Source organism: Dromiciops gliroides, chromosome 4 (assembly GCF_019393635.1).
Source record: "Dromiciops gliroides isolate mDroGli1 chromosome 4, mDroGli1.pri, whole genome shotgun sequence".
Classification (NCBI taxonomy): Eukaryota; Metazoa; Chordata; class Mammalia; order Microbiotheria; family Microbiotheriidae; genus Dromiciops; species Dromiciops gliroides.
In genome coordinates this window covers 58103879-58175967 of record NC_057864.1, presented here as the reverse complement: position 1 = coordinate 58175967, position 72089 = coordinate 58103879, and the positions used below count along the sequence as shown (strand labels likewise).

At 38.8% G+C, this 72089-nt stretch overlaps 2 protein-coding genes and 1 pseudogene across 2 annotated transcripts in view; all 3 read right to left on the bottom strand.

Annotated features, from left to right (window-relative positions):
• Positions 1-6564: 6564 nt before the first annotated feature.
• Positions 6565-11142, bottom strand: LOC122754595 (annotated as a pseudogene).
• An 11919-nt stretch (positions 11143-23061) lies between these two features.
• Positions 23062-46031, bottom strand: LOC122754594 (flavin-containing monooxygenase 5-like). The gene is made up of 8 exons (XM_044003117.1): positions 45885-46031; positions 43774-43962; positions 42600-42762; positions 38861-39003; positions 35452-35651; positions 31521-31870; positions 28191-28263; positions 23062-23404 (listed from the first exon to the last, which is right to left on the bottom strand). The coding sequence occupies exons 1-8, from the start codon at positions 46017-46019 to the stop codon at positions 23062-23064; spliced, it is 1596 nt and encodes a 531-aa protein (XP_043859052.1). The 5' UTR covers positions 46020-46031.
• Positions 46032-66334: 20303 nt separating this feature from the next.
• Positions 66335-72089, bottom strand: part of LOC122725319 (flavin-containing monooxygenase 5-like) — a 22782-nt gene continuing 17027 nt past the window's right edge. The window contains exons 6-8 of the mRNA XM_043962369.1: positions 71589-71941; positions 71371-71443; positions 66335-66710 (exon numbers count right to left, since the gene is read on the bottom strand). Coding sequence (XP_043818304.1) covers positions 66335-66710; positions 71371-71443; positions 71589-71941 — 802 coding nt within the window. The remainder of the gene's footprint in view (positions 66711-71370; positions 71444-71588; positions 71942-72089) is intronic.

The window sequence follows — 72089 nt, the reverse complement described above, 5'->3', positions numbered from 1 at the left end:
CTTACCTTATCTTATCTTACTCATTCATTCATTCATTTATTTACTCATTTATTTATTCATCTATCTATCTATCTATCTATCTATCTATCTATCTATCTATCTATCTATCTATCTATCTATCTATCATCTATCTATTTATCTTGCAGGGCAATGAAGGTTAAGTGACTTGCTCAGGGTCACACAGCTAGTAAGTGTCAAGTGTCTAAGTTTGGATTTGAACTCAGGTCCTCCTGAATCCAGGGTCAGTACTCTATCTATTGTGCCACCTAGCTGCCCTGCCTAGAGTTCATATATTTTAAAAAAATAAAATTCTTTCCTTTTATTCAATCACTCCAGTAATGTTATCTCACCTTTTAGGAATGAAAATTTCAATTTACAGGATTAGAATTATAAAAAAAATAGAAGATGCTATTAGCTAGAAACTGTATATTCTTTTGTTAAGAAGTACACTTTTTGGGGGGCAGCTAGGTGGCACAGTGGATAAAGTGCCGGCCCCGGAGTCAGGAGGACCTGAGTTCAAATTCAGATCCAGACACTTGACATTTACTAGCTGTGTGATCCTGGGCAAGTCACTTAACCCCACCAAAAAAAAAATGAAGTACACTTTAAAAAAGTAAGATTTTTGCTTGTAAAAATAGCTAAAAAGAAAAATACAACACAATAGATTTCTTCCCCCATTTATTTATTTTATTTTTAATTTATGGCATAAAACAAGCATTTCCATAACATAATATAATAAAGATAAGTGCACATGAAACTTCAAATCTATTATTTACGGGGCAGCTAGGTGGCACAGTGGATAGAGCACTGGCCCTGGAGTCGGGAGGACCTGAGTTCAAATCTGACCTCAGACACTTAACACTTACTAGTTGTGTGACCCTGGGCAAGTCACTTAACCCCAATTGCCTTACCAAAAACAAAAACAAACCAAAAAACCCCCAAATCTATTATTTATAACTTGTTATTCCTTTTAAATATAATAAGGTAATCATATAAATATCTTTTTTTTTCTTCTTCTTTCCCTTTCCTCTCTCTATCCCTTCCTCCCATCCCTGCAGATGGCTACCATTAGGCACAGATAGTTATATATGTAAAATTATTCTATACATGCTTCTATTTATCAGTTCCTTCTCTGGATGCAATATGTTTCAAGGGTTTTCAAATGTAATGTGTTAGTATCATTCTATGGACAGCATAAGCTCTTAGGGAATTTCTTGGACTTCATGTGCCTCTACTTTTTTTTTTTAAATTATAAAAGTATTTTATTATTTTCCAGTTACATGCGGAGATAGTTTTCTTTCTTTTTTTTTTTTAGATTCACCTATTTTTATTGTTTTGACAGAAGAATAGGGTTTTTGTTTTGTTTTGTTTTGTTTTCTGTATGGGCAATGAGGGTTAAGTGACTCACCCAAGGTCACACAGCTAGTAAGTGTCAAGTGGCCGAGTTAAGATTTGAACTCAGGTCCACCTGACTCCAGGGCCAGTGCTCTATCCACTGTGCCACCTAGCTGTCCCCCAGAGATAGTTTTCATCATTGGTTTCCACAAGATTTCCAGTTTCAAATTTTTCTCCCTCCCTCCCCATCTTCCCCAAGACAGCAAGCAATCTGATTTAGGTTATATATGTACAATAACATTAAACTTATTTCTGCATTAGTCATGTTATAAGAGAAGAATCAGAGCAAAAAGGAAAAACCTCAAAAAAGAAAAACAACAGCACCAAAAACAAAAGAAATAGTACAGTTCAATCTGCATCCATATTCCATAGGTTTTTTTTTTTTTTCTGGATTTGAAGAGCATTTTCCATCATGAGTCCCTTGGAACTATCTTGGACCATTGTATTGCTGAGAAGAGTCAAGTCTATCACAGTTGATCAACACATAATGTTGATGATACTGTGCACAATGTTCTCCTTGTTCTGCTCATCTTACTCATCATCAGTTCATGCAAATCCTTCCAAGTTTCTCTGACATCCGCCTGCTCATTGTTTCTTATAGTACAATAGAATTCCATTACATTCATATACCACAACTTATTCAGCCATTCCCCAATTGATGGGCAACCCCTCAATTTCCAATTCCTTGCCACCACAAAAAGAGCAGCTATAAATATTTTTGTACATTTGGGTCCTTTTCCCTTTTTTATGATCTCTTTGGGAAAAAGACCCAATAGTGGTATTGCTGGGTCAAAGGGCGTACGCAGCTTTATAGCCCTTTGTTGTGCCTCTACTTTTACTGCTTTCTTCTCTTCCTCAGTCCCAGGGATTCTTAGTGCCATAGGATCATAGATTTAGATCCGGGAGGATCCTTCTTGTTCCAAACCTCTCATTTTACAAAAGAGGAAATGGAGACCCATTTAACAAGTTAAGTGATTTTTCTCAAGGTCAAATGTCAGAGGTAATACTCGAACCCAGTTCCTCCTAACTACAGATCCAGTGCTTCTTTGACTATAAGAACAGGATTTCCCCATGATATCTCCCCAATTCTTCCAAATTTCCCTCCGCCTTAGTTTACTGTAGAAAAGAGTGAGCATGTTGAAGGATTTGGTGCCCTCTGGAGGTGATTTCTATTAATACAAAAAGGCAGAAACTGGACTAGGATTCTTTCTATGAAAAGAATGAATATCTTGCTTATTAGAAAAGTCAGGAATTGGGGCAGCTGGGTGGTGCAGTGGGTAGAGCACCAGCCCTAGATTCAGGAGGATCTGAGTTCAGATCCAGCCTCAGACACTTTACACACTTACTAGCTGTGTGACCCTGGGCAAGTCACTTAACCCCAATTGCCTCACCAAGAAAAAAAAAAAAAGAAAAGTCAGGAATCTTTCGGAAACTAATACCAACTAATGAAAAATTGGCAAAAATGCCTAGTGAGGTTGGTCATATCTTCTAGAGGGAAACAACTAAAATTGCTCTATGTCCTATTTCCTCTCTAATTTTGGATTTTACAAGAATGCCCCAGGAATAGAAAATTGAGCATAATGATAAAGATCTACGGGAAAGAGGAGCATTGACAATGACTATTTCAACTGAAAAAAATTCACAAACTGTATTAATACTGGGCTGTGTATACAAGAAACTATTCCATTTTTCTCTTCTAAGTAATTTTTTTTTTGGGTTGAGGCAACTGGAGTTAAGTGACTTGCCCAGAATCACACAGCTAGTAAGTGTTAAGTGTCTGAGGCTGGATTTAAACTCAGGTCCTCCTGAATCCAGGGCTGGTGCTCTATTCGATAAGCCACCTAGCTGCCCCTCTAAGTAATCTTTTACCAAATCCTTACTTAGGTGTTTTATTGTAACATGGAGATGACCCTGGGTTCTCAAAGGCCATGCCAGCAGAGCACAATGTCCCACCTGGCAGATCCCACTAAGTTGGAAAGGCTTTGAGTATAAGTTCAGCATATGCTTTCCAGTGTTGGTCATGTTTTCCTTTATATCTTGTGGCTCAGGAGGTGGGCAGTCATATCCCCTGCCCTCAAGGAGTTTATAATTTTTTTTTGTTTTGTTTTGCAGGGCAATGAAGGTTAAGTGACTTGCCCAGGGTCACACAGCTAGTAAGTGTCAAGTGTCTGAGGCCAGATTTGAACTCAGGTCCTCCTGAATCCAGGGCCAGTGCTTTATCCACTGTGCCACCTAGCTGCCCCAAGGAGTTTACAATTTAAAGGGGAAGACGAAAGGAAGTTGAGGAGCAGGGCATCAGAGCTTACCTGGCCCAAAGGCATGATTGAAATAATGGTATAGTCAAAACCAAGCAGAGAAGCTGGTGGCAAATGAAGAGATGATTAAGAAAGGGAGGCTCTGCAAGTAGTTTTTTGCTTTGTCCTCTAGTCCTCCATTTGGAGGAGCAGGAGCAACTGAGTGTCCTGATGATGTATGAGTAGCAAAGCTGAAGTAATCTCCAAGAGGATGAGTTTCCTAGTGACGAACTTCTCTGGTGATGAGTTTAGCCTGGGCAGGGCATGATGAAGATGAAGATGAAGCTCAAACCAAGTAGAAGAGTTGATGGCAAATGAAATGAAGAAATGAATGAAAAACAAATATTGCACCTAGTTAAAAGACAAACGTAGGGGCAACTAGGTGGCACAGTGGATAGAGCACCAGCCCTGGAGTCAGGAGGACCTGAGTTCAAATCCGGCCTCAGACACTTAACACTTACTAGCTGTGTGACCCTGGGCAAGTCACTTAACCCCAATTGCCTCACTTAAAAAAAAGACAAATGTAATTGTAAAATGGGTAGAAACATAAGGTATTTATGGCAACCTCTCAAATTGGAGCAATGTACACAGAGGATCTGTGTTTCCACTTTGGACCATATAAGAAAGACATATTGGAGAATAACAATTGAGAGTGGCCAAGGAGGACACTTTATCTAAAGCATGGGCATCATCATATGGGTTACCAGAAGTTCTCCACTGAGGAAAAAGGGACTCGTCTGCTTTGCCCTAGCTTGGCTAGGAGTACATAGTCTTCTTTTGCCTTTTTTCTGATCCCATGCTCATAAAATATTACTTTTCTGATTGATTTGACTTCCTCAGTTGGTTCACCTTTCTACCAGAAAAAGAATGCCCCATATGGGAAATGTGAACAATTCAGTTTCCTAGCCAGGCATTTGTTCCATTGTAAATCACTAAATTTGCATTCTGGGTTTCCAATCAAGTCTTTGTTTAAAAATTTTTTTGTGGGGCAATGAGGGTTAAGTGACTTGCCCAGGGTCACACAGCTAGTAAGTGTCAAGTGTCTGAGGCTGGATTTGAACTCAGGTACTCCTGAATCCAGGGCCAGTGCTTTAGCCACTGTGTCACTCAGCTGCCCCCATTCCAATCAAGTCTTTAATGAGTTTGATCAGGCAGCTATAACTAGATCACCCTTTGTTGATTTGGCAACTGATTTCTCAGATCTGCTGAGTTGTGATCATAGGGATTTCATGATTACAAAATAGAATGCTTTCATTTCTGCATTTAATGATTTGATGAAACCAACAAAACTCTTTTGACTAATGAGACAAGAGACCATGACCAAGAAGAGAATCGCTGTGACTGGAGCTGGGGTTTTTGGATTGGGTGCCATTAAGTGTTGCTTGCATGAAGACTTGGAGCCTATCTTCTTGGAAAGGAATGATGACATTGGAAAGCTTTGGAAATTCCAAGTAAACTTATGTTCTTATGACTTTTAAAGACATAAAGATGATCTTTTGATGGGAGAGGGGGATGATGGAGTGAGAGGAAAAAGCTTCGACTCTGGTGTTGTTGTTCAGTTGTTTCAGTTGTGTCTGACTCTTCCTGATCCCATTTGGGGTTTTCTTGACAGATATATTGGAGTGGTTTTGCCATTTCCTTTTCCAACTTGTTCTATAGAAGAGAAACTGAGGCAAACAAGGCTAAATTAATTGTCCAGGGTAACACAGCTAACAAGTTTCTGAAGCTGGATTTAAAATCAGGAAGACAAGTCTTCCTGATCTTAGACCCTGTATTTTATCCACTGTACCACCTATTTGAATTTTGTCTCTGACGCTTTCTGCTTGCATGACTTTGAGAAATTTACAATCTCTTTGGGCTTCAGTTTCCTCATTAGTAAAATGAAAGTTTTGAACTGGATGACTCCCGTGATCCCATTTACCTCTATATTTATCATTCTAGGATAAAAGGCACTCAAAATTAGAAGGGTTCTACAATGACGTGTTTCCTGTTATTTGTGTTGCTGTTTAACTCTCGAGAGAATTCATGTCAGGGAATGAACTTACTATGGAATATAGATCCAGAGCCCAACAAATGCAGTTTGCTTCTTCAATCTTTTGACTTCTCTTTATAAGAGTTGTTGTTGATTTGATCATCCTCTCTGTAATGAGGCTCTATGGCTATTTTGTTTATTTTTTTATTTCCATAGATTATTTTGTTCCCTTTAGCTTTAACTGTTAAGTTAAAAGGGTATTTGTTTTGCACAAGATAATCAAGCTAGCTTAAACATCTATCTGAAAGATGTTTGAATTCTGTTTAGAATGTTCTGTTCTGGGGCAGCTAGGTGGCTCAGTGGATAAAGCACCGGCCCTGGATTCAGGAGGACCTGAGTTCAAATCCGGTCTCAGACACTTGACACTTACTAGCTGTGTGACCCTGGGCAAGTCACTTAACCCCCATTGCCCTGCAAAACAAAACAAAACAAAACAAAACAAAACAACTGTATATAAGTCTTCACTGGGAAGGTGGTCTTTGGAATCTCACCCATGGAGAGGACGCTCTGGCTGGGACCTTTCTCAGTCAGGACTCTGGAAGCTGTGAACCGGGATTCCCCAGTTAGAAATCCAGATGTTGGTGATTCCCTGGTTTGGTGATGTATGTCTTTTATTAGTTGTGATGGGAATTGTTATTGTGTCTTTCTTTCTCTATTTCTATGCTTCTGAAACTTATTGTCCTTGTCTAACTTGCTGTCCTATAGTTAATAAAGTTCTTGGAACTCTAGAAGTGTGAGTGTGCTTATTATACCTCGCAAATCTTGAAACCTTTACAATCCACCCCCACATTTGGTTACATGACCCCATATGGGTTGGCAACCCACAGTTTAAGAAGCTTTGCTTTAGGGAGGCAAGAGGCTTGACGAGCATGGGCTAGGCTGGTTCTCTAGTCTTTGTCCTATTCTCGGTCCACGATCCATGAACTGGAGGGGCAGCTCCCATCCTCATAGTGTTTCCCACTGTCTGACAAGCATCAACACGAGCTTTTCCTGCCTCTTTGCACTTGGGATGAAAATGTAGCCCTCTATTTCTCTGCTCCCATCATATCCCCTGGGGTTGGGGGCTCCCTGGGAAGTAACTAGAGTGTCTCCCAAATGATCCAGGGCCAGGTTCTGCGTTAGATCTTGGTTTTGTACCTCATTATATACAAAAGTGAGGGCCTGAGGGTACAGTTGTTACTTCCAGTCCCTGGCCCAGATCCTATAGCCACCACCAGGCTGATGTTTGTTTTTCTTTGGTAGCTCTTTGGCAAACTCAGGCAGGGGGTAACTGACATGGTCCTAGTCAAAAGGAACAAACCTGAACTGGTCACAATGAGTGTCTTCATCTGCAGTGAACTGCTGGCTAAAGAAGTCACTTCCATGGGATTTCCTTGGAATGCCAAAATATAGAAGGATATTCAGTTGGGTGATTTGTCAAGTCATCCAACTTCTCAGCTACAGTGAAAGCCAAGTTTCCAATCTCACCTTCATTAGGGTAAACAAACTTCATCCTTGCTAGAATGGATCAACTCATAGTTGTCCATCATCTCTGTATTTTTGTTTCCAAATTGAGAGTAAAAATCCTTTTTGATTGGTTCTAGGGAATGTGTGTGGGACAGCAAGGAGAGGACAGCCAGGTGGTGTCAGATTAAGGCATGAGTAGAGTAACTCTCTTGACTCAGACAACTTACAATATGATCTGAATGAGCAGAACCAGGAGAACATTGTACACAGTATCATCAACATTGAGTGTTGATCTACTGTGATGGACTATATTCTTCTCACCAATGCAATGGCACAGAAGAGTTCCAGGGAACTAGTGATGGAAGAGGATCTCCAAATCCAAGAAAAAAAAAAAAGAACTGCAGAGTATAGATGCTGTATGAACCATACTATTTTTTTTGTTTTTGATGCTGTTGTTTTTTTTCTATTTTGAGGTTTTTCATCATTGTTCTGATTTTTTCTTATAACATGACTAATGTAGAAATATGTTTAATGTTATTATGTGTATGTATACATATACATATATATATATATATATATATATATATATATATATATATATATATATATATATATATATATATATATATATATAAAACCTATATCAGATTACCTGCTGTCTAGGGGAGGGAGGGGAGGGAGGGAGAAAAATCTGAAATTGTAAAGCTTGTATAAACAAAAGTTGAGAACTATCTTTACATGTAACAGAAAAAAAATAAAATACTTTATTAATAAAAAAAAACAATGTGATCTGAAGTAATCCAAAAATACTGATCAAAGAGTCCCACATTAAGTGACCACAGGTCATTGAGCTGTAAAATAAAGCACAGGGACAGTTGGAAAAGGTTATTGTCCTAATCAGAGTTCCTTTGTTTCCAGAAGTCTATTAAGGCTCACGATAGTGATGAATCCAGCATGAAGTATACAGCTTTGGTTGTTAAGTAACACACAGAAAGTGACTTCCACATCAAGGGTTTTATAAAATAAAACTAATTACCATATGAGGTGTCTTACCTCTTCACTTTCTTTTCTTTTCTTTTTTTTTGCGGAGCAATGAGGGTTAAGTGACTTGCCCAGGGTCACACAGCTAGTAAGTGTCAAGTGTCTGAGGTCAGATTTGAACTCAGGTACTCCTGAATCCAAGTTCCGTGCTTTATCCACCTGGCCGCCCCCACCTCTTCACTTTCAACCTCAACAACATTGTGATGGAAAAACTCAATAATGGCACTTTCCCTAAAGTCAGCTACATACTGAAGAGAAGAGGAAACCTGCAGGTAAAAAGAAATTGGGCTGTCTTCTACCATTTTCTGCATTAGAAATCACTCAGATATAAGAAGGGGAGAGTCAAATGAGGCTTGGAAAAGCTAGCTGCCTGCTAATAATTGGAGCCCATGATGTGGTTTCTTGCCATTTCCAAATTTTTGGATGCTTTGAAGATCACTGTAGCCTCCACATCTTGCAAGAAAGTCCTCAAGGGTTTATAGATTTTTTAAAAATGGAATTTTTCAAGAGGCTTGACAAATACTACAATGACAAATCCATATCCAACTAGCAGCTTAAGCACATGGCCATCAGTGAAAGAACTTTTAAGCTGAGTGGAATCATGGGTTGCTTGCAACAGATCTGAGACAAGAAGAATCTAGCTCAGTTTGAAAGTCTTTCTGGTGTCATTGAAGCATCTCCTTTCATTGGCAAAGCATTAAAGTCTAATTTTATCATGTTTAATTGTTGGGTTGTTAGAAATATCCACTTAGTTTGCAGACTGCCCTGTTTCAAATGACTCGCAAAATGTAGGCTGCATGGTTGTTGAGGCTATTTTTTTTTCCTCCCAGAGTCCTGTTGGCCCAAGGTTGACCAAATGTCACTTTTATCACCATGAACAAGATATGCAAGAAAACAACCCTTTATCTCACTGTCATCTAAAAAATGTGGTAAAATCCCATAAGCTGGTAAATGAATTCCTGCAAGCTCACCTTGCCACAGCGTAGCATAGGGCTAACCGCCACAGGTATATGCTGCTGAAAACATTCACAAGAATTCAACTCTTGCAGGTGGGAGGCATCTGAAATAAGACACAAATGGTATTTGCTGATTCTCCCCTTTAGCACTAAGCACACTCCTGGGATGAGAAAGTCAAACTCTGTAAAGTTCCCATATGGAAAGCACAACACTAGCTTCAAGGCAGAAAGGATGTGGCGACTATTCCCTTTGGATGCTTGATGAGGAATCTCAGCTATAGCAACTACACTGTCAGTCAGAATTACACAGGCTGCAAATTGCTGAATTCCTTTGTGAACCCGAATGGAGATACCCCAGAAGACTTTGAGCAGGTATGGGTACTCCGCTTCAGACCTGAGTGTTCAGACTTTGAGGTTATAAGCGTAGTGGCACTGCCTTCCTCATTTGCCTTTTTGACAGTAAAAGTACCTAGGAAGAAAAACCAGTATCCTGAAGGCTGACCTTGAGAACCTCAAGTTGTAAAATGACACTTTCTTGCACAGAACCGAACATTTTCATCGAAACTGAAGTAGGATTTTGAAAGGATATTTAAACTGTTTTATCACAAAGACAGTACTACTCTAGCTGAGACTTGAAGGAAGACAGGTAAGGCCCAGAATAGATCCCTGTGGGACACCCACTGTTAGTGGATGAAAATCCAGCAAAGGAGACTGAGGAGGGGTCAGACAGGTAGGAAGAGAATCAGGAACGTAGTGTTGTAGAAACCTAGAGAGAAGAGAACATCGAGGGAAAGAGGCTTATAAGATAAATACATTTTTGTTCTGTAGACTTTTGACTCCTTTGTATTGGATAAATGTTGATCTGTTCAATATCCTTGTTTGAGAGAGTTTGGGTTATTATTTGGGGTTTTAAAAAAAATCTCTTTCTACAAATATATGTCAGTCCATTAACATGATCCTGTTGGGCCTGATTTACCCATAGTAATTAATTGGTGCAGTGGATAGAGTGCCTGACCTGTAGTCAGGAAGACTCATCTTCCAGAGTTCAAATGCAGCCTCAGATGATTACTAGCTGTGTGACTCTGGGCAAGTCACTTAAACCTGTTTGCCTTAGTTTCCTCATTTGTAAAATGAGGTAGAGAAGGAAATGGCAAACCACTCCAGTATGTCTGCCAAGAAAACCCCAAATGGGGTCATGAAGAGTCAGACATGACTGAAAATGACTTAACAACAACAAATTAATCTGTATGATTCTTACCTAATTGCAAAAACTTCTCCAGCCACTAATTGCTGTTTACTTTTGTGAAAAAGCTCAGGTAGGGCAGCATTGAAGCCATTTATTTCATAAAAGTGAAAATGTAAAAAGCACAACAACGTTTTATGTGTAGCAACAGGAAACTTTGTAAAACGTGCTTGCAGGTAGACTTCTAAATCTTCTTGGCTTTTTCCATCAGACTTTTGGAACTTTTTCCAGTTATCTTTTTTTTTTTTTTTTGAGGGGGGAATGTAAGCTCTTATAAATCTTCTTTTCAGCAACAAACTTTTCATGCAGATCATAGAAGTCACCGTAATGATGTTTGATGACTGCCTGCAATACCTTGGATAATATAGACCTAGTATTTCTTTCTTTTTTCTTTTATCTTTAAATTTTCATTTTATTTAGAATTATCCCCAAGTTACATGTAAAAAAACAAAATTTTTTTTCACATTGATTTTTTAAAACTTTGTGTTCTAAATTTTCTTCCTCCCTCCCTCCTCAACCCTCCCTATGAAATAAAGCAATTCTATATATAGACCTTGTATTTCTTCATCAGCTTCACGGTTGGTTTGGCCTCTTCCTCCTTCTCAGTCCAAAGCCCCTGGTGGTTGCCACCATGGTGCATGGAGGAGACATCGACTCTGCTCTCCTCTGGCAGTTCCAGATCTGGAACCTTGGGCTGTTGCCACCACGCTTGTTTGCATCCTCCACTATACACATCTTAAGGACTCGTCAGTCATTGGCCAATCCTCCTCTTATTGCAGACTTTTATTAGTTGCCCACAAATTCTGGAAAGCAATTTTTATAAGACATATTTATCATAAGTATTTCCCCCTATTTGATAGATTTCCTTTTAAATTAATATTATTGCTTCCTGTTCTGCAAAATTCTTTTTATTTAATCAAATTCATTAAATTTATTCTAATAATTTCTTCTACTTTCTCAATAATGAGGAATTTCTTTTTTAGACCTCAAATTACATTATAAAGTAGCAGTTATAAAAAAACCTGGAACTGGTAAAAAATGAGAAATTCAGATCAGTGAAAAGAGAGATTGACAAGAATCAGCAGCCTATTGTTTGATACATAAGCTATTTGGGGAAGGATTCTCTATTTGACAAGAACTTCTGGGACAACTGAAAAGTATTTGATTCAAAAAATAGACTTAGACTAACATATATCCTAAGTTCCAAATTGCAGCATGAGACAAATCTAAAAAGTTGAAGAGTAAAAAAAATTGGGGAGAATGGAAAAGGTACTTTTATACATCTATAGTTAGGAGAATATTTTTTAAATAAAATTTGATTTTTATTGTGAACTTAACAATCATCCACAAAAATTAAATATTTCTATATTCAAAGAACAAAAAAAGATTTGTATAGGAAGCCATAAATTTTCTGTTAGGTATGTTTAACTTTTTCAAATGTAGATGAAATTTTATACTTTTAGATCATTTTAAAGTTTATTTTACCACTATTTTCTTTTTCTTTTTCTTTTTTTTTTTTTTGCAGGGCAATGAGGGTTAAGCGACTTACCTAGGGTCACACAGCTAGTAAGTGTCAAGTGTCTGAGGCTGGCTTTGAACTCAGGTCCTCCTGAATCCAGGACTGGTGCTTTATCCACTGCGCCACCTAGCTGTCCTAAAGTTTATTTTAAACAATATTTTATTTTTTCCAGTTACATGTAAAAACACTTTTAAACATTCATTAAAATTTTTTTTGAGTTCCAAATTCTCTCTTTCCCTTCTTCCTCTGATGTTAAGCAATTTGGTATAGGTTATACATGTGCAATCATGAAAAACAAATTACAGTATTAGTCATGTTGTGAAAGAAGACACAGACCAAAAGAAAAGCCCCTAAAAAATAAAGTGAAAAATAGTATGCTTCTATCTGCATTCATACTAAAAGAATAATTCTTAACTAAAAATAGACAGGTGTGTTCATAAAAGATAAAGCAGACAATTGAAATGACATAAAACTGAAAAGCTTTTATGTGAACAAAATCAATGAAGCTTAGATCAAAAGAAAATGCAAATTGGAAAAACATTTTTGGTATCAATATCTTTGATGACAGTGCAATATGGAGTTAGCAAAATACATGAGTCAAATATTCCCCAATGAATGCTTAAATAATATGAAATAATCATTTTCAAAGGAAGAATTACAAACTATCAAGCAACCATTTAAAAAACACACTCCAAATCACTACTAATAAAGAATAAATGAAAATCAAATTAATCCTGACATTTTAACTTACACCCAACAAATTGGCAAAAAATGATAAAAGACAGAAATAGTGTTGGAAAGGCTGTGGGAAGACATCACATTTAATATGCTAAAGGTGGATCTGGGATTTGGTTCGACTAATCTGTAAACCATTTTGGAGTTATCTTAAAAAAAGCAACTAAAATGTCCATACCTTTTCACTCAGAGATTTCATTTTTCAGGTATATACTTGAAAATGGCCAAAGAAAGCAAGTTGGGCCCCATATTTGCCAAAATAATCCTAGCAACACTATTTATGGGAGCAGAAGAATGGAAACAAAGTAAGTCACCATTTATTGGGAGGTAGTTGAATAAATTGGTATGTAAATGCAATGGATTATTATTAGGCCATAAGAAATTCAGAGAAACATCAGAAGACCTATGTGAACTTATTCAGAAAGAAGTAAGGACAACCAAGAAAACAATATACATTCACTCCAATAATGTAAATGAAAAGAACGATAATCAAAAGCCAAGATAGCCTGAATCCAGGTGTACTATATGGAAAGGTCCTTTGATTCCAGGGTAAAATCAGTTAGAAGATCTCTGGTCTCCCTTCCCCCCACCCCATTATACATGACTAGGGAAAAAATCAAAGTTAAACCAAGCAGCTATTATTAGTAATTAAAGAATATTTAAATAAATTATACTTAAGTATTTGTATTTTTTCAATCATCTTTAATGATATTAAAAACTACCTGCATAATATTTATTCTCAACTATTCCTTTTTTTTCCAGGGCAATGAAGGTTAAGTGACTTGCCCAGAGTCACACAGCTAGTAAGTGTCAAGTGTTTGAGGGCGGATTTGAACTCAGGTCCTCCTGAATCCAGGGCCAGTGTTTTATCCACTGTGCCACCTAGCTGCCCCCTCTCACCTATTCCAATAACATAATTTTTAGCATTATTTTAGAACCATACGCCAATGGAAAAGTGTGCTGACTGATCTTAGGTGGCTGTGCCTAAGGGAAGCCTGAATGTTCATACCTTGAGGTTATAATGCAGTAGTAGTGCTTTCCTTATTTGGCGTTTTTTTTTTTTTGTTTTTTTTTTTTGTTGTTGTTGTTGTTTTTTTGCAGTAAAAGTACCTAGGAAGAAAAAAGTCTCCTGAAGGCTGACCTTGAGAACCTCAAGTTGTAAAATGGTACAACCTCTCTCCCTTGCACAGAACAGAATATTTTCATCAAAACTGAAATAGGATTTTGAATGGATTTCAAACTGGTTTTTATCACAAAGAATCATACAGATTAAGTACAATGGGCAAATGGGGGTGGTTGGGGTGGGAATCATGTTAATGGATTGACATGCATTTGGGTTGAGAGAAGTTATGACTTGCCCAATGTCCCACAGTTACTAGGAATTTGAGTCAATTCTCAAACTCAAGTATTGCTGCCTCCAGGTTTACACCATTAGAGCGAAACATGATAAATTGTAAGATATGGCATACAAAAGAAGCAAAGTGTTGATGAAAAATGGGAAATGGATAGAACAGACATGTATAAACCATGGCTCTTTCCAAAGGAAGGTTGATGCATATAAATCAATTGCCACAACCAGGAGAACAAAAGAGCTTAGAATGTGATTCAACCTGCAAATAACTGATTTCCTTGTGAAGAAGAGAAATATGGAGCCCAAAGGTAACATCATTTTAGAATGTAATCTCATTTGTATAATTTTACAGGAAAGATGGTGGAAAATTATGAATACTATTGTCTCACAAAATTGCAGAAAATGGTGGAGGGAAAAATGCATTTTTTCATAAAGTTGGGGCAAAAGACCCAATTAAGGCAGGTCATCATGAGAACAGTTAAGTATGACACTGTAAAGAGGCCAAGAAATAGATGAAAAATGAAACATCATTTCCCTAACAATTTTCTCTAGTCAGTACCAGGGAATCCATAACATTTAAACTTTAATATCACAGTCCTTGCTTGTTGTGCTATATGAGAAAATAGAAAAGGCACTAAAGGAAAAAAAAAAGATGAGACTAGACCAAGAGGAAATTTGAGTTGGAGGTGACACAATATTGAGATCAAGATTGATGGATTATTTCTCGAGATATTTGAAAAAAGGTATTATATCATATGCTTGGAAAACAAATTACAGACCTAATATATGTTTAAAACATCAATTTTAACTTTATCAATAATTTAAATAAGCAGCCCATAGGCTTACTTCCCCATCTCCATAAAATCTTTATGAGAATACTGTACAAATGTATCAGAGATCTCCCTGATAAAGGCATGAGAAGGAAAGGAGCAGGCTTTTGCAAATTTTATTCTATAGCAGTCCAACCCTTTTGAGTAATACAACTTATTGAGAGATAGAAGACCTAAAATTCCACTCTGCTTATCACTTATTAACTATTAAAATTAATTTGGTGTGGCAAGATGCTACCTTTAATCATCTTCAAATACCCAATGCCAATGGTAAAGTTATACAAGAATCTTGAAAAATATAAAAATAGAGATAGCTGTTCTAGAGGAGCCTCTGATTATTAGTTTTGAGTGAGAAATAAAATAGGGAGTTCTATGTTTACTGAATATATTTGTCATGGTGATGATGGTGCATGTTTAGTGCAGAGTCCAAATGGAAAAGAAATTACCCCAAATCAAAGGATTATAGGGTTAGAGTTAGAGGGAACTTCGAAAGGTATCTGGTTTAATCTCCTCATTTCATAGTGTATAGAGAGGTCAATTTATTTGCCCAGTGTCCCACAAACATAAACAGCAGAGCCAGGATTCAAATCCAGGTTGCTTGACTCCAGATCTATCACTACTCTTACCATACCACTCAACTTGGTGAGGTCTTCCAGATGTTCCTTCAGACAGATGACACTTTAGTGAATATTAAGACCTATAACATTCTGGAGCCTCCGATGTGAGCCATAACACTCAAAAGAGTTTGGTGTAACAGTTTACTCAAAACCAAGACAAAATAAAACAAAATCCTACAGTAAAATGGAAAGGATGCCTACTATCTTGACTATGATAGGCAATTTAGTGGACAACCCAAAGAGCTTCTCTGATAGCACGTGTGTTTTGGACAGAACCTGCAAATAGACTGAATGTAGCAGAGATTTTAATAGGGTGAGGAGTGTGTGATGGATTGCCTTTGGGAACTTGTATAATGTTTTAATGATTTCAGGTGTATTCCCTAAAAAAAAAACCTCCTAAAAACAAAACCCAACCCTCTTTTTAAAATTTTTTTTAATTTTTAAATTTTTTTAGTGAGGCAATTGGGGTTAAGTGACTTGCCCAAGGTCACACAGCTAGTAAGTGTTAAGTGTCTGAGGCCGGATTTGAACTCAGGTACTCCTGATTCCAGGGCTGGTGCTCTATCCACTGCGCCACCTAGCTGCCCCTCCAACCCTCTTAGCAATGAGTTCTTAACTATACTGTGTGACTGCAAACAAGAGACTATTACTCTCTGAAGTAAAGTTATGGGACACTCAGAGATTATTAGAGAAGACCACTTAGATACTTATTAGCTATGTGACCCTAAGCAAATTATTTAAATTTCTCTGTACTTCAGTTTATTCATCTACAAAATAAGGGGTATGGACTCAATGCTCTCCAAGATCTCTTGGCAGGAGTCCAGGCTAAAAGGCAGTACTTATGAGGAAGTGCCCAGGAGAAGAATGAATGATGGATGTCATTGAAAAGATGTGTGATTGGAGAAAAAATGAGATGACCATCTTCCTGTTGTAGAAGTAGAGGATCACTGGTGGACAGTGCTTATGATCCAGTGGTATCCATGCAAAGTAGAGAAATCTAGAGTATGGCACCCAGAGCTTTGGGTGAATTCCCTATGGGAAGATATGAACGAGATTTCCACAGTATGAGTAGGCACAGATAGTTGTGTACTATGGATAGATCTGTACTACCGAATAGAATGTGCTCCTTAAAGAATTCACAGATTTATTGAAGTGTTAAAGTGTCATGGGCAGGGACCATGCTATCTAAGAGTCGTTTTTCATCTACTGCCTAGCATAGCGTCATTCATCTCAATCAGCATTTTGACGTATAATCTGGTAGAGCAGTTTCTAGTAATTTCTTTTCTTTCCTTTTTATTCATTGTGATTTTACTCTTTTCATGTTATATATATATATATATATATATTTTAATGAGGCAATTGGGGATTATGTGACTTGCCCAGGGTCACACAGCTTGTAAGTATCAAGTGTCTGAGGCTCGATTTGAACTCAGGTCCTCCTGAATCCAGGGCCAGTGCTCTATCCACTGTGCCACCTAGCTGCCCTCTCATGTTTTATATTGATAATTTAGTTGCCTTCTCTCTCTCTCTCTCTCTCTCTCTCTTTGGGTGAGGCAGTTGGGGTTAAGTGACTTGCCTAGGGTCACACAGCTAATAAGTGTTAAATGTCTGAGGCCAGATTTGAACTTGGGTCCTCCTGAATCCAGGGCCAGTGCTCTATCCACTGCACCGCCTAGCTGCCCCTCCCTTCTCTCTTTTAAAAAGCTCAAATTAGTTAATGGTTTAATCTACTTAATGGTATTTAAAATAGTTTGTAGTGGGGGGGTGGGGAAGAAAGGAATAAGCATTTATTAATCATCTACTATGTGTCAGGTACTAGGCTAAGTACTTTTATGATCTCATTTGATCCTGAGAACAACCTGGTGAGGTAGCTGTGGTTACTATTCCCACTTTACAATTGAAGAGATGGAGGCAGATAGAAGCTAGTGTCTGAGGATGGATTTTAACTGAGGTTTTGCTGAATCCAGGCCTGGTGTTCTATCCATGGTGCAACCTGGCTGCCTTTTAGTGTTACTTACATCAATAATACTGGTTTTCAATTTGATCTCTTCTTTGATCTTCAGAATTTCTATTTTGATGTAATTTTGGAGATATGATTGTTGATTAAAAAAAATCACAACATGAATGCTTATTTCTCATGAACTCCCAACTGCTAAAGGGTGGAATATTTCTCAATGGATGATGGGGGAGACTTTTCAAGGAACAGACAGATGTTGGAGGTGACTGGTGGAGATTGTTGGTGGTGGTCCACCCCATCAATATGTCCACTAATCATCCATTCCTTTACCTCCCTTCAGTTTTTGCCCCATGCAACACAGAATTTGGAGTCTAAGTTATACAGCAAGGACTGTTGAATGAAGCCTATAGGATGCCTAATATAGCTCTAATAATATAGCTTTTTATCGATTTTTTCTTGGTGAGGATTTCTTCAAAATAATGTATTTTCCTTCTTTAATTGTTCCTCTTTTACTTAATCTAGTGGATTTCTTACTTTCTGAGGTAGTGAGGGGGAAGAAGGTTTAGGTTCAACTTTGCCATCTTGGGGGAAGTGTTGTCCACTCACAATTAAAAAATATATTCAGAAATACATTATTTAAACCATACTCTCTGGACTTTAAGCTTGCCTTTCTAGTGAGGAAACTTTGTTCAGAAAACATTATGGCTCTCATATTTTTTCTTTATTTATTTTTGCATTTTAATTATATATTTTTAAAAACTTTACTATTACCTTTTTTTTTTTTTTTGTGAGGCAATTGGGGTTAAGTGACTTGCCCAGGGTCCCACAGCTAGTAAGTGTTAAGTGTCTGAGGCCGGATTTGAACTCCAGGGCTGGTGCTTTATCCACTGAGCCACCTAGCTGCCCCACGACCATTACCTATTAATTGATACTTTTATTCAGATGAATCTGTCAAGCTGTCTAGGAAGATTTCATAGAATTATGGTTGCATAAATTTATAGACAGGAGAATTAACTTCTCATTTGTAGAGAACATTGACTGATTTCAGTAAAATATTAACATAGTAAAAGGCTAGGATAATTCAGTGATCAAATAGATGGTTGTCTATGGATCATAGAAATATTGTGTCAAATTGTCAAAACACTTGAAACAATTCCACGGAGACACAAAATATGCGAAATTGGAAAAGCATTCAATACTGAAGCCTAAAATATGTCATTCTTATAAAGAATTTATCTTAAAGGTAGGTAACCTCCTCTCTCTTGTGGTTTGCTTAGGAATGTTGCCTTGACTTTAATCTCTGTTCAAGGTTCCCCTTTGCCACGAACCCTTCCCTAACCAGGCAGAGCAGCATGCCACAATTGTCCCTTGTTTTTTTGTTTTGTATATTTGTATATTTGTGGTTGCTCTTGTGTGTACAGTCCTGCCTGTAGGATGAATAAAATGGAACCTTTTTGATAATGATACTTATAGAGGTAGACTTGGAAAATAGGAGAAATAGACCTCAAGAAATAGTCATTGATTATTTTGGATGAGCTCCCCTGAATACTTCTCTACTGTCTTATGAATGAAAGTGCAATCAGTACTAGAACAGCAACCAAGGAGGCAGTGTCAAAAGGAAGGAACCAGGCAAGGGTGTGCTAGAGCCAGCTCAGATGAGCCTGTGAGATCGGATTGTTAAATTTTCAACGAGAGCATTTACACCTTGGAAAGCAACAAATACTACAAATTGGATCTTGATTTATTGCTTTGCTGATTGTTTAGGCCTAAGAAAGACTCTGAGGGGATGCATTTGGGGTGGGGGGTGAGAGTAGAGGGTTGGAGATGAGGAAGTTGGTTTGTACTTTAACATCTGGGGGTTCAGAATCATTAGGTTGGGGAGAGTAGGAATCAATGGGAGACAAGCCAGGCAGGCTGAGAAGAAGCCCAATCACCCCCTGGGCCACGCTGTAGCACGAACAGTGTGTCCGGGATGCAGCGCTACACTTTAAGGAGTAAAAAGCCAAGAAACAGTAAGCCAGGATGAGTAGGCAGAGAAAGCAGAAGACCATCGAAAACTTCTTTGGGGGAAAGGTAGACCACAATACATCCTCAGAAGAAGAAGATAATAATAGGGTCAAAGCTCCAACATCCAAAGCTTCCAAGAAAAATATGAACTGGTCTCAGGCCATGGAAGCTCTCAAAAGGGACTTTGAAGAGAAAGTAGGAGAGATAGAACGAAGATGTAGAGAAAGAGAGGAAGGAATGGAAAGAGAAATGAGAGCAATGCAGGAGAGTCATGAGAAAAAAGTCAACAGTTTGAAAAGCCAAATGGAAAAGGAGATTAAAAAACTGTCTGCTGAAAATAATTGCCTAAGAATTAGGATTGAACAAATGGAAGCTAGTGAGCTTATGAGAAACCAAGACACAGTAAAGCAAATCCAATTGAATGAAAAAATAGAAGGCAATGTGAAATATCTCCTAGGAATCAATGGGAGAATGAGTCTAGGCACCATATTTGTTGTCAGAGAAAGGTTCGTTGAAGAAAACAGATGATTAGACCCCCCCTTTGAGGTATAACTCCTAGACAGATGGTGACATTGTGTCCTGTGAGGTCTTGGGAAGCCCACCCCACAGAAGGCAAGGGAAGTCAGTCAGGAAGCAAGAGATGGTCATAGAAGGTAGGTCTGACTATGGCATGGTCTCTGGGGGCTGCAGAAGTGCCTGGAACACTGCATATATCCCCCAGGTATCCCACTTTGGATCTACCTATTCCTTCCCCTGTGCTCCTTGGAATGCTCAATCCATAATGAATAAATTGCTTTTCACATGCAAGTTGTTTGTTTGGTTTTTTTTTAGGGAGACAATTGGGGTTAAGTGACTTGCCCAGGGTCACACAGCTAGTAAGTGTTAAGTGTCTGAGGTTCGGATTTGAACTCAGGTACCCCTGACTCTAGGGCCAGTGCTCTATCCACTGCGCCACCTAGCTGCCCCCACACGAAAGTTTTTGCTTCATTTTCTGGTACCAGCTGAGACCTGACTCCAGGGGTATACTGGTAGATGTTTAACAATTGACTCTCTCTCCCTCCAAAATAAGGACAAGACACACTTTAAAGTTTTATGTGCATTATTAACATTTTTTTTTTTTTGCAGGGCAGTGAGGGTTAAGTGACTTGCCCAGGGTCACACAGCTAGTAAGTGTCAAGTGTCTGAAGCTGGCTTTGAACTCAGGTCCTTCTGAATCCAGGGCCAGTGCACTATCCACTGCACCACCTAGCTGCCCCCCATTATTAACATTAGGTTTAGACAATCAACAAAACAAATCAAGACCAGGTTTGTAGCATTTGCTGATTGCTTTCATCAGGGAAATTGAAGGCCTCTCTCCCCACCACCCCAACCCCAGTGAAGAGGCTTGGAAGTAGGTAGGCCTGGATGTGGTGAATGCAGGGCTTCCTGGGAAGCCTCTGGAGTATAGAGACAGGGAGTTGGGTAGCTTGAATCTGCAGCCAGTGAAAAGACTGTTGGGAAAGCTAGACATTTCTGTTTCAAGCAAAGTAGCTAAAATTTGAGGACTCTTGGATCTTTTTTTTTTTTTTTTTTTAGTGAGGCAGTTGGGGTTAAGTGACTTGCCCAGGGTCACACAGCCAGTAAGTGTCAAGTGTCCGAGGTCGGATTTGAACTCAGGTACTCCTGACTCCAGGGCTGGTGCTCTATCCACAGCGCCACCTAGCTGCCCCCAACTGCCTCTTTATGATGTGATTATATGATTATATTATTTATATATTATATTATTTATATTATATTAAAGGTAAATTATATATTATATTATATATTATATTAAAGGTAAAGGGGGTGGGAGGACAAGGGTTGAAAGAAATATCATTTTCCTTGTGTTTTGCCATCTTGCCAATGATTCATTTCATCTAGATCTGTAAAAGCAGCCTGTGATTGGTCCAGCTGCCTGGACCCTGCTGAGACCCTGCTAGCTAAGATGTGCTTTTCCGCCAGTGCCTAGCACAGCATCCTATGCAAATAGGAGGCAGCGTGGAGTGGGGGAAGAAGTGGACTTGGGGTCAGGAGAGACCCAGGTTTGAATGTATGGTCCTGGAGAAGTTTCTGAGCTTTAGTTTCCTCATCTGTGAGATAGGGATAAGAATCCCTACAGTGGGGGGCAGCTAGGTGGCGCGGTGGTAAAGCACTGGCCCTGGACTCTGGAGGACCTGAGTTCAAATCTGGCCTCAGACACTCGACACTTACTAGCTGTGTGACCCTGGGCAAGTCACTTAACCCTCATTGCCCTGAAAAACAAAAAGAATCCCTACAGTACCGCCTCATAAGGTTATTGGGGGAAATCAGAGGAGAGGATGTCCAGCATGTCCCTAAAGTTGTTGTGCAAGTTTAAACTATTGGTAGCTTAAATTTAAGCCATTAATTAACATTTAAGCTTTAAGATATAACCATTAATGTACTTATGTCTAGGCTGACCTCGATCTTGCCATATCCACTGGAAATATTAATTTTTGGAATAAATTAAGAATATAAAGAGTAAGGATAATCAATCGAAAAATTTAATGATGCTTCTCCTCCCCCACCCCAACAATTCCTACCAAAGCCTTACTCCAATGACTCATTTTAGCATAAGAGCTGACTCATCAAGATAAAGCTGGTTTGAGAGCTTCGTAGCTTTGGCGTTGGAAGGGAGTCCAACGTTCTCATTTTACAGATGAGGCAACCACAGCACAGAGCAGTGAAGTCACTTGGCCGGATTCACATTGCTAGTGTTTGCCTGAAGAGGGATTTGAACCCAGGTCTTTCTGATTTCAAGTCCAAGTTCTTTCTATTGTGGTATCACTCAGTTTCTTCTCTAGAAGTATTGTGGTGGGGATAAAAAGGTGCTGTAGGTTTGGCAGTGACATAATTGCTGTAATGATAAAATTTTTAAAAAGTATATATGTTGCTACCTACTTTTCTCTATCATCTGTCTATATAATCTATCTATTTGTCCATCCATCCATCCATCCATCCATCCATCCATCCATCCATCCATCCATCCATCCATCCATCCATCCATCCATCCATCCATCCATCCATCTATCCATCTATCTCCATCTATTTATGTGTAAATGCATACATATACAGGATAATTTGTAGATAATCTCAAAGGGAAAGTATTAACATTAAAGGGGATCAAGGGAGACGTCTTGTAGAAGGCACAATTTTAGTTGGAACCTGGAGGAAATTAGGAAATCCAGAAGGCAGAAATGAGTAGAGAGAAATAATGCTTTTAAATGAAATTTAATTTTATCAATTATTTTCATTAATATTAATTAACATCTATATAAACTGAAAATGGTAATACATGTACACAAAAAAGTATTAATCATTTTATCCACATGAGGTATGTTTGCTTATTTATTTTACTGAGTTATAAGAGTGATATGGAATCAGGGTAATAACTTTGTAGCCCCCAAAGGGGTAATCAGAGAAAGTTTGTTTAAATTGGAAGTCTGTGATTTGTGAGCCAAATCTGCATGAGAAATATGTATTGATAAATGACTAACTGTTCTAGTACCTAATGAAACAAAATCCCAGTGGTATTTGATCTCTTCCTTAACCAATATGCATCACATTTAGCCTATATGATGGAGATGGTAAAATAAAAATCCCTAAAATAACACTAAGATAAGAACAACAAGAAGGGCCATACTGGTACCTAAAAGCCAAAGTGGCACAGAGAATGGAAGTTGGTTATCATTGACAATTCGAGTTCTCAAGGGTTTGATGATGCGTTCTCTCTGAGTCAAAATGGCTGCCCTGGCCCCTGCCCATTTCCCGGGTCCCTGCAGGCGGTACTGGTATGGAGTACAAGGACCAAAGTAAATATTTAAAGCCAACTTGGGATCCCATAAGAGAGAAAGAAGTTTGGGCTTTACTCCTATTTCCAAGGCGATTTCATCCATGTACTCAATGTATTGAACTCGGCGTTCATCACGAACACTTATTATGAACCTGTAACCAAAAGGAAAAGATGAGAAGCCCCAGGTCAGAATTTGGTCTTTCTCCTTATGTCTTTGAGAGACAGTTTCCACTGTGCTGTGTGGAACCCTGTTAGTGGAAAGATGAGAAAGAAACTGCTAGAAACTTATCTGACAACCTTTGGTTCAAATACTCTTTTGTGATTATTCTCGAGTACCATTTTTTCCTGTCAAAGCTATTTGAAAAGTTATAGATCGGTTAACATAGATGTTTAAAAAGGTTTCTTTGCTTCCCTACCTAACTCCTGTTCTTTAGAGGTTTTCACTTTGCCCTGAAGTTGGTTGTTACTATTTAAGACTGTCACTGGCATTTGAATATTAAGCTCTGCTTCAGGATTCTCTAAGGTCAGAGCCCCAGCCCTCTTCTCTCATAGCCCAATACTCTCTTCCTTGCCAAACACATTCTCCCACTTTTGGTCCCTATACAGATAAATCCCAAGCCTCTCTCTATAATTCTGACCTCATCCCCCAGCTTCAGATGCATATCACATTCCTCACAATAATTCTGTTTGACTAGACCACAATGCATAGAGCAAAGTATGAGACATATACAAAGGTAGGATGCTACCATATAGTTGAGGATTTTGTTTGTTTCTTTGTTTTTGTTTTTTGCAGGGCAATGAGGGTTAAGTGACTTGCCCAGGGTCACACAGCTAGTAAGTTTCAAGTGTCTGAGGCAGGATTTGAACTCAGGTCCTCCTGAATCTGAGCCACCCAGCTGCCCCCTAGTTGATGATTTTGAATGCCAGTCAAAGGAATGCAGTGATTTTTTTCACTAGACAGCACTTCCCGCTCAACATGTCTCAAACTACTGAACTTATCTTTTCCTAAAATCTAATCTTCTCTAAGTTGTCCATTGTTGACATTTGTACTCCACCCATCATATATATATATATATATATTCTAAATCATTGTGACACCTTTGACTTTTCTTTCTTCCTCTACTCCCACACCATCTGTTGAAATATCTCTAGATTCAATATGTCCTGTGCTCACTATTCTCTTAGCTATAATCTTAGCACAGTGCCCAGCACACACAGTCACACATTAAGTACTTAATAATTGATTGTTTTGTTTTTAGTGAGGCAATTGGGGTTAAGTCACACAGCTAGTAAGTGTTAAGTGTCTGAAGTCAAATTTGAACTCAGGTCCTCCTGACTCCAGGGCCGGTGCTCTATCCACTGTGCCACCTGGCTGCCCCTTTTTGTTTTGTTTTAATAATTGATTGTTGTCACTCAGCATCACCTTCAAGGTGAAATACTTTCGGACTGCTGTTGTGTTCACTTTCAGATTACTTTGTATTTTATTAATTTGCATTGATTTGTATCTATTCTCTTTATATTCATTCTATTTATACATATATCTGTGCATTTATATGTATATATATGTACTTGGTGTCTTCCCCAAGTGTAAGGTTGTTTTTTTTTAAAGTAGGGATCATTTCATTTGTTGTATTTGTATACTCAGGGGGTGGCTAGGTGGCGCCATAGTGCATAGAGTGTCAGGTTTAGAATCAGGAAGACTTTTCTTCCTGTGTTCAAATCTGATCTCAGATACTTACCAACTGGGCAAGTCACTTAACCCTGTTTGCCTCAGTTTCCTCATCTGTAAAATGACCCAGAAAGGGAAATGGCAAACCACTCTAGTATCTTTGCCAAGAAAACCCCAAATGGGGTCGTGAAGAGTCAGGCATGACTGAACAACAACTGAACAGCATTTGAACCCTTACCACAGTGCCTAGCACGTTATAGGCACTTAACAAATGTTAAATGACTAATATGTCACTCTTCTGCTCAATACCTTCTTCCACTGACTTTCTAAGTGCCTAGTGAAAAAAAAGATCAAATTCCTTTGGCTGGCATTTAAAACCCTCAACAATATCCCACCTTCTTTTTTATTTTAATTAAAAAATTTTTAAAACTTTTTATTTTTTTACCATCCTACCTTCTTGTGCATTTCATACCTACACTTGCTATATGCATTTTGCTCATCAGACAGCATTACTTGTTGACTCCCACATATATTGTGCTCTTATGCCTTTGTGTGTTTGCACGTACTATTCCTGACACCTGGAATGCCATCTCATTCTTTTTTTTTTTTTTTTGGTGGGGCAATGGGGGTTAAGTGACTTGCCCAGGGTCACACAGCTAGTAAGTGTCAAGTGTCTGAGGCCGGATTTGAACTCAGGTACTCCTGAATCCAGGGCCAGTGCTTTATCCACTGCGCCACCTAGCTGCCCCCTGGAATGCCATCTCAATAATCCCCCTTAGCCTGCTGAAGTTTGAGCCATCCAGATTAAATGCTGCTTCATCCATTAGCCTTCCCTAATTCCTTCAGTTAGTAATAATAATTTCCTCTTAAGATCATAGGATATTAGATTTAGAGCCAAATGAATGTCTAGAAATTATCTAGTTCATCCCTCCCATTTTACAGATTTAATTCCATTTAAGAAAACAGTTGTTGAATAGCCAATATGGGACAGGTACTGTGCTGGGCACCAGGGATGAACAAAAAAGTAAACAGTTCAACTTCTCAAGGAACTTAACATTCTATTGGATGGGAAATGAGGTCCCAATTGGACTGGGATATGAACTCAGCCCCTGTGACTCCATGTCCAGTGTTCTTGGACAGGTTGATTTGTACTTCTCTTATGTACTTACTTATCATGGATAATTCTGTATTAAAATTATTTTTACATGTTTTATTTAGTCTTTGTATCTTTCCCTCGGGCCTACTATACTTCTTTACACACAGAATTTCTTTAGTAGATGTTTGCTCATTGCTCATTGTAACCAAGAGAGAGACAGAACAAAGTGGAGAGGAGAATGCTAAGACCTTTGATACCTCTAGGAAGTACATAGATGAAATTAATAACTGTTCTGACATTATTTCAAGAACACAAATAGACCCACACAAAGAACATGTATGGGAATGGAACCCAGTACCACTATGGGCTGTGACCATAATGCTAAATTCCAAACTTGCTTCCAAGTCTATAACTATTGATGCCAGAGAACTGCCCTCCACTGTTCTGTCTAACATTTATAGGAGCCAAGTTTTGACAATCACCTGTCATAACTGACCCATAGTGGTTTCTTAAAATAATCTATCTGTAACTTGTCCCTCACCTTTCTAGTTATGAGTAGTTTCTGAGCCTGCTCTAGTTTCTTTGCAGAAGAGATTTCTTAGCCCTTAGGGATATGCTTCCTGTCTTTCAGGTATTATCTATTAGCAGAGGAAGGTGTAGCTCGAAGAACCCCTTTTAACAGTCTCTATAAACATTATACCCGAACCATTTGGAGGCCTCTGTACTTTTCTGGCTCCCTCCTGTAGGAAGAAAAGGGTCTCTTCTTGTATTTCATTTTGAATCTCTTTTATGAATTTGGGACAACTAGGTAGTACAGTGGATAGATCACTAGAACTGGAGTCAGGAGGACTTGAGTTCAAGTCTGGTCTCAGATACTTACTAGCTATATGACCCTGGGCAAGTCACTTAACCTTGGTTGCCTCAAATAGCTGGGGCCAGTTGTCCTGATGTATATCTTGCCAATGGACCCAGATGGCTCTGGAGGAGTGAGTGAGGCTAGTGACTTTGCACATACCTTTTTGACTTAAATCTAATTCACTGCAAGTCATGACATTGTCTTCTGATATCATGATCCTCTTTGAGAATGAGGGACAAACAGCAACAACTCATGAATTTATGTTAATTTTGGTATTTTGGTAATTCATGTATGTGTTCTTATCCTCCTTACAAACTTGTAAGCTCAATAAGGGCTAAGTCTGATTTAAACTTTACATATCTACCAGCATGGTGGACTTTGAAATGATCTCAATGAAGATTATTGCAGTTTATTCCTGATTATCGATTATAAGTCATAGAAAAAAGAATTTTTTGAATTAGTATGGATCATGGGGCAGCTAGGTGGCGCAGTGGATAGAGCACTGGCCCTGGAGTCAGGAGGACCTCAGTTCAAATCCACTCTCAGACACTTAACACTTACTAGCTGTGTGACCTTGGGCAAGTCACTTAACCCCAATTGCCTCACTTAAAAAAAAAGAATTAGTATGGATCAGTGGAAAGAACACAGACTTTGGAATCAGCTAACAAGAGATGGACACTTATGGTCTGTGTGACCTTGGGCAAGTCCATTAACCAACCTTGTCCTCAGTTTCCTCATCTATAAAATAAGGAGAATATTACAAGATGAGCTCCTTTCTGGATTTGGATATGATCTTTGGATATCAAGGGATAGTATCATAGATGGCACAAATAATATCTATATGTATGTAAATATATCCATATTATACCCAATTCTAAGTATGTGTATGATTTATTTGGTTTTGAATTTGATCAGACTGATTGGAGGATATTTGCTTCTCTCCCCCACTTGCCTTAATCCTTGAAATAGATGGGACAATCTTGCACCCTTACTTTGTTTCTCTCAAGTACCTACTTAATAAAACCAAAAGGATGCCAAAATGATTGGTACCTACTAAATATTTTGTGCCTGTCATCCTATGAAAGTTAAGCAATAGCAGCAACAAGTTATTTCTAACGTGGCCACCCGAAACTACCCATTCAACATACAAACTAAAATTTGAAACCATCAGTGATACTATTGAAAACAGAACCATATAATCTTTTGTGCTCTTGCCTAGATCCAGTTTCCATGATCAATAAAATGGGAAGGACACCCAAAAGACAAACCCATGACCTAAGCAATCAATTGTTCTTCACCAACAGTCAAGTTTCTTACTGTTTTCTCAGATCATTTCTCTTCCGTTTGATTTCAGTCATCATTTCACTCATTGAAGGTAATTTGTTCAGCCCTAGGAAAGAATATCCAGAATGTGATTAGGGTTCTCTGGGGGAACCACTGAATGGAAGGAAGTAGGTTTAGGAGAAAAATATTACATCCCACTAGCTCTCCTTGGAAATCAAGTCTAAAGTCCCAAAATGGAGGCTCTCTAAGAAAGGTGTGCTAGTATGTATAACCTATATCGAATTACTTGCCTTCTCAATGAGGGGGAAGGGGAAAGAGGGAGAGAGAGTATTTGAAACAACAAAAAAAACCCCCAAACCCACCAAGTGTTAAATTGTTTGTACATGTAATTGGGGAAAATATTTTTAAAAAGAATGGTGTGCTGAATTTCCTGTGAATATCAGGCTAAATTACCTTCTTTATAATATTAGCTAGGAGGGAGGTACAGATTGCTTCTTCATCTGTTTTTTTTTCCCTCACAACTTCCAGATATTAAGAAGGCATTCTATGATTTGAATGTGTTTTTCTGGATAATTTTTTCTGAAACTTTTTTTGTGTGTGTGTGAGGCAATTGGGGTTAAGTGACTTGCCCAGGGTCACACAGCTAGTAAGTTTCAAGTGTCTGAGTCAGGATTTGAACTCAGGTCCTCCTGAATCCAGGGCCAGTGCTTTATCCACTGTGCCACCTAGCTGCCCTCAAAATAAAAGCTTTTTAATAAAAGCTTTAGCTTTTAATAGCTAAGCCTTTTGGGATACCCTTCATTATTGCATCATAAGAAAAGAGAAATATGAGGAATTCAGAGAAACTTGGGAAAACTTTCTATGTACTGATAGAGAGAGAAAAGTCAGGACTATGAGAAAATTATTCACAATAGCCACATTAATGTACAGGAAAATTACACTAAAAGACATTAGAATTCAGATGAATGTAATGACCAATTCTGATTCCAGAAAACTGGTAGTGAAGCATTTTTCTCTCTTGATAGAGAAGTAAATTATGAATATGTGATGCATCATATGCTGTCAGACATGGCCCATATGTCATTTAGTTTGTCTTCACTATCTTTGTCGTGTCAGAAAAGCACATCTTTGTATCTTCAGATCTGTGATGCCTGATGGAGTGCCTCTCTTCTCAGTATTCTTCTATAAGTAATCACTGGGCATCTCTCTCAGTTCTTTTGTAGTGCCTACTGCTTTTCTTATATTACTTCTCACCACCATCTCCCAACCTCACCTTTCTCTCTTATCCTCTGCTTTCTTTTCCATTTATTCTTTAAAAAATGTTTTTATCATTAAAAAATCCCAATGATGTCACTTCCCGATAACCTTCCCTTATAATCAACGATTTAAGGAGGCACCCTAAACAAAAGATTATTGTGATTATTAGGATCCAGGAGATACTAAATTTATTCACAAAAATTTAGGCAGTGCCTATTTCCTTTGTAAAAAACCCCACACACTATGAATTTCCATTAAGGAAAAAAAAAGATGGGGGGCAGCTAGGTGGTGCAGTGGATAAAGCACCAGCTCTGGATTCAGGAGGACCTGAGTTCAAATTCAGCCTCAGATACTTGACACTTAGTAGCTGTGTGACCCTGGGCAAGTCACTTAACCCTCATTGCCCTGCAAAAAACCAAAACCAAAACCAAAAAAAGGAAGACCATTTTCTCTGAGGGCATTAAAAATAACACTTCAGGGCATATAAATGTGATTTTGGTGCTTGAAAAGCACCATGCTTTCCAGTAGGTATTCAGAAATTATTGGTTGACTACTTTCTTACAGAATTAGAGATTTTGAGTTGAGAGGGGGTTGAGAGACCATCAAGTCCAATCTCTTCATTTAGCAGATCAAATGAGATAATATTGATAAAGTTCTTCATGGCACATAGTAGGCACTTAACAACATGCTTGTTCCCTTCTCTTAGAGATAAGAAAATTGAGATGTTGAGAGTGACTTAGGGTCACCAGTGTCTGAGGTGGGATTCAAATCCAGGTCTTTCCACCTTTACTTCCAGCATTTTGTCTATAAGACCAGGCTGGGATTCTGAACACAGATTCTTAAACTTCAGGACCAGTATTATGTCCACTGTGCTATGCTCTTCTGCTGTTTTTCCCCTAATTTTCCTTGCATCCTTTTCTTCCATTTCTCTTTGGTATCATTTCCTGGTCAGTTCTTAAAACTCATAACTCATCTCCCATCCAATTTCATGCTTTTTTGGACTTTCCAGAATTCCCCACCTCTAATGAAATGGCCATGAATGAAAGTCTGAGAAAAACTGAATTGGAAAATCCCACCTAGATGTATTTATAAAACTTCATTCTGAATTGGCATGGTTTTGAGCTATTATGGGATAGCTAGGTGGCACAGTAGATAGAGTGTCAGTCCTGGGGTCAGGAAGATTCATCTTTCTGAGTTCAAATCTGGCTTCAGACACTCACTAGCTGTAGGAACCTGGGCAAGTCACTTAAATCTGTTTGCCTCAGTTCCTCATCTGTAAGATGAGCTAGAAGGAAGAAATGGTAAACCAATTCAATATCTTTGCCAACAAAATCCCAAATGGGGTCACAGAGAGTTAGATGTGACTGAAAATGACTGAATATCAACAACAAATTGAGCTGTCATTTCCCATTAGTAACCTCTAGAAGGATATGATGGAAGTCATTTCAGAGGTCAAGGGAAACATGAAGGTCTATCATTTTTCTTTGCCACCTTATTCTGGACCTAGATCCCCATCCCCAACCTTTTCATGCTCTATAGCTGTGCCAAGCTTAGTGTTGACACTTTTCTAGCAGTAGAATTTAGCTTTAGTCAGAGGTTGTGATTTAGACATGTGTTTGATGAGGAGTCCAGAGTATGTTGTTTTCATATCTGTTCATGTATCCATGGCAGACCATTGGCAAAGGTTAGCATTTGTTATTCTTCCCAGCTCCCCTTTCACAAGTCTTTTTATCCCTGTTGACACCCCAGCTTTCTCAGACAAGAATCTTTTCTGTGTTCTATCTCTACAGAGCCTTGTTTTTAGCTTCGAGCACACCATTTGAAGAGATCTAGCAAACTAACTTTTGTTATGGTGTTAGTCAACAGTGTTACCTTTCCCAGGAATATTTTCATTCAAATAGGGAAGTCAAGGAAATTTTAAAAAAATCCTCAGTAACTTAAAGGAACAGATCTCAGATGATGGAATTTGGAGTACTGTAACAGATCAATGGGTGTATTTAGGATTAGATATGGAATCTGGTAGACTTCCCTAGAATCACTTCGATACCACAGTTGACTTATCTTTTTTGTTTTTGTTTTTGTTTTTAAATACAGTCTCTCACATACCTTTAAACACACGTGTGGCCCATCGGCTCTGGATTTCTGATGTCGGAATAATAGCTCCTATTGGCTGGATCATACCAATGAATGCTAGTGTTGGTTTTTCCATTTGAGGAGGGAAGACATATTTAAATAAGGAGTTCTGGCTATCTAGGATTGCTGAATCATTTTCCAGGAAAGGAAAAGATAAAGTGTATCCAGTGGCAAAGATCACAACATCAATGCCTTCTTCAGTACCATCCTTGAAGATGGCTGTTATTTCAGTGAATTCTTTTACATTTGGTTTCACTATCAGTCTTCCAGCCATTATGTGGTTAGGCAACTCATCACTAACAGTAGCTTGATGACTTAGGAACCTGAAAGGTAAATAATGAGATGTGAAGACATAAGTGTAAAGCTCTTTTGGGAGTATTAGCAAAGTGATGTCAATGCTATCTGATTCTGAGTGCTGCAGGCAGAACAGATTCACAAGGATTAGGGTTTTTGTTTTGTTTTTTTTCCTGTGGGGCAATGAGGATTAAGTGACTTGCCCAGGGTCACACAGCTAGTAAGGGTCAAGTGTCTGAGGCCGGATTTGAACTCAGGTCCTTCTGAATCCAGGGCTGGTGCTTTATCCATTGCACCATCTAGCTGCCCTGGCAAGGACTGCTTTCTAATGTGGAAGGAATTGGTCTAGAGATCAGAACTGGCGGCTGACTTGGTATTTGAGATCCATTGTTTTGAGTTAGATTAGAGAAGAGAAAACTATAGAGGTGATGATACTTATCTTCAAATAGAGGGTTTCCCTTATATTTGGAAGGTTATCATTAGGAAGATAGGTTAGCCATGTCCTGCTTGATCTGAGAGGGCAGAACTAAGAACAATGGAGGGAGAATACAAAGAGACAATTTTCCAAAACATTCCTAACTGTCCAATAGTAGAATGGAACACCTTGAGAAGTATGAAAGAAGTCAGTTTCTTCCTCTGAAGTTAGTTGTTTAAGAAAAGACTACATGAGGGGGCAGCTAGGTGGTACAGTGAATAAAGCACTGGCCCTGGATTCTGGAGGACCTGAGTTCAAATCTGGCCTCAGACACTTGACCAGCTGTGTGACCCTGGGAAAGTCACTTAACCCCCATAGCCCTGCAAAAAAAAAAAAAACAAACAAAAAAGAAAAGACTACATGATCATTTGTCAGGTATATTGTATGGGAGGGGAGTGATTCTTTCTTCTGGATGGATTGGCCTCTGAGGCCCCTCTAAGTCTAAAATTTTGTGATCCTGTGATTTGTGCCTGGAGACATCTAGTTATTTACTAGTTATGCATGAATATTTATAGAGGCATGAAAAAGTTAGCCAGCGGTGTGGCCATCAAATTGAAATCAGGTCTGCTTGTGAGATCTTTTTCATCAGAAAAAATTCAGTTTCACCAAACTAGGTCTGAATAATCATTTGTGCAGTTCATTTCCACTACAACAGTAAAACAATATGATATAATACAACAAACCCTAAGTTCATAAAGAACTGTGGTCTAGCTATGTGTTTCATCTTGTACTTGTAAAAATAACATTGGAACTCAAATATAAGCCTTTATGCTTATGCTTATTAAATTAAATTAGATTTGATTTAGACCAGTATTCAATTCTACCCAAATCTGTTTGGATTCTATCTCATTCATCCAGTTTCCTAGCTATGCCGTGTAGATTTTTGTCTTTTAAAAATTTGATAAGCATGCCATCTATGATTTTATCTAAGGCATTGGTAAAGATGTTAAGTAGCATACTACTGAAAAATCTGTGAGAGTTCTACTGGAGATATCCTTGACTTTGTTTCAGATGTTCAACTAATTCTTAAGTTCTCTGACTTCATTGTCATCTGGCCCACACCTCTCCATCTTGTCTAAAAGTATTGCAAACAGGACTTTTGTCAAATACTTTGCTAAACCTTCAGTTAATTATATTACCATCGTTCTCTTCATTTGTCCACTTAATAGGTAAGGAAATGAGGTTAATTTGATATAACCTGTTCTTGATAAAGCCTTTTGGTGGTCATGACATTTCCCCACAGCTGTTCACTGACTGTACTTTGAATACTTTATAGAATTTTGCCAGTGATTGAAATAAGGATCATTGGCCTACGGCTTTTAAATTCTCCATCATTTTTTGACAGTGAGAACAACAGCATCTTTTACTGTTCTCTGTGATCTTTGAAATATCACTGACTAGAACGGGAAGGGGTGGGGAAAATTTGTTATTTAGGGTTTTTTTTTTTTTTTTTAGTCGTGTCTAACTCCTCATGAGCCCATTTGGGGTTTTCTTGGCAAAGATACTGGAGTGGTTTGCCATTTCCTTCTCCAGCTCATTTTACAGATGAGGAAACTGACGCAAACAGGGTTGAGTGACTTGCCCAAGGTGATACAGCTAGGAAGTATCTGAAGCCAGATTTGAACTTAGGAAGAGGAGTCTTCTTGACTTCCAGGAACAAGGATTAATTAAGTACCCACTATGCACCAGTTACTGCTCTGAGTGCTTTATAAATACCTCATTTGATTTTCACAATAATTTTTACAAAATGAGGGGACTATTATTGTCCCCATTTTACAGTTGAGGGAATTGAAGGGGTTGTGACTTGCTCACATGGCTAATAAATATCTGAGGGTAAATTCAGATTCGGTTTTTCCTGACTTCAGGCCCAGTGTTTTCTCCATTTCTCCAAAGGCTCAAAAGTAACATCAATTAGTTCTTTCAATAGTCTTGGATGTTCTGGGCAGGGTGACTTGGCTGTTAGCTCTTCTCTTAATTATTTCTTGCTAACCTTGGATTTCTACTATTTGGCATGTTTGTCCTATCCTTTCCATCCCAGACATATTTCTCAGTCTTGGTTTTTTTTTTTTTTTTTTGTTGTTGTTTGTTTTGTGGGGCAATGGGGGTTAAGTGATTTGTCCAGGGTCACACAGCTTGTAAGTGTCAAGTGTCTGAGGCCAGATTTGAACTCAGGTCCTCCTGACTCCAGGGCCCGTACTCTATCCACTGCACCAACTAGCTGCCCCCCTCACATATTTCTCACTGGAAGAAAAATGGAAGCAAAATGAATTTTATGACTCCAAACCGGGTGTGTTTATCACATCAGAAAGAGAGTTTGTGGTGCTCATTTTTTCTAGGGTTAGAGCCAATTTTCAAGATGAAAGCAATATCATTATACTAAGTGTCTGGACTATATGACTTTTTTTTTTTTTGAGGCAATGAATTAAGTGACTTGCCCTGGTCACACAGCTAGTGTCAAGTGTCTGAGGCTGGATTTGAACTCAGGTCCTCCTGAATCCAGGGCCAATGCTTTATCCACTGCACCACCTACCTGCCTTCTGACTGTATGACTTTTAATCAGAATTGTAACTAGTATGGAGAAGACAGGGTGTGTGCTTCCTGATAAGGGGCAATGAGGGAGAAGGGTTCCACTTGCTTTCATTGGCAGCTTCAGAAGCTCCATCTCTATGTCTCATACTCTTGCTGTTTACTGGCCCATGGCCTTATTGGGGGCTGGAGGAAAATTTGGCTCAAGGAGAAAAGCAGGACAACATGCTATGGTTAGGGTATTAGACTTAGAATGAAGAAGACCTGAGTTTGAATTCTGCCTTTGATACTTTTTAGCTGTGTGACCCTGGGCAAGACATTTAGCTTCTAAGAACTTCAGATTTCTCATCTGTAAAAAAGAATTGGACCAGATGACCTTGGAGGGCCCTTCCAGCTCTAAATTTATGATCTAAGAGTCATGAGCCATGAGGACAGAGTGGGGAAAGACTGCTCCCTCTCCTGGGTTTATGGAAGTTGGGCCTGAACTATTCACTAACCACTTCTATGTTTCTTTTCTTTTTTTTTTTTTTCCATTTCTATGTTTCTTAACAGACTTGCCTACACTAATAGCCAAAGTTAATTACATTTATCACAGTTGTAAAAGAATACCTATGATGAGGCTTCAGACCATACATGGTGTGGTCAAACCTTGCATTTAATTTGTCTTCTGTCAATTTGTTGATAATGGAGTTGCCTAGACATTTGTTGATGATATTATTATAGCGAGTGAAGAGTGCAACATCCAAGGGATACCCATTATCCCAAATACGATTCCATATCCAGGATCCTCGCCGTGTGCTGAGGAACACCTGGAAGAAAGAGAGGCTCAGAAAACATTCTTCTATAACATAGCCTTATCTCTTTCTTTCTTTCTTCCTTCCTTCCTTCCTTCCTTCTTTCTTTCTTCCTTTTTTTCTTGCAGGGTTAAGTGACTTGCCCAGGGTCATACAGCTAATAAGTATCAAGTGTCTGAAGTCGGATTTGAACTCAGATCCTCCTGAATCCAGGGCCAGTGCTTTATCTACTGCTCCACCTAGCTACCTCCAGGATAACCCTATCTCAATGCCTCAGCTAGGTTGAATTGAGACCAAGACACATGCAGTGTTTCATTTGTTCCTATTGAACTGGAAGTCCAGTCGTTTCAGTTGTGTCTGACACTTTGTGACCCCATTTGGGGTTTTCTTGGCAAAGATACTGGAGTGGTTTGCCATTTCCTTCTCCGGTTCATTTTGCAGATGAGGAAACTGAGGCAAACCTGGTTAAGTGACTTTACCAGCATCACATGGCTACAAGTATCTGAGACCAGATTTGAACTCAGAAAGAGGAGTCTTCCTGACTCTAGGTCCAGCATTCTATCCATTGTACCACTTGGCTGCAATATATATATAGGTGGGGGGTGGGGCAATTGGGTTAAGTGACTTGCCCAGGGTCACACAGCTAGTAAGTGTGCCATTAATATATTAAAAAAGTATTTATTCAGTGCCTTCTATGTTCCAGGCACTGTTCTAGACACTGGGGATACAAAGACAAAAATTATGACTTTGCTCATTAGCAACTCCCCTGTATAATATGTGAAAGCCAAGGTCTAATAAAATGAAGGTCACATAAATACTTAGCGGCAGAATAGTGGTCTTAAAGATGTTAAGCCAGGGATTCTTCTACCCTAACAACATCAACACCTCTTACTTTCAATGTGCCAGTCAGTATTGCTGAGGAGTAATGATAGAATAAGACGTGTGTGTGTGTGCGCGCGCGCGCGTGCATGTGCATGCATATCAATCAAAGAGTTTCTTTCTCTAGATATGCACATACACACAGTATATACATATATATGTATATACATATATGCATTTCTCTCTATCTCCTATATAGATGTATCTATCTATATAAATATGTCTATACATATATATATACACATATATGTATATATCTATATACATACACATATGTATATCTATGTATCTCTTTATTTATCTATATCCTTTCTAGCCTTATCTAAACCCTAAATGTTATTTCCTACCTACATGCATAGTACACTCCCTTCTAGCTTCTAACTCACCCTTCCTCTCCCATCTCTTTCCACAGACCGGTGACCAGGGCTATGCAGAGGACCAAATGAGAGCAAATAGTTTAAACCTTCTCTAGGCATGCTAAGGTATACAGGACCATTTATTTCATATCATACTTATTGGCTAGGAGAAGAATGAAGAGTACAAACCCCAAAGTCTTAGTGAGGGACTGAAATCCTTTCCCCCCTGAGAAACTGAGCACAATATTGTTCACCTGCAGGGACTTGGGAGGTAGGTGGATGGGGATTGTACCTCAAACAGCTTTATCAATTTAATTTCCTCTTTTTTCCCTTTTCCCCTTCCCTTTTCCCCTTCCCTTTTCCCCTTCCCTTTTCTCCTTCTCTTTTCCCCTTCCCTTTTCCCCTTCCCTTTTCCCCTTCCCTTCCCTTCCCTTCCCTTCCCTTCCCTTCCCTTCCCTTCCCTTCCCTTCCCTTCCCTTCCCTTCCCTTCCCTTCCCTTCCCTTCCCTTCCCTTCCCTTCCCTTCCCTTCCCTTCCCTTCCCTTCCCTTCCCTTCCCTTCCCTTCCCTTCCCTTCCCTTCCCTTCCCTTCCCTTCCCTTCCCTTCCCTTCCCTTCCCTTCCCTTCCCTTCCCTTCCCTTCCCTTCCCTTCCCTTCCCTTCCCTTCCTTTCCCCTTTCCCCTTTCCCCTTTCCCCTTTCCCCTTTCCTCTCTCTCTCCCTCTCTCCCTCCCTTCCTTCTTTCCTCCCTCCCTCCCTCCCTCCCTTCCTTCCTTCCTTCCTTCCTTCCTTCCTTCCTTCCTTTTTAGCATCATGGCATGTCTCATGAAGTTCGCCCACTTTTGGAAATTCTCACTAGGCTGAGGATGCTTCAAGAGATCAAAAGACTTGGAGTCATAATGACCTGGGTTCAAATCCTGTCTCAGACACTGAGTGTGCATGATCCTGAATAAGTCACTGGACTCAGTCACCTATAAAGTATCTTCCATTTTTAAATCTATGATCCAGTGAGACTCAACTGTGAATTAGTGAAAATCAGTTTGACTGGCACAGCCTCAGCCCCCAGCAGGCATATATGTTAAGACTTAACTGACCCAGACATTGGGCATTGACCCCTTTTCCAAATGTTTTTTTTTTTTTTTTTTTTGCTGTGGCACAGAGTTAATTTCCCTGGGTCCTTGCCCTTGCTGTTTCTTCCTCATTCTTTTTTTATTTTTTTTGGGGGGGGGAGGAGGGCAAAGCAATCAGGGTTAAGTGACTTGCCCAGGGTCACACAGCTAGTAAGTGTCAAGTGCTGCATATAGATTTGAACTCAGGTCCTCCTGACTCCAGGGTGGGTACTCTATCCACTACACCGTCTAGCTGCCCCCTTCCTCATTCTTTATTCAGAGAATACTTCAATGTAAGGGTTCCAGACTACTCCGTTGCCTTGCTTCTTGGGTGATGAAGTACTCTCTTATTAGTGACAATGCCAGCTTTTTTGTTTAGAACTTTCTATAACCTTGTACCCTGAATAGCTCTGGGGCCTTGGATGAGAGTGCACTTCCTCCTGGGCCTGAGCCATTGGCCTAGTCAAAGAATTAGTTTGTAGTGGCCCCTTGTACTATTCTCCATGCATATCTGTTCTCCTCCTATTGGGTGGCTACAATACTTGGGTGGCAATGTTACTGTTTGGGAACAGTCCCCTCCCACCTTTTACCCTGAACCAAATGACTCAACTCACACCAATGTAGCCTTGTTGCCTCTTTTCTCTACTCTAGCTTCAGGAGCAAAGCACACCTTTTTGAGGGCTGATATGATTTTGGTCAGTGATGAGCCTCTTTTTGGTGCCAATGTGGTCTGAGGGAGTTGAGTGAAGCATTTGAGAATGGACAGTCAGTGGCCTACGTTCAAGTAGCGTTCCAAAGCATTGGCTGAAAAATCTGGTCCAAAAGGCTATGGACGATGCATATGTCAGAGATGCAGGATTAAAAACAGAATAATAGAGACAAACCTGTTTAGCCACATGACTAAGGTCACAGGCCACATCTACTCCAGTATTCCCAAGTCCTATCACCAGAACTGTCTTCCCCTTAAATTCTTCTGGACTCTTATACTCGCAGCTGTGGAAATAGGTGCCTATGAATTTCTTGATGCCTAGAAATAAAGATCAAACATTTGGTCAAACCCTGGGCATAAATGTTGGGGGGGGGTGGATATATTTTTGTAACCACTTTGCGACGTTTGGGTACATTTTTTGGACAAATATTTTCTGAAACCAGTCTCTCAGCTAGATGTTTCTTTTTAAAATTAAAAACAATTTTTTAGATATTTCTTAATCATATAAACCTCACCCCTGCTGGTCTTCTGTTATCAATACTGTTGAATGTGTTTACCCAGGGAAAAGAACATTATACAATGCTACAACCAGAGCCATTTATTCAGTACTCAGCATGTGGAAAAGTACTAGTGGGGGAGAGAGAGAGAAAATGAGATAAATGCTCAGATAATACTCATTATTAAGGAGCATCCATCTTTGTGACTTTTAGGAGAACAGTTTAGTAGTGTATGGGGCCACAGGGCATATTGCGGAAGGTTGAACTGAGTCAGTAGTAGAGAAGTGGAGGTGGAGACGGGAAGTATGGAGGATTCTTTGTAGGAATTTAGCATTTTGTATATAGACAATAGTCTCTTGAGAGGCTAATGATGTCACAGAAGGTTTGTTTTTTAAGTGTAGAATGGGAGTAGGGTTGACAAGGAAGATTTCTGATCAATTCAATGATGCTTCAAGGACTGAGCCTTCGGGATTTGGTGGCATTTTCCTTTGGAGGATGTGGGGTGTGCTCATTGACAACCAAATGGAGAGGATTAAAGGCATCTCTTGGATTAAAGGAATGATTAAACTGGCTCAGGCTCTTTTTTCCTACTTCCCCCCAAAATGGGATTCACCCCCCCCGGAAATGATAGACCATTGAGTTTGATTTTGATTTCTGAGAAAATTTCACAAGGGATCATTGAAGAGATGTTAATGAACAATGAACAAAGATGAAGTAATTGCAAAGAGCTGATTGTCTTTATCAAGAAAAGTGTTTCCTTCCCTTAATCTCTTGCTGATCCCTGTGTAATCCCTACTTTATATTACTACCTGCATGTGTCTGATCAAATCAGTGCAGAGGGGATTGGCTATCCTTACCAACAGCTGTCAGGCTGCTACCTATTGGTAGAGAGGCCAACCTTGGAGTCAGTAGGGTACCCTACAGGGGTGAGGGGAAGCTTCTACCAGACTAGTCAGGCCATCACTACTGCCTAGACAACCACCTTCCTTGTAGAGACAGCCTAGGACCATGAAGTCAAGAGCCATAGGAATAGCAATGACCTCAAGAACATCAGTCCTGCTTCCAGTTAAATCCTATGAATTCATCATTAAGGAAGCATCTCTTGTAGAGAAAAGGTCAACCATTTCCATCAACTACTAATTATTTATCATGTAAAGGTCAGGCAAATCAACCTAGCTGAAGCAGTAAGGCACACTGACCGAGAGTATGTGTCAAGTATGTCAGGCCACAGCTACCACCTTAACCACCTCCACTGAAAGCCAGGTGGAGACAGCTTAGGGCCATGAGCCCAGAGGTCTTTGAAGTGTTGGTGTCCCCAAAGACCATTATTCCTACTTCCAGCTGGGGACCCCAAAGCCATTATTGAGGGGAGAAATCACTACAGAGCAGGAGGGGTCTCTCTTCTTGGCTACCATTATCAATTATTACTGAAGGACAAATACGTCCAAGATCCCTGGAAGAAGGAAGACTCCCTCCCTTCCCTCCTCTCCTATTCTCATCTAGCCCAGCCTTTGAAGCCATCATCTTGGTAAATGCTTCCTATAGAGACGCAGCCTGGCAAATATTTCTGAGGATAATGATGCCACAAGCTACTGAAGACCCAAAAAAAGATGGTTCTCACCATCAAAGTCCTTGGATTTGTCAAATGGTTCAATATCAGAAATTAATATGATTTTGTCAATAGAAATGACCTCAAAGAAGATGCATTATCTACTTTGCTGTTATGTCCTAAGGACCATGAAACTCTCCATCTGACTCCAGTTGTCTCCTCTGTTTAAATGTGAGCTCCTTAAGAACAGGGACAATCTTTCTTTTCTATTTGTATCCCTAGCATTTAGAATAGTGCTTTGTACATAGTAAGCACCTAATAAATACATTTTCATTCATTCATTCCACGAAGCCTTCTACAATCTCCTCCATTGTTGTCTTTCCCTTGACTTCACATAACTCTTTAGTTTATATCTCTTTAATGAACTTATACAATATTTTTATGTATTCTGTGTTGTGTGGTATCTGTATTTTGTGTAAGTTTATTATCCTTTAACTAGGTTTTGTGTCATGAAGAGAGGATCAATGTGTTGTCTAGTTGCTAGAACTCTCTCAAGTTATGTTGCATTTGCTTATCTGTAACTAAGTAAATGTTTCATCCTTCTAGTAAAATGTAAACTTCTTGAGGGTAGGGTCCATATTTTACTTTTGTCTTTACATCAATCATATTATACAAACACTTTTTTTTTTTGGTGAGGCAGTTGGGGTTAAGTGATTTGCCCAGAGTCACACAGCTAGTAAGTGTCAAGGGTCTGAGGCCAGATTTGAACTCAGGTCCTCCTGACTCCAGGGCCGGTGCTCTATCCACTTCTCCACCTAGCTGCCCCCACCTCTATCATATTATACAGTGCCCCATGGTATTAGGTACGTAAAGAATGCTTGTTAATTGAACTGTGGTATCTTTTTATTTCCCCTGCTGTTTGGCATAGTGTCCTGGTCATATAAAGTACTTCACAGGGGCAGCTAAGTGGCGCAGTGGATAAAGCACCGGCCCTGGATTCAGGAGTACTGAGTTTAAATCTGGCCTCAGACACTTGACACTTACTAGCTGTGTGACCCTGGGCAAGTCACTTAACCCCCATTGCCTCACCAAAAAAAAAAAAAAGATATGAACAGTTTTAGGGGCGGCTAGGTGGTGCAGTGGATAAAGCACTGGCCCTGGATTCAGGAGTTCCTGAGTTCAAATCTGGCCTCAGACACTTGACACTTACTAGCTGTGTGACCTTTGGCAAGTCACTTAACCCCATTGCCCCATAAAAAAAAAAGAAAGTACTTCACAAGTGTTTGTTGAATTGAATGACATCAAGGGACCAAAGCTTTGACTCCATACTCATGAGCACAACAGCAGCTATACCAATGACAAGCCTAGGAGATAGCGGTTTCATTTGTAGTACCAACAACAAATAATCTTTTCCCAGCAAGGATGTCAGTTCTTAAAATTTTTTTGTGCCTCCCAGAAGACTGCTGCAGGTTTTAACTGTTCCTTAAACAAACTGCTCTAGAAGACCCATAACTACCACTATGGCCATCATTACTTTGACCATGATGTGCTATTTTCCAAAGAAGAAGAAGCCAAAGAGATTTGACAATTAGAGTGGAGATCCAATCTTTCCTGGGAACCCATAGTTTTTTTTTTTTTAATTTTGGTGAGTTAATTGGGGTTAAGTGACTTGCCCAGGGTCATACAGCTAGTAAGTATTAAGTGCTGCATATAGATTTGAACTCAGGTCCTCCTGAATCCAGGGCCGGTGCTTTATCCACTGAGCCACCTAGCTGCCCCCCCCCCATAGGTTTTTAAAACACTAAGATAATATTTAGAAAATTTCTCTTGAAGAATGAAGATTCTTCCCATCTTTTTGGATGACATACCTGGAAAGCTCTCCAGTGGTAAATTGGGGTCCCTGTACTGACCACTGCAAATCATGATCCCATCAAAGATGTAGGATTCCTGCTTCTTGTCAGTTTCAACCACAACAATCCACTGACCAGTGGAACAGAAATCAGAGCACTTTCTTATGCTGCTCACCTTTGACTGGGAACAAAGGGTCAAAGATAGGTCATTCTGTCCTTCTGTCCTGTCCTTTCCCATAAGTCCAGACCCCCGGGTATCTATTACTTCACAGTTCCTTGATAAGCTCATGTTCTTCAGACTCTGAAGAAGATCCTTAGAGAGCTCGTTTGTAGGAAATCTTTACAATTGCCATCCTGGCAAGAAACTGAAGATGCCCCAGACCTAAAAAGTGCTTAGTTTACTTCTGTCCATGCTCCAAGATTTAGTTAATAGGACAGAAGTAGTACCCAAGTTTCCTAGTCTATAGTTGAGTGGTAGAGTACATGGAATACTGAACTTGGATTCAGGAAGACCCGAGGTTAAATCTTGCCTCACATCCTTGCTAGCTCTATGACCTTAGGCATGTAACTTAACCTCTGTCAGCCTCAGTTTTCTCATCTGTAAAATGAAGCTAATAATAGCACCTACATCCAATATTGTGAGAATCAGATGAGATAACATATATAAAATACTTTGTAAGCTTCAAAGTGCTTTATTTTTGTTGTTATTGTTCAGTCATTTCAGTTGTGTCTGACTCTCTGTGACCCTAATTAGGATTTTCTTGGCAAAGATACTGGAGTAGTTTGCCACTTTCTTTTCTAGTTCATTTTATGATGAGAAAACCAAGGTAAACAGGGTTAAATGACTTGCCCAGGGTCACAGATACTCACAGATAGTGAGTATCTAAGGCTGGATTTGAACTCAGGAAGATGAGTGTTCCTGACTCCAGGCCCTGGCATTTTATTCACTATGCCACCTAGCTGCCCCCTCCCTCCAAATGCTATAAAACTGCTAGCTATGACGATAATGATGATGCATGACACAGTATGTTTTCTATGAGAGTTTTTCAGGAAAATCAATATGGCTTCACCCTTTCATGGAAATTGTGATGATTTCCAACACTGACTTGAACTGTGTCTCATGTGTTCTGGCCCACATGGACTTCTGCCATGAATAACTAGAACATCACATTCTTGTTCTTCCTTTGCTTACCAAAAAGTGGATATATTTCAGGAGGTCAAAATGTTTGGCATACATCTTAAGATAATTCATGATTTTGGAATTATGCAGGAAGTTGGGATAATGGTCAGGATATGGATAATCGCTATAGGATGTCATCTCCTTAGAGCTGTTAGTGGTTGCAGATCGGTAGATACTAGACTTCCCAGCTTCTGATTTTTCCTAAAGGGAACAAAAAAATTCTTAATGTGTTTGAGGAAAATGTGATCATGGAGACAGAAGAAAACTCCTGATATGACAAAGACTGGATCTACTTTCTGGATCTACTGCTTTCTTCACCTCTGGATCATCAGCACTAATATAGGAGTTGTATTATTCGTTGATCTCTGTCTCTGTCTGTTTCTGTCTGTCTCTGTCTCTCTGTCTCTCTCTGTGTTGTACTTTAAGACCATTTCAGGTCTATATGTTCCAGCCAACCTGGATACCTGGATGTCTAGTTCTAGCCCTTAATATTACTTCCTACCATTGTGCATTTACCCTTCAGGCATTAACCTGAACCATAACTTTCAGAATCCTCTTCTTTTAAAGCAAAGGGCAAATAATTGAAAAAAAAAATTATTCCAAAAATTTGCTTAACTAATTTGAGGTTTGGGTCCCACTGCCCGGTATTGGGAAACATACCATTAGGAGTAAGTAATAAGAATTAGCATTTATTTCATACTTTAATGTTTATAAAGAGTTTTTACATATGCTATCTCATTTGACCCTTACAATATAACTTGATGAGATAGGTGCTATTATTCTTCAAATTTTACAGATGAGGGAACTGAGCCTTAGAGAGAATAAATGACTTGCCCAGGTTACACAACGAATAAGTGTCTGAGGCAGGATTTGAACTCAGGTCTTCTTGACTTAAGATTCAGCACTCTACCCAACACTGAACTATCCTCAGCTGTGGCTTTTAACCTGCTCAAGAGCAAAGTATGGATGGAGCTTTGTTTACAGGGTCATTTTTATGTCCTAAAGTTCTTTGCAAATCTCTAGCCCCAGGAATAGAGCTAATTAACCCTGAGAATATGTTGCCCCTTGTAGTTGTACAGCAGAAGAATATAAGCTCTTTTTAGCATGTCTTTGATGGGAGTGTTTACCATAATTTAGAGAGGGGAAAATGACCAAGTTTATGTCTCAAAAGGCTATTTGCAATTTTAATCTTATTTTATACTCTTTCCCCTATACGTATCCTTTGCTGTATTTTACCTGCTCTATTAATTATTCCCTGAGTCTTCCTCATCTGTAAAATGAGGGGGTTGAACTCAATGGTTTCTGGAATCCTTCTCAGTTTAACATCTATAATTCTATACTACCTGAGCTTAGCCTTAAAGGAAGAGAAAGATTTCTTAAAGTGAGAGATCAGGAGGTTGCCTTTCAGGTACAGGGTAAATGTGTGTAGGTAGCAAGTAGCATTTAGGAGTATGGCTAGTAGTGCAGGAACAGTGTGGGCAAAGTAGTAAGATGAGATAAGGCTAGAAAGGAGATCAGGATCCAGATGGTATTGGACCATAAGAGGTCTTGAACCTCCTTTTTGGATAAAGTTTTGATACATGTACATACATAGAAACATGCAGATACACACATCCCTTTTATTTGGGTACTTTCCCTCAGTAACACCGTATGGCATGTTTAAAGGAAGAGGTCGTTGATATGATGGTTGTAGTAGAAGAATTCCTGGGCTAGAATCCTGAATCCTTGGAAGGCCAGGCTTCTGACACCAATTAATATGAACTTTACCAACTTGGGCCTTAGTTTCCACATTTTGTACAGAGGAGATATCAATAAGCTGTGGCTTCATTTTTATTTTTCTATCCCCAGTACATAGTGCAGTGTCTGGTATGTAGCAGGTACTGAAAAAATGTTTTCTTAATATATTAATTGCTCCCTTTCAGGGCCATTAGGATCAAATTTTAAAATGCATATGAGAGTACTCTGAAAAATCTAAAAAAAAACCACATACAAATGAAAGGCATTGTGAGTCAATGGAATAAGTCTCTAACATAGTTTCAATTAAACTTCTGTTTCTTTGATATAGGGGAAAAATCAGCACACAAATCAAGGTAATTAGACCTTAGGAGAAAATGTAAACTTACTTCATATCTCCAGATTCCCCCAATGTCAACTCTTTCTTCAAAGCAAGTGGGTTCCAGTCCTTCTTCCAGACAGCTCTTAATGGCACCTAGTCCACTGACCCCAGCTCCAATGATGGCAATTTTTTTCACTGTCATGGTCTCTTGCAACAAGAGGATTGCTGAAGAGGTTTTTCAATTTCTTCCCTTGAGGTTAGAATAAAGTCTTATTCCTAAATATACTATAATGTCATTATAATTTCTTAAAATTTCCAGGTCTTTGAAAATACTTATGTTCATTACTAATATAATATGCCACATTACTACTAAGAACAAGAAGAGGAAAAACAAAAAAAATATGATTATGTAAATAGATGCAGAAAAACCTCATTACAAGATATAGCATACATTTTTGTTTTTTAAAAATAACAACCAAGACCCGGCATCATGTGAAATTGGAATAAAGTAGTGGCCTTTCTAATAAGATCAGAAATATAGCAATGATAATCACTGACATCCAACTATATATCTATGTCTATGTCTATCTATGTTTATATTTATATATCTATATATTTGTCATAGGGCTAAAATGGTAGTTATAGCAATAAAACCAGAAAATAAAACTGAGAAATAAGCCTGGGGAAAGAGAAAATCAAATGACTTTTTTGGGGAGATAATAGAATACTTTACTTAGAAAACCCTAAAGAGTCAACTGAAAAAATTAATTGAAACAATAATTTCATCAAAGTAGCAGGATGTGAAATAAATCTGTGTAAATCATCAACATCTCTTTAATTGCCAACAAAACCCATCAGGATTAAGCAGAACCAGGAGAACAATTGAATAACAACATTGTAAAGATAAATATTCCGCTTCATTGTAGTTTTTTTTTTTGTTGCTGTCTCACTTCATCACCACCACCATCATCACTATCATCGTCATCGTTATTATATGATTTCTTTTGAAACCATTTAAGTTTCTGATTAATTTTATTTATTTATTTATTTATTTTTTGGTGAGGCAATTGGAGTTAAGTGACTTGCCTAGGGTCACACAGCTAGTAAGTGTTAAGTGTCTGATCCCAGATTTGAACTCAGGTCCTCCTGACTCCAGAGCCAGTGCTCTATCCACTGTGCCACCTAGCTGCTCCTCTGATTAATTTTAAATCCTAGGCAATTCCATTTTTTTTTTTTTGGTATGAACCTCTAGGGTCCCAGAGTATAGAAACTTCCTCTACTGATGGTAATTGGAAATTCCTCTGTGACTTCTATCAGGAAACTGATCAATTGACTAATATATTTTAAGCAATTACTATATGCCAGGCAATCTGCTGATTGCTAAAAACATGAAGAAAAAACAAAAAATAATCTCTGTCCTCAAGGAACTTGTATTCTAAAAGGGAGAGGTAGGATATATGAATTAATACATAAAAAGTAAATACAGAGAAGATGGAAGGTAGCCACAAAGGCACAAGCACTAGTAGCTATAGGTTCTAAAAGAGACCTCCTAGAGAACATAGTGCTTGGGCTAAGAGGAAGGCTGGGTTTCTTAAAGTCAGTGTTGAAGAAGGAGAGCATTCCAGTGATAGTGGGTAGATGTGAGCATTGTGTGAGAGGAACAAGTCAGCAAGTCAGTATGTCTGTATTGTAGAATTCGTGGAGGGGAGAAACACATTAAAAAAAGTAGGCTAGGGAAAGGCTAGGTTTTAAGGGACTTTAAAATGTCAAATAAAGATGTTTATATTGGGTCCTAGAGGCAATAGGAAGTCATTAGAGTTTTTAAATAATAGGGTGATGTGGTCAGACCTATGCTTTTAGAAAAATAACCTTGGAAGTCGTGTGGAAGATATTTTAGAAGAAGAGAGATTTGAGACAGGGAGTACAGTTGGGACAGGGAGTCTATTACAATAGTCTAGGTGAGAGGTGAAGTGGTCCTTCTTGAACTAGAGTAGTGGCTATGAGTAGAGGGTAGGGGACATATTTGGGAGATTTTGTAGAGAAAAAATAGTAAGATTTTGCAATGGATTGGATGTGAGGGGTGAGAGAGAACAATTGGGGATGACACCATCTGGAAGAATGATTGTGGCCCAGATAGTAATAAAGAAATTGAGAGGAAGGTTGGGTTTCAAAGGAAAGATCATGAACACTGTTTTGGATATGATGAATTCAGGATATGTGTAGGACATCTTGTTCAAAATGTCCAAAAGAAAGTTGGTGATATGGGAATAAAGTTCAGAAGCGAGACTAGGTATGGGAATCATTTGCATAGTTACTCAGACAATAGAAAACAAGCATTTGTTAGGTGTTTGCTAGGTGTCAAGCACTGCAGATAAAAATATACGCAAAAAATAAAGACAGGGGGTGGCTAGGTGGTGCAGTGGATAAAGCACCGGCCCTGGATTCAGGAGTTCCTGAGTTCAAGTCCGGCCTCAGACACTTGACACTTACTGGCTGTGTGACCCTGGGCAAGTCACTTAACCCCATTGCCCCATAAAAAAAAAAAAAAGAAAAAGAAAAAAAAAATAAAGACAGGTCTTGACCTTAAGAAGCTTACATTCCAAAGGGGGAATTCAACACATAAACAGAAGCTAAAAAGCAGGGCACGTGGCAAAGTTGATAGAAGCAAAAGTGGGAGAGGATTGAAACATGGAGGGCCTTGTCCATGGAGGTCCCAGAATTTGCCAATAAGAGAGGGGGCTGGGCATGGATGAAGGATGATAATTTAAGGCATGGGAGCTGATGAGTTTACCAAGTGGAAGAGGAAAGAGAGAAAGAGAGAGAGAGAGAGAGAGAGAGAGAGAGAGAGAGAGAGAGAGAGAGAGAGAGAGAGAGAGACTTGAGGGATACCCATTGTTAGCAGGCTTGATATGGATAAAGATCTAGCAAAAGAGGATAAAGAGGAGTAAGTCATGTAGGGTGGAAGAAGGGAGACACATAGCAAGCAGTCATGAAAACCTTGAAAACTATCACAGAGGAAAGAGAATCCAGGAATAGAAAACAGTTGAAATAACACCTAAAAATGTAGAATCTTGTTAGAAACAAAGCAAAGTGATGGATTTTGTCTTTTCCTGACAGGCTAAGCCCCATTGAGCCCCAAATTAAATTAAATAAATACTTCTCTATGGATGCACTTATGGTAGATGTCATGGGACCACCTGAGGCAGCATCTTGAGACCTCCTTCCTTCTGCTGATTGCTTCCCCATAATAAGAATTAGTATAACTATGCACCACAGTTACCTTGACTTCTGTTGCTTCAGAATATACCCAGAGGCTAATAAGCAATTGGCATGCATAATAAGAACAAGTGCTTAAATGATTACTTTCTCCATACCTATAAATTCACAGGTGTCAGTAGGTATGTAGCAGCAATCACTTGTAACTGGAGATTTGCTTGTCAGTCAACACTCTGTGTCTCTCTGGCAGGAGGCTGCATTAAGAAAAGTCATTGAATAACCTGGGAGAATTCTCAGTTGAAACAAACCAACCCAGAGAAAATGGAGCCCCAAGACACAAAGTACCTTCCCTCTGTTAATCACTTCCTATCTATATATCTATCCATATCCATATCCATATCCATATCCATATCCATATCCATATCCATATCCATATCCATATCCATATCCATATCCATATCCACACCCATATTATCTATATCTGTATCTATATCCATATGCATAATATCCATATCCATATCTTTATCTATACCTATATCTACATTTACATCTATATCTATATCCATATCTATATCTAGCTTGTTTGTATATATTTGTTTATTTGTTGTCTCAGCCAATAGATTGTGAGCTCCTTAAGGGCAGGGACTGTCTTTTGCCTCTTTTTGTAACCTCATACTGGAACATGGTAGACACTTAATGAATGTTTATTGATTGATTAATAAAAAAGGACATTTTACATCAAAAAATAAATCCATGCTAAAATCAGTACTAAAAGTTGAAAACACTCAATATGGATCTTTGGGGTGGGGGTATTCAAGGTTTTTCTGCCATCAAAGGTTTTTTTTAAGGGGCAGAGAAATTTAGTAAATTTATTGCTATTTTCAATATTGGTCCATTCTTGCTCAATCCTTCTCTCTCATTCTTCTTGTTGCTCTTTTACAACTTCTCTTTTCTAATCATTGAGAAGTTTTGATACACTATTTAAAAAAAAGATAGTTAAAAAGGGTCAAACTTATTTTCATACTTGCTGATGACCAACTTCTAAGTCTTTTCTCCAAGGCAGCTGAAAAAGGTACCGGGTCTCTTTCCATCAGTGGCTGCAATTTTAGGGCTTGAATCTTTTCTCTGCCCTAATGAATGTATAACACTACAGGAGATTAAATAAACATTTCTTTCTCAGGCATAGAAGAAAGTAAATTTAAAAACAATATAATTATATAAGTAGAAGAGCCACAGATATTCAACCTTGAGTAGCACATTAGAAATTTTTAGAAATGAAAACTTCTGTGACTAACCTGTGGGAAAAAGGATATTTAGACTTGGTCAATGAAATGAACTTTGAAATACTTGCCACACAGGGAGAAGATGCAGGACTTACTGGCTCCTCTGCTTTCTCCTAGACTGTCAGCCCATCAAGTTTGCTTTTATGTGATAGCCAATATGCAAATATTCTTGGTGGTGTTGTCTTTCCTCTCAGATTAAAAAATTGGGATGCAGGTGAAGAGATTGTCAAATTGTCCTCTACTCCTCTACGAGTACACATATCCTATTTTCCAACTAAGGAGGAGTAGGCACTGTTTCCCAAACACACCCTCTGTTTCTTTGTGCATTCTCTTCCTTTGGCACGGAATGTGGACTTTTCTTTATCTGTCACTCTTCTTTCTCAACTTCTTGTAACCCTCCCAATCCCATAAGATCAGCTCAAATAATTGAAATGTCAGTTCCCTTGTGAAAGCTTTCCTAATTCCTCCTTGTGATTGAGTCATGTTTTGGTCATATCTGACTCTTTGTGGCCTCATTTGGGAGTTTTCTTGGCAAAGATGCTGGAGTGGTTTGCCATTTCCTTCTTCAACTCATTTTCCAGACAAGAAACTGAGGCAAACAAGGTTAAGTGAGTTGCCCAGGGTCACACAGCTAATAAATGTCTGAGACTAGATTTGAATTCACAAAGATGAGTCTTCTTGATTCCAGGCCTAGTCCTCTATCCACTGAACCACCTAGATGCCCTCTGATTCCTCCAATCAGATGTAATTTCCTTTTCTTCCCAATGCACATACCATATTAGATGAATCCCTCTCAAAGCACTTATTAAATCTTGTCTTATATTTCAGTCATTTGCATACCTCTTGGGGAGGCAGAAGAATTTTGAGGATATATTATGGTATAGTTATTAGGTATAAAATCAGAAGACATGGGTTCACATTGTTACACTATTGTTACCAACTATCCAGAAGACCATGACCAAGTCACTTACTTTATCTCTCTGGGCCTCAGTTTCCTCCTTCATCAAATGGATATTATAATCATTGAATTACCTACCTCACAAGATTATTGTGGGGAATCCAGTGAAATAATATATGTAAAACATTTTGTAAAGTTTGAAGTACTATAAAATACAAGCTCTTATCATCCTGACTACTCAGTTGTATGTTACATGAGGACTGGGAAAATGTATTGTTCATCTCTGCATCTCTTCTTCATTAATTAGCCCAGTGCCTTCCATATCATATTAACTTTAAATTGAAATGAACTAAAGTACAGATTCTTTATCTTTTCTTTTCTTTTCTTTTTTTTTTTAAGTGAGGCAATTGGGGTTAAGTGACTTGCCCAGGGTCACACAGCCAGCAAGTGTCAAGTGTCTGAGGCCGGATTTGAACTCAGGTACTCCTGAATTCAGGGCCAGTGCTCCATCCACTACGCCACCTAGCTGCCCCCAGATTATCAAATAGCAAGTACGAATTGGCTAAAACACACAACTAATATGTGGTACAAAGTACTTTCTTTTTCCTTCCCTCAGTTCCGGTTGGGCAATTGTATCCCCTGACCCCATTTACACCCTTGAGCATTCCCTGCTATTCGACCCACTCTCTACTTTTACTCATCTACCCTACAGGGCAAGAGTTTGTAATTTGGGGTTTGGTAGATAGAACTTGTATGAGAAATGAAGACATCATTCTTTTCACCAACCTTTAGTGGTAAGCACTTTCCTTCAATTATGAAAGTAGGCAACAAAGATGAGAAGGGATCTGTAGTCTTCCCCAGACTGCCAAAGGAGTCTGTGACACATACACAAAAAGTTAAGAACTTCAGCTGTAGGGGAAGGGATCAGAGAGGAACCTCTCTCTTTCCCACCCTAGGTGGGGCAACAGGTGGAATGGGTTAATTGCCACACCTGAACCTTCTCTATTAGCACATTAGCACATCAATAAGAATATCTCAACCAAACTTTTGGCTCTTTCTATAGAGATAGGGACCCCACTAGCTCTACTACTCTTTTCCTGGACTGTCAAGCTTCAGTAAAATGATTTAAGACATCTGGAGGGGCTCTTTGAGTTGGTCATTTGATAAATATTTATTAAGCACCTACCATGTATAGAAACTGAGGAAGAAAGAAAGGCAAAAGCAAATTTCTGCACTCAAGGAACTCACAGTCTAAGGGGAGTGACAGTATGAAAATAACTATGTACAATCAAGATATGTGCAGAATAAGTCGGAGCTGACCAGCAGAGGAAAGGTACTACTAACATTAAGAGGGATCAGAAAAAGCTTCTTGTAGAAGGTGAGATTTTAGCTGAAAGCTTTGGGGACAGTGGACTCATTGCACCAGCATCATTAACAGTACTTTGGGGGTCCTTATCCTCACAAGTTTCTCCACTGATATGTATTTTACCCTTTATTGTTTGCCTTATTCCAAGTCTAATACACATCTCTAGTTTACTTCCAAAAGTCCTACTCCCATAAATCTCTATCACTCAGTAACAACAGTCCTGTTTTGTTGCTACTTCTTTCTATTTTCTTATACTTATTCATTCCAGCTCTATTCTCATGTCAATTGATTAATATAAAAAAGGTTGGAGAGATCTCAGAGGTCACCTATGTCCAACCAAGAATCTATTCTACAACATCCTCAGTCAGTGGTCATCAAGTTCTGCCTGGGAAGAGTCATTGAGAGTGAATCCACTTACCTTTCCATTTTGGGATACTTTTGTTAAGAAATTTTCCCTTAAAACCTTGAAGGATTTATATGAACTCATGCAAAGTGAAGTGAGCAGAACCAGGAGAACATGGTACACAGTAACAGCAACATTGTATGATGATCAACTGTGAATGACTTAGCTATTCTCAGCAATACAATGATCCAAGACAATCCCAAAGGACACATGATGAAAAATGCTATCCATTTCCAGAGAAAGAACTGATATTTGTTTGTTTTTCTTTCTTTCTTTTCCTTCCTTCCTTCCTTTTATTTCTTCTTGCACAAATGACTAAAATGGAAATGTTTACATGATTGCACATGTATAACCTATTTCAGATTGCTTACCTTCTGGGAGAGGGAGGGGAAGGAGGGAGGGGTAGAATTTGGAACTCAAAACTTAAAAAACCCAAATGTTAAAATTTGTTTTAACATATAATTGGAGAAAGATAAAATATTTTTAAAAAGAAGTCTTTTGAAAATAATAAATGTTGGAGAAGCTGTGGGAAAATTGGAACAGTAATCCATTGTTGGTGGAGCTGTGAACTGATCCAACCATTCTGGAGAGCAATTTGGAATTATGTCCAAAGGATGATAAAGCTGTGCATACCCTTTGACCCAGCAATACCACTTTTGGGTCTTTTTCCCAAAGAGATCATGGAAGGAGGAAAGGGACCCACATGTACAAAAATATTTATAGCTGCTCTTTACGTGGTGGCAAAGAATTGGAAGTTGAGGGGGTGCCCATCAATTGGGGAATGGCTGGACAAGTTGTGGTATATGAATACAATGGAATACTATTGTGCTATAAGAAACGATGAGCAGGAGGAGTTCAAAGAAACCTGGAGGGTCTTGCGTGGGCTGATGATGAGTGAGATGAGCAGAACTAGAAGAACATTGTACACAGTAACATCAACATTGAGTGTTGATCTACTGTGATGGACTATATTCTTCTCACCAATGCAATGGCACAGAAGAGTTCCAGGGAACTCGTGATGGAAGAGGATCTCCAAATCCAGGAAAAAAAAAAAGAACTGTGGAGTATAGATGCTAAATGAACCATACTATTTCTTTTGTTTTTGATGCTGTTGGGTTTTTTTCTATTTTGAGGTTTTCCATCATTGCTCTGATTTTTTTTCTCTTATAACATGACTAATGCAGAAATAGGATTAATGTTATTATGTGTGTGTGTATATATATATATATATATATATATATATATATATATATATATATATATATATATATATAATCTATATCAGATTACCTGCTGTCTAGGGGAGGGGGAAGGGAGGGGAGGGAGGGAGAAAAATCTGAAATTGTAAAGCTTGTATAAACAAAGGTTGAGAACTATCTTTACATGTAATGGAAAAAAAATAAAATACTTTATTAATTAAAAAAATGGATATGCTTTTATCACAAAAAAAGAAGTCTTTCCTTGCAACAAGCCTAAGTTACAGTTTTCACCTTTACTACTAGTTGGACTAGATAACTTGGCAATGCTTTGAGCACATGATTCAATAAATGATGAGACTGTTAATCTAATTTGAGGAAGAGCCTGCCTAGGATGTTAGTTATCACCATTTCAGGGACTTAGAGGCTTTGCTCAAATTACATTTCTCTAAATGATGTCAGGCAGTTCTCCTTTGATTTGTTTTTACTACTCTTGGATGGGATCCTTTGTCAGCCAAAAAGGCTTGGGGTCCAAAATGTTCTTTGATCATAATTCAGAGGAGAAAGAGTTCCCCATAACTTTAAAAGATTTGTATGCAGGTAGACTCTCAGGTAATTCCTAGTACTTTCATTATAATATTAAATAGCAAAAATTATGGGCTTTTTAATTTTCAATGATCAAATGTTTAATTTTCAGCGACCAAATAGTGACATTGGGATTTAATAGGCATATCAATTTAAGGGTTGATCTTTTGTCAAAATTAGGGTGGAGAGGTCACACATGATAAATAAAAACCCACTATTTAGAAAATGATTATTGGTGTTAGCAGGTTCAATAAAAAACTTCCTTTATGTCATGCTTGAATATGTAATGAGCAAGAAAAACAAAACTTCATTAATCTGATCTTGATTTCTTTCTTTTTTAATCATAAAAGTATTTAATATTTTCTAATTATCTGTAAAGATAATTTTCAACATTTATTTTTATAATATTTTTTGTTCCAAAATTTTCTCCTTCCCTCCCTTCCCTCCCTCCTCCCCAAGACAGAAAGCAACCTGATATAGGTTATATGTGTACAATCACATTAAACATATTTTTGCATTAGTTATGTTGTGAAAGAAAAATCAGAACAAAAGGGAAAAACCTCAAAAAAAGAAAAAAAAAACCAACAACAAATGTGGAAACAGTATGGTTCAATCTTCATTCAGATTCCACAGTCCTTTTTTTCTGGATGTGGAGAGCATTTTCCATCAGGAGTCCTTTGGATTTGTCTTGGATCATTGCATTGCTGAGAAGAGCCAAGTCTATCACAGTTGATCATCACACAACATTGCTGTCACTGTGTACAATGTTTTCCTGGTTTTGCTCTTGATTTCTTTCTATTCTCATTACTCCTCTTCTTAAACATTAAAAAAAAATTGATTTCCAAATTCTCTCTCTCCCTTCAGCTCCATCGCCATTCTTTGAGAAGGCAAGCAATATGATACCCATTATGCATGTGAAATCATGCAAAGTGTATTTTCATATGAGTCATGTTGCAAAAAAGGAAGAAAAATAAAAAAAGTGAAAAAGATCTACTTCAATCTGCATTTAGGACTTTTTATTATGTATCACTTGGAAATGATGGGGGACAATGATATATCATTGTATTGATCAGAGTAACTAACTCTTTTATACTTGATTATTTTTTAAAATATATTTTTGTTAAATATTTCCCAATTACATGTAAAAATATTTAAACATTCATTAAGAATTTTAAATTCTCTTCTTCCCTCTTCCAACCCTTGAGAAGCCAAATAATATGATATTGATTGTACATGTGAAGTCATGCAAACCATATTTCCATATGAGCCATGTTGCAACCCCCCCCCTAAGAAAACACAAAAACAAGAAAAATAAAGAAATTTTAAAAAGTGTTCTTCAATCTGCACTCAGAGTTCATCAGTTTTCTATCTGGAGGGGGATAGCATTTTTCATCATGGCTCCTTTGGAATTGTGTTGCATTATTATCTTGATCAGAGTAACTGAATCTTTTTAAAAAAATAGTATTTTGGAGGCAGCTAGGTGGCATAGTGCATAGAGCACTGGCCCTGGATTCAGGAGTACCTGAGTTCAAATCCAGCCTCAGACACTTAACACTTACTAGCTGTGTGACCCTGGGCAAGTCACTTAACCCCAATTGTCTCACTTAAAAAAAAAAAACCAAAAAAAATAGTATTTTATTTTTTCCCCAATTACATGTGAAGATAGTTTTCAACATTTATTTTTGTGAAATTTTGAGTTCCAAATTTTTCTCTCTCTCTCTCTTCCCTCCTTCCTCCCAAAGCCAGCAAGCAATCTGATATAGGTTATACAGTACAATCATGTTGAACATATTTCCACATTAGTCATGTTGTGACAGAAGAATCAGAACGAAAGAGAAAAATCACAAGAAAGAAGAAACAAAAACAACATCAAAAAAGTGATGAAATTACAGGGTGTTTGACAGCCATGGAATGCCATCCCCTCATGAATATAAGCATCTTCACTTATGCTGTACTGATTGGTTTTCAGAGTTTGAATTTGTCTAGTGTTGATTGGCTGGCTGAGAATCGGCTAATTATTCCTGCAGTCTACAAAAGTGAATTGTGAGACAAGACTTGGTCTCTTTCTCTCTCTTGTTCTTCAGGACTCTGCCTTTGTCCCTCTCCTGTGCATCAGATGCAGGGCAGATAGGTGGCAGAGTGGATAGAGCACCAGGCTTGGAGTCAGGAAGAGCTGAGTTAAAATTTGGTGCAGACACTAGCTGTGTGACTCTGGGCAAGTTACTTAACCTGGCTTGCCTTAGTTCCTTATCTGCAAAATGAGCTGGAGAAGGAAATGGCAAAGCACTTCAGTATCTTTGCTAAGATGACCCCCCCCCCAAATGGGGTCATGAAGAGTTGGAGACAACTGAACAGCAGATGGGGGTGTGTGTGGGAGAGTGATTTTTCTATTCCACCCTCCCATAGAACAAAGCTTCTTAAACTATGGGTATCGACTCCATATGTGGTCACTGAATATGGGGGTTGTGAAAAATTTGGCAGGAAATGTTTGATTTGCATTCATATTTTATTTTGTTTTTTTTTTGTTTTTTAGTGAGGCAATTGGGGTTAAGTGACTTGCCCAGGGTCACACAGCTAGTAAGTGTTAAGTGTCTGAGGTCAGATTTGAACTCAGGTACTCCTGACTCCAGGGCTGGTGCTCTATCCACTGTGCCACCTAGCTGCCCCTGCATTCATGTTTTATATACCTATATACCTGGGACCTTGTAAGAATTTCTTGGGTGAAAAGGGTCTTGAGTGGAAAAAGTTTAAGAAGCCCTGGTATAGAACATAGAATGGAAGTATGTATATAGCATGCCCATGGAAGTCGTATGTGCTTGCCTATATCATGACAGGACAATATTTGTTACCTCCAACTGTTCTTGGGATATTCTGGTTCACTATGCTCCTAGTTCTTGTGGGGGTGTAATCTACTTGGAGAGCAAAGCTTAGTGGAACAGTGCAAGGGTTTGAGAAGGGGTTTGTTTGCTTGTTTAACCTTCCATAAGAAAGGTTGGGGTGGGGGAACATCTAAACCACAACGTGATACTATAAGTCTTTTTTTTTTTTTTTTTTGCCGGGCAATGGGGGTTAAGTGACTTGCCCAGGATCACACAGCTAGTAAGTGTCAAGTGTCTGAGGCCGGATTTGAACTCAGGTACTCCTGAATCCAGGGCTGGTGCTTTATCCACTGTGCCACCTAGCCGCCCCAATACTATAAGTCTTGAAGTGACTGTATAGGACTCTGTAAGAAAATGGAACTCACTGGAATGACAAAAGATTGCTCCTTAAGCAACCCCAAGTTCAGTTCCTAAAATGCTTCCCATAGAGGAAACACACACTATGACTCAAGGTGAGATAAACTCCAAGAGTGGCTAGGATCCTTGGAGCACATCTCATGTAACACATACAACATAGTTGCATATATTAGGTCTGTATGTAGTAAATATGTAGGTTACATGCAGGAATATAACAGACACATATAAAGAAGTATAAAATAGCAAGAATTAAAACAACATCACCTGTTATGGTTTCATAGAAATCACATTATTTGCACTCTAATGTTGAACCTGGGTTTAATGACAACTCTTTTATACTTTGAGCATCATCCATTACTGTGAATGGCCCAGACTGGCTATTGTTGTGCCTAGTCATTGTGCATGCTCTTTCTTCCCTGGGGTCCTCTGTATCTGGTAAGAAACAGGTGGCCTCTAAAGTCAGCTTTCCCACTTCTAGGCCAAGGTCCCTCTCATGCCATGACATTCCCATGAACTCTGGTGACTGTCTACACCCACTTTCTTCCTCATTTGAATTGCTGCCTTGGGATCATAGGATCATACATTTAGTGTTGGCAGGGACCCCAGAAGCAATTAAGTCCAATTTATTGGTGCATTTACTAGTCACATAACCAGTAAGTACTCAAGGCAGAATATCTTGATTCCAAGCCCAAAGATTTATCTATTATTACAGCAGGCTATCTTGTTAGCTCCTTCTGAGCTATTATCCAGAGTCAACAGTCCAGCAGCAATTGGCAGGCAGCCTCTTTTCTTGGAGCTTTCTTCCCAATCTTCTGTCATTCTTACTCTCCTGCTTACCTGGGAGTCCAAACAATTTGCAAATGGGCACTAGGTAGTTTTGGTGCTGAATAAGTTTTGGTTATGCTGGCTGGGGTTTACTTCACAAAAGATCAGGCAAACCATTCCTCCAGTTGACCAGGTGATGGTAGCAGAGAACACTAGTAGCAGAAAGAACAGAGCAGCAGAAAATACTAACTTGAGGCAAAAGCTCAAGATTCAGTTATGAGATACTAAAGAATTATGTATTTCATGTTTACAGTCTTTCTTTGTTTCTTTCCTTCCTTCCTTTTCTTTCTTCCCTTTCCTTCCTTCTTCCTTCCTTCCTCTCTCCCCCTCCCTCCTCTCTCTGTTTCTATCTATCTATCTATCTATCTATCTATCTCTATCTATCTATCTATCTATCTATCTATCTATCTATCTATCTATCTATCTATCTATCTATCTATCTATCTATCTATCTATCTATCTATCTATCTATCTATCTATCTATCTATTATCTATTCTCCACCCTCATTTTTCTGGCTATAATTGGACAGCAGGATTTACAAACCAGATTCTTCCCAAGGTCAGAGTCATATTCAAATCTCTCCAACACAATCTCCCATTCCCATTTCCAATCAGTTTGCAAGTATTATTGATCATATCTTCATAATACCTCATGCTACCATTGTCTTCTGTCTTCTCACCTAGCTCCCACCCTTATTCAGGTCTTTGCTACTTCTCTTTCATATTATTGCAAGAGCTTCCCATTTGCTATCTTCTATGTGCAGTCTATCTTCTCTCCAATCCTTTTTTTTTGGTTGTTTTTTTTTTTTTTTTTGTGCGGCAATGAGGGTTAAGTGACTTGCCCAGGGTCACACAGCCAGGAAGTGTCAAGTGTCTGAGGCCGGATTTTGAACTCAGGAACTCCTGAATCCAGGGCCGGTGCTTTATCCACTGAGCCACCTAGCCACCCCTCCAGTCCTTCTTATATACAACTGCCATATCGACGTTCTTAAGACACAGGTCTGACTATGTCATTCCCTTGACCAAGTAGTTTCAGTGGCTTACTATTACCTCTAAAACATAATACAAACATTTAACCCTGCTTGACATTTAAAACTCTTTACCATCTGTCTCCAAACATCCTTCCAGATTTATTTGCATTATCTACCCTGAAGTACTCTATATTTCCGTCTAACTAGTCTCTTTGCTATTCCTTAGATATGCCATTCCATCTCCCACTTCTCTGCCCCATGCTCTCCCTCTTCAATGTCACATCTTGGAAAATCTAATTCCTTCAAGGCTCAATTCAGGTGCTGAATGCCGCATAAGGCCTTTCCAGAGGTGTGTGTGTGTGTGTGTGTGTGTGCGTGTGTGTGCATGCGCATGTGTGTTTATCTAATCTAATTGCCATTGATAAATTCAAGTCACTTAGCAAAGATGAACTATGCTTTTTATTGAAAGAACTGACAAATTTGATTGATCATCCTCTGTAATGAGATATAATAATAAAATAACTAGCTTTTATATAGTGCTTTAAGGTTTGCTGGCCTTTACATATGTTACCTCATTTAATCTTCACAAGAACCCTGTGAAGTAGGTGTTATTATGATTCTCATTTTACAGGAAACTGAGACTGAGAGAGATTAAGTGACCTTTCCAGGGACTCAGCTAGCAAGTGCTTAAGGCAGGATTTGATTTCAGGTTTCCCTGACTCCAAGTCCAACACTCTGTAATCTTGTGCCACCTGTTTGAAAGATTCTGGCAAACAGGAGAGATGCTTTGGTCTGGAGTATACAAACCCAAAATAATAGAACTAATTTCACCTTGATTCTTAGATTGGAAAACAGCTTATTAAAGAGATGGTTAGCAAACATGTTGAAAAGGAAATAGTTTTCATAAAGAACCCAAAGCATTCCTTGCTAGACTAACCTCACTTCCTTTGCTATAGGGGCTACTAAATTTGTGGGACATGTAAATGCTATCTGTAGCTTAACTAGATTTTAGCAAACATTTGATGAAAGTATCTCATGTATTCTTGCAGAAAAGATGGAGAGAGGTGGACTGGGTTTGGAGTGGGGGGGGGGAGAACAGCTGAATCCAGTTCCCCAGGTTTAGATTTCTGACTGTGTATTGATTTGAATGTTCTTTAGTTGCCTTTGGAACAAAATGAGCACATCCATCTCCTGATTCCACTAGTTTCGAGAGCCCTCCCATCTCCCCTTCTTGTACCTCTTCCTGTAGTTTCTTTAAAAAACGATCCTAGGTCCTTTCCTTGGTTGCTCAAAAGCCCCAGTCTTCCTTAATTTCCCATAAAGCAGCACCAGTATAGTCTGGGCTTGTTCCTAGGAAGATTCAGATGGTGGTGGTGGTAGTAGGTAGATGGATGGGGGTGTGGGAGGGTATAGGAACAGGCACATTATAGCATATGATCCCTTTTGTTGCCCACTAACTCTTCCCCTCTAGGGTTACCCTTTTCCTATTATGTGAATATCTTCTTGTATGTATTATACATATACATATGTATAAACACATAGATAGATAGTCTCCTTTATTAGTGTACAAGCTCCTTCATTAATATACAGTATGGAAGCTATGTAAGGACAGGGGCATTTTTGTGTGTGATATTTACCTTTATCCCTTAGTGCTTAGCGCAGTTGCAAGTTCGTAGTAAATGCTTGATAAATGCTTGTTGGTTGATTTGATTAAAAGTAACACTTCTCAGGTGGTATCAGATAGTAGCACAGGGGGTAGGGGTGGCTGAGGCATAAATTTTTCATTTTTGGAGAATGTGCTCCTCCTATTTAGAAAGTCAGGTCCCACATTGGGCAACAGGTTTCTATCTCTGGTGATAAAGATGTCAGCTTCTCATCTTCTTTTTAACCTTAGAAGCTCAGACTCTGTTGGTTAGAAGGATGGCTGAGGGTAAAGAGCTCTGAAGCTGGAGTCAGACTTTGAATGCCTCAACCTTGGGCAAGTCATTTCCATACATGGGGTTCCTCATCTGTAAACAGAGCGTGCTGGAGTAAATGATCCCTAAGGTATCTGCCAGCTCTATGATTTATTTCCATTGGTAACCTTCTTTTTGGAGATGGTGCTGAGAGTGAGAGAGAGGGGGTGAGAGGTGGAGGGAGGAGAGGGAAGGAGAGGGAGAGAAGGGAGAGAGAAAAAGAGAGAGAGGGAGACAGAAAGAGAGAGAGAAGTCAGGTAGAGACAAAGGGAGAGAGAGAAATGGAAAGAAAGGGAGGGAGAAGCATAAGGGGAAGACTGACAACTGCTGTGCCAAAGGAGCATACATTTTATATTATCAGCAAACACATATAGGTTGTGTTAGATTTAAACTTTTGTTGAATTCTTATTGAAATAAATTAGCTAGAATATAGTAACAATGGTCAGATAAACTGAGTAGTTTTGACACAAGATTTGTATTGTTTCATGGTCAGTCTTATTGTTTAACCATCTGTTTATAATTTAGAGGAGTTGTCATGAGCACTGGTGTTCACTGTGAAGTGAATTCTCTACTATATAAATTTCAACATCAAAAAACCAGAAAAAAAGAAGCACAGTGTGCTCATTAAGTTTCCTGCTTAACTTATTGTGGCCTAAGATTTTAATATCTTTTAGAGTTTGGTTATATAGACAACATGTGTTACCAAAGGGTTTTTTTTTTTTGGGTGGGGCAGTGAGGGTTAAGTGACTTGCCCAGGGTCACACAAGTTAGTAAGTATCAAGTGTCTGAGGCTGGATTTGAATTCAGGTCCTCCTGAACCCAGGGCCAGTGCTTTATCCACTTCCCTATCTAGCTGCCCCCCACCCCCCCACCAAGTTTTAAGATACAATCTATAGTCATTGACTATGGGAAGAGGGATTTAGTAATGTTGATAGGGTGTTGATACCTTTCAAGTTATGTGCCAGAAAGTAAACATTAAAGCTGTTTCATGACTTGGTAGGTTTAAAACTGAATAACCTTCCAGGAACAATAAATAGGTAGATAGCCAGAGAACTTCTGCTGTACCCTTGCGATGTCAGAAGAAATTGAGAAAGGCCTCTAGGATGTTGGGTGGATGTCCTCTGGCAAAATTATGGAAGCACAATAGCACCAGATGGGTAGGCAAAGATGAGCTACAACCAACTCCAATGGTAAGAACTTTCGTAGATCCACTTGAGTATTTGAATAATAAGCCCTATTTGGGTGAATGTCCACTACTAGACTCAAGAACTTAGGTTGGAGATATCCTAACTCAAAACTGCTTCAGTCATCTGCTCCCTAGCTAATGCCACTGCAACTCCAGGAGATTCTCAGTTTATGATCTGTCTTCTAAAAGCCTGTTTGTTAAGCTGAATGTTTGTAAAATAACATAAACATTCCAATATCAACATCAGACCCATTGGTTAGATTCCCAGGACAGCTCAACAAAAGTTTATTCATCATCTAGAATGTACATGAAGTATAGACCTGAGAGTGTACAACTCTCTGTAATCTGGCTCCTAATCTTATTATTCAATTGAAACGGCTCTTCCCAAAATGACCGATGATCTCTTAATTGACAAATTTGATGGCCTTTTCTCAGTCCTCACCCTTCTTGACCTCTTTGCAGCATTTGACATTGTTGATCACCTCTTCCTTCCTTCCTTCCTTCCTTCCTTCCTTCCTTCCTTCCTTCCTTCCTTCCTTCCTTCCTTCCTTCCTTCCTTCCTTCCTTCCTTCCTTCCTTCCTTCCTTCCTTCCTTCCTTTCTTTTTTCTGGGAAATGAGGATTAAGTGACTTGCCCAAGGTAACACAGCTAGTAAGTGTCAAGTGTCTGAGGCTGGATTTGAACTCAGGTCCTCCAGAATCCAGGGCCAGTGCTTTATCTACTGCACCACCTAGCTGCCCACTGTTCACCTATTCCTTCTGCATTATCTCTTCCCTTTTGGTTTTCATGGCACTTCTTTCTCCTGGTTCCTATTCTACTCACCTGATTTCTCAATCTCTTTGCTGGATCTTCATCTGAGTCATGTCCACTGACTGTAGTTGTAACCTTGGGCTCCGCCCTGGGTACTATTCTCTTTCCCCTCTTTTCTATCTTTCTATGTCAGAGTTGTCAAACACAAGCCATGTTAAATTGTAATTGGGAATTATTGAACAAAAGAAATCAAGGAAAAATGACACCAGGTTATTAGAAAAACCATCGGGGCAGCTAGGTGGCACAGTAGATAAAGCACCGGCCCTGGATTCAGGAGGACCTGAGTTCAAATCCAGCCTCAGACACTTGACACTTACTAGCTGTATGACCCTGGGCAAGTCACTTAACCCTCATTGCCCTGCGGGGAAAAAAAAAGAAAAGAAAGAAAAGAAAAAAAGAAAAGAAAAACCATCAACACGAATCTTGGAATTGTTGAAGATGACAAACTGTGCTTGTTAAAGAAAAATGCCAGAATGGAAAGAATACTAAAGTTATAGTCATAGGTACTAACTAGGTTTTGAATCCTGGTCATATTCCTTATAACCTATTTGACCTTGAGGAAATCTTCAATCTCTCTGAGTCTCAGTTTCCTCATTTGTAAAATGAAGAAATTGGAGTATGTGATATATCAGTTTCCTTTCAGCTCTAAATATTAAGTTTCTATGAACTTATAAATCCTTCCCAAGAGTATGGTTTGTTGTGAGAGATGGAGGGAGAGAATTTGGACCTCAAATTAAAAAAAAAAATAAATGTTAAAAAAATTTTTTTTAAACCAATAATTAGGAAAAAAATAAAATATTACTTAAAAAAGAATATGTTTGGTTCCAGGAGTATGTTGATAAATATTTAACAGCAGTTATGTAGGTGGTACATATTTTCAAGCTAAACTGCACTATTAACATTTTCTCTATCACTTTTTTTTTGTGAGGCGATTGGGGTTAAGTGACTTGCCCAGGGTCACACAGCTAGTAAGTGTCAAATGTCTGAGGCCAGATTTGAACTCAGGTACTCCTGACTCCAGGACTGGTGCTCTATCTACTGTGCCACCTAGCTGCCCCTCTCTATCACTTTCTTAAGACAGAGTCAACAAAGCAATAAAGCAAGCCTTGATTTGTAACATTTGCCAATTTGGATGTGTAAATATTCACACTGAATATTTAACAATTGGTTCTTCCTAGTTGAGATGTACTCCTGATTGGTTTCAAAGTTGGGATCAGGTCTGATCCTACAGTTAAGGGGTCCAGATTCAAAGGGATGGAGCGTTCCCACATTTGACAGAGGTCATGAACAGCAGATAGTTATTTGGCTAATGAAATCATTTTGTCTTTTGCAGATAGCTTTCAAGGCCGGCCTAGGCAAAGTAGGAAGAAAATTTATTTCTGTCCTTCCAGCTCTACCATTCTGTCCTCTCTTCCCTTTTGAAAGCAGAGAACTAGAGAACCTATCACCCTTTTTCAAGATCCGCTAGTTTCATCTTCTTGCTGTACCTTTGTGCTATCCAAGTTTGTTTTTAGGAGATTTGAAACTCTTCACCCTAAAATGTAAATAACGGATAACACTTTTAATGCATTCAGTCTTTCAGGGGTATTTGCCTTGGAATGAAGAGCAAATGCTTAAATTTAAGAAATGAAAGGGGGAAAGGGAACAAACATTTTTTAAGCATCTATTATGTGCCAGGCACTGAGCAAAGCACTTCACAAATATCTCATTTGATCCATAATTTCTCATGGTAGAATTTGAGGCATCAGGTAGAATGAATTTTTTAAAGAAGAAATTAGATTTTATTGGCCATACCTGAAGTCACACCCTCCCCCCAAAGTTAGGATATACACAAAACTTCATCTGAAAGTCATGTGCTTGCATATTTAAAAAATCAATTAAAAAAATTAAAGAATACTTGAGATTTTTAAAGATCCTTAAACTTTAAACGTAATTTCTCTATTAAAAAGGTCTTACTCTTTTAAAAATTTATTTAACAAATAAATGATTTCCCATTTTCTGATAAATTTAAGTGACTCAAGGTTTTTTTCCCCTCATACCTCCCGTTTCCCATCTGGTAAACCGAAACTTTCTTTCTAAATAGGAACATCACAAGATGATTAGAATGAGAGAAAGGGTTATAGAAAAGTTAAAAGAATTATAAAATCATTCCTTGCCCGAATTGGTTAGGGTGTGGTTATTCATTTTATAAAGAGATTCACCATAGGATACATTTTTTTGGTGGGGCAACAGGGGTTAAGTGACTTGCCCAGGGTCACACAGCTAGTAAGTGTCAAGTGTCTGAGGCTGGATCTGAACTCAGGTCCTCCTGAATCCAGGACCAGTGCTCTATCCACTGTGCTACCTAGCTTCCCCCAAGATATTTTTAAATAGAAAAAAATTACCTTGCAACTTGATGTTATGATTTGACATAATCAAATTTTCACCCTTTCTGGAAAAATCCAACAGTAAATAAAGAAATGCTATCTATCATGTCATGACAGTTGTGATACTAGTAAATGAAATTGACACATGATGATTGCAAAAAAGTTTAAAAAAATTAGTGTAGAAGATATTTTATGTTTGTACTACTCATTAATGAGCTAATTCACTTTCTTTTAGGATGATATATGTAACGATAGTAAGATAAGATAATGGCCAGGACTGCAAAGCCCAGAGGTGCCATCTTAACCCAAGAAATTTCCAAAGACGGATTTCTCTCATTATTGACAGTGCGGGTTCTCATGGGTTTGAGTATTCTTTCTGTCTGAGTTAGGATAGCTTTTCTGGCCCCATCCCATTTCCTGGGTCCATGCAGGCGGTACTGGTATGGGGTGCAGGGACCAAAGAAAACCTTCCAGGCCAGCTTGGGATCCCAGAGGAAGAGCCAGAGAAGGTTGGGCTTCACACCAATTTGGATTCCAATTTCATCCATGTACTCGATGTGATCTACTTGGATGGTGTGGCGGGGACTCTTCACATACCTGAAATGAGAAGGAAAAATGTGGGATAATCGCAACCTGTTCTTCTGGGGGACAGGGTTTAGTCTGAGCAAGAAATAGCTTAGAATCTTTTTTGTCTTTGGAATGAATTCTGTTACTCATTGACTATGTTATGATAATTTGGATATTCTAAAAGTGTGGCAAGTAATCATATAGCTTATATATTTACAATAACACTAAACATATTTCTGCATTAGTCATGTTATAAGAGAAGAATCAGAGCAAAAGGAAAAACCTCAAAAAAGAAAAAAAACAGCACCCAAAACAAAAGAAATACTATGGTTCAGTTTGCATTCATATTCCACAGTTCTTCCCCCCCCCCCCGCCCCGGATTTGGAGAGCCTTTTCCATCATGAGTCCTTTGGAACTATCTTGTACCATTGGATTGCTGAGAAGAACCAAGTCTATCACAGTTGATCAACACATAATGTTGATGATACTGTGTACAATGTTCTCCTGGTTCTGCTCATCTCACTCATCATCAGTTCATGCAAGTCCTTCCAGGTTTCTCTGAAATCTGCCTGCTCATCATTTCTTACAGCACAATAGAATTCCATTACATTCACATACCACAACTTGTTCAGCCATTCCCCACTTGATGGGCTGCCCCTCAATTTTCAAATCCTCACCACCACAAAAAGAGCAGCTATAAATATTTTTGTACGTGTGGGTCCTTTCCCCCTTTTTATGATCTCTTTGGGAAAAAGACCCAATAGTGGTATTGCTGGGTTAAAGGGTATGCACAGCTTTTTAGCCCTTTGGGCATATTCCAAATTGCTCTCCAGAATGGTTGGATCAGTTCACAGCTCCACCAACAAAGCATTAGTGTTCCAATTTTTCCACAGCTTCTCCAACATTTATTATTTTCCTTTTTTGTCATATTAGCCAATCTGATAGGTGTCAGATGGTACCTCAGAGTTGTTTTAATTTGCATTTCTCTAATCAATAGTGATTTAGAGCATTTTTTCATATAGGAATAGATAGCTTTGATTTCTTCATCAGAAAACTGCCTGTTCATATCCTTTGACCATTTCTCAATTGGGCAATGGCAAGTCATTTATTCTTTCAGTAACTTAACAAAATGGTAAATTGCAAAGAAGGTGCTGATCTATACTTTTATTTTATTTATTTATTTTTGGTTCCAATTTTTATTTTAAAAAACATGTAATAAGCATTTTTATATACAGTTTTGGTTTCCAATTTTTATTCCTCCTTCCCTCCCTCCCCATCTCACTCCATGAGGCAGCAAGCAATCAGATACAGGTTATACATGTATGATTATGTAAAACATTATCATATTTGTCATTTTGTACAAAAAAACTTGATTAAAAGAAAGAAAATGAAAGTTAAAAATAGCATGCTTCACTCTGTTCCATCAATATCAATTCTTTCTTTGGAGGTGGATAGTATGTTTCATCAATAGGATTTTGGGATTGTCTTGTGATCTGTACTTTTAGAGGAAATCCCAGTCATTCTTTCTTCCTCTTCCTCCAGCTCCTCATACCCCTACAATTACATCTCTGGATCACTCCTATAAAAATTCATGCTTCCTGGCACAGATCTTTAATAAAATGCTTTTTTTTGGATAAATAAATCGATTAAAATGTTCACTAGCATAGTGATACATACTGATCCTTAGGGAACTCCAATAGAAACTTCTCTCCAAGCTGACACTGAGCCATTAATGATAATTTGTGTTCATTTCCCTCGGCCCCCCCCCCCCGCCCCTGCCAAATCCATCTCCATGCACTATCTAGCTCAAATCTCTATCTTATTCACAAAGATCACATGAAAAAATTTTCAATGTTTAGTTCAATTCTAGGAAAATCCTATGTTTACCTGTTTTTCTAGTCTAGTAACTATCAAAAATGCAGAAAGGTTGGTCTAGTATGACTATTCTTGGTTTTTGTTTTGTTTTGTTTTGGTGGGGCAATGAGGGTTAAGTGACTTGACCAAGGTCACACAGCTAATATCAAGTGTCTGAGGTCAGATTTGAACTCAGGTCCTCCTGAATCCAGGGCCAGTGCTTTATCCATTGCACCACCTAACTGCCCCTGGTATGACTATTTTGATGAAATCACACTGGTTCTTTGTGATCATTGCTTGCTTCTCTAGATATACACTGACCGTCTCTTTGATAATATGTTCAAGAATTATGCTAGGAATATAAAAAACCTCACTGGCCTATAGTTTTCAGACTCTGCTCATGCTTCCATGTTGTGATTACTCTTTTATTTTCTAAAGTCTTTCAAAAGTCACTTAGCACTCTTACTTTCCAAATCTTTCTGTACCATGGAATGTAGTTTTCCTCAGTCTGGTGACCTGAACTTATTAAGGGAACTAAATGTTTAGTCAATGGATGTTTAGGCTGGAAAAGAAGAGATTTGGGGATAGGGATGGCATTGTATAAACCAAAGATGTTTTTAATCATCGAAAGGGGTATTATGTAGGAGAGAGATTGTTCTGCTTGGACATAGGGAACAGAAATAGAAGCAATGGCTGGAATCTTCAAAAAAGAAAGTTTAGGTTTGATGTGAAGAAAGGCATCCTCATAGTAACAGCCAGGCAAAAATGAAATGGGCTTCTTTGCGACGAAGTGAGTTCCACCTCATTTTAAGTCTTCAAGCAAATGCTTGATGACTTTTGGTAGAAGGTAGAGGGAATGCTTTTTCAGGAAGGGTTGGACTACATGTCCAAATGAAGTCACTATTGACTTTGAAATTCTGTTGTTCTGCAAAGTGCTGAATAAAGAATCCTGGCTATGTGATCTCTGAGGTGACTTTCAACTCTATGAGTCTAAGAATCTAGGGTAGAGTGTCTATATGACTTTAGGAGATTGGAGATACTTGATGGAACTCTGTTCATTTGTACCTCATGAGGGGAAATGGGAAAGAACAAAAGTCTTAAATGGTTTAAGAAGGCATCTAAACATAATGACACAAGACTAGACTGAGCTCATGTCCAGGATTATGTCCATATAATTTCCCTTTCTCTCCTTCCAAAGAACCATACTTAAGAAAAGGTACCCTAATAGTTATACTCAGTTCTATCATTCAATGACTGAGGAAGAACATATTATTAATCATTTAACTTTTTTTCTTTTTTTGTGGGGCAATGAGGGTTAAGTGACTTGCTCAGGGTCACACATCTAGTAAATGTTAAGTGTCTGAGGCCAGATTTGAACTCAGGTCCTCCTGAATCCAGGCCTGGTGCTTTATCCACTGAGCCACCTAGCTGCCCCCAACCCCAGAACATATTATTAAAACCAAGGATTCAATAAAGAGCCTCAAGCCTTTTGGCTGGCATATTAACATGGACAACAAAGATGACAAAATGGCAGATAAATGCTTGAACATAGCATTTTGCTTCTAAGGGTTTTATTCCTGTTCAGCTCTCTCCATCTTTTGTGGAGTAGGAGAGTATGATTCTATTAATAATAATTACTTAGTATGACTTGGACTTCTTTACTGAAATCCAGCCTTAGACACTTACAAGCTGTATGATACTGGGCAAGTCATTTAACTCTCTTTGCCTCAGTTTCTTTATCTGTAAAATAAGCTGAAGAAGGAAATGGTAAACCACTCCAGTATCTTTAACAAGAAAACCATGAATCAGCTCACGAAAAGTTGGACATGACTGAAAATGATCGAACGACAAACAACAATTATCACAGATCAATGCAATAATAAACTCCTAGAAATTAGGAATCCAACAGTAGCTTTAGGGGGAAAAAACTACATAATTCCTTTTAGAGTCTAAAATTTAGAGAAACAAAAATGTGAAAAAGTAATAGGGCAGGGGCAGCTAGATGGCGCAGTGGATAGAGCACCGGCCTTGGAGTCAGGAGGACCTGAGTTCAAATCCGGCCTCAGACACTTAACACTTACTAGCTGTGTGACCCTGGGCAAGTCACTTAACCCCAATTGCCTCACTAAAAAAACCAAAAAAAAAAAAAAAGTAATAGGGCAGCTAGGTGGTACAATGGACTGAGTCGCAGAATTATAGTAAGAAGGACCCGAGTTTGTTCCAGACATTAGCTATGTCATCCTGCACAAGCCACTTAGCCTCTGTCTGCCTCAGTTTCATCATCTATAAAATGGGGGTGACAATAACATTTACCTCATAGGATTTCTGTGAAGTTAAAATGAAAATTTATAAAGTGCTTTGGAAACCTTAAAGTGTTATATGAAGGCTAGCTATTATTATTATTATTATAAGGAATGGGTAGGGGCAGCTAGGTGGCACAGTGGATGGAGCACTGGCCCTGGAGTCAGGAGGACCTGAGTTCAAATCTGGCCTCGGACACTTGACACTTACTAGCTGTGTGACCCTGGGCAAATCACTTAACCCTAATTGCTTCACCAAAAAAAAAAAAATAAGGAATGGGTAGAGGAGTATATGGTTTAACATTCCATGCTAGGGAACCCATTATCATATCTAACTATTTGTGGTTTTTTTTTTTTTTTTGCGGGGCAATGGGGGTTAAGTGACTTGCCCAGGGTCACACAGCTAGTAAGTGTCAAGTGTCTGAGGCTGGATTTGAACTCAGGTACTCCTGAATCCAGGGCCGGTGCTTTACCCACTGTGCCACCTAGCCGCCCCCTAACTATTTGTTTTTATTTCTTATGATGAAGTTTCCTACCGTTTTGCCATAGCTATTTTCCTCTGTGTGATATCAGCCATCATGTTCTTCACTGAAGGTAATTTGTTCAGCCCTAGGAAATAAAACCCATATTTTAGCAGGTGGCCAAGGAAATGAAGGAATGTATCTTATTGAAGAGGACTAAGTTCTTCTAGAAACAACCTGTGGATTCAATATGGCAAATATATCAGGACCTTCTCCAGGGTTCATTCACATACCCTTGAACACTCGTGTAGCCCAGCGACTTTGGAGCTCTGCAATGGGTAGGACAATTCCCAAGGGTTGGATGAGGCCAATGACTGCTAGTGTTGGCTGCTCCAGGTCCGGAGGGAACATGAGCTTATACAGGGATACTTCATTGTTGGTGACTTGGATGAGATCTTCAAGAAAAGGAAAACTGATATTGTATCCTGTAGCAAAGATGACTACATCAATGTCCTCTTCTATGGTGCCATCCTCAAAAATGGCAGCTGTCTCAGTGAATTCCTTTATGTTTGGTTTCACTAAGACTTTACCAGAAATTATGTGATTTGGCAAGTCATCATTGACAGTTGGATGTTGGCTTAAAGGTCTGCAGATAAGATAAAAGTTTAAAAAAAGTATACATAAGTATCACAACACAAAATACAAAGGAATGCTTAAGGTAGATGGAAAAACACAGTTGACAAGTTGGCTTTATTCTTCCCTAAGGTATAATTTGTATCCCTTCCCACCCCTCT

Coding starts and splice junctions, on each gene's coding strand:
- LOC122754594 (XM_044003117.1), bottom strand. CDS start 46,019: ATGACAGTGAAAAAAATTGCCATCATTGGAGCTGGGGTCAGTGGACTA. Junction 43,963..45,884: donor GGGGAATCTGGAGATATGAA/GTAAGTTTACAT, acceptor TGTTCCCTTTAG/GAAAAATCAGAAGCTGGGAA. Junction 42,763..43,773: donor TGAAATATATCCACTTTTTG/GTAAGCAAAGGA, acceptor CTTTGTTCCCAG/TCAAAGGTGAGCAGCATAAG.